We start from the raw sequence: 72089 nt of genomic DNA on the forward strand, positions 1-72089 counted from the left end.
TAAACTTATTAACCCCTAATCTGCCGCTCCCAACATTGCCGCCCCTTAAAATAATTACTAACCCCTATTCCGCCATTTCCCGTCATTGTCACCACTATAATAAAGTTTGTTATTTTTTGTAATGGTATTTTTTTTTTTGTTATTTTAGTGGTGGTGGGGGGGGGGGGGTTTGTAATGTTAGGTTTTAGTGTAAGGCAGCTTAGGTTTTATTTCACAGGTAAGTTTGTATTTATTTTAAATAGGTAGTTATTAAGTAGTTAATAACTATTTACTAACTAGTCTACCTAGTTAAAATAAATACAAACTTACCTGTGAAATAAAAATAAAACCTAAGCTAGATACAATATAACTATTATTTATTTATTTATAAAATATTTTACCAGGAAGGATACATTGAGATTTCTCTCGTTTTCAGTATGTCCTGGGATCACAAAACATTGCATTGATACAATAGGGTACAATAAAATACAAAAACAATAATAATACACAATATATGCAAACATTTAACATAGAACAGGTAGGAAATATTTAATCAACCATGAAAGGAGCATAATTGTGGCGCTCTGTAGGAAAAGGAGGATCGAGCTGCTTTCTTTTTGTATTGAGGCAAGCTAAATAATGTGCTGTTATTGGATCGGAGGTGGGAATAGCAGGGGAGAGCATTCTGCTCAGGTAGGGTGGGAGCTTCCCAGAAAGGCTCTTAAAGACAAGGCAGGAAAGATGGAGGGTGCGTCTGGATTTCAGCGTCAGCCAGTTTAGTTCTTTTAGCATGTCACAATGGTGGGTCCTGTAGTTACATTGTAGCACAAAGTGGCAGAATGAGTTATATAACGTATTTAGTTTATTAAGGTGAGTTTGCGGAGCAGGTGCATATACTATGTCCCCATAATCCAAGATAGGCATCAGTATTTGCTGTACAATCTTTTCCTTTACTGTAGGGCTGAGGCAAGATTTGTTTCTGTACAGGGCACCTAGTTTTGGATAATGTTTAGAGGCAAGTTTTTCTATGTGGAGTACAAAAGATAGATTGGGGTCTAACAACATACCTAAGTATTTAAAAGAGTGGACTGCGGTCAGCGTGCAATTGGATTTTGTTTTGATGTGAAGATGGGAATTTTGTAATTTTTGCATTTTAGATCCCGTTCCAAAGATCATTGTGACCGTTTTGTCAGTGTTTAGGAAGAGTTTGTTTTTCGAGATTCACTTTTCTACCTCTGTGAACTGGTCTTGGAGAACTGCTTCAAGCTGCAGCAGATCAGATTTGTTTGCAAAGATTACCATGTCGTCTGCGTACATGTGTACAGTTGAGGATTTGCAGACATTAGGCAAATCATTTAAAAATACTGTGAATAGTAGGGGGCCGAGAATGGAACCTTGGGGAACACCACACGTGACTGGGAGAGGGAGGTAGTCACTTTTAGAGACAGAGACATATTGTGATCGATCCGATACATATGATTTAAACCAGGTTAACGGGCGATCAGCAATACCAGAGTTTTTTAGTTTGAGAAGTAGTATGTCATGGTCCACTGTATCAAAAGCCTTTGCAAAATCAAGGAAAATAGCTCCAGTTAGGTCTCCTTGTTCCATGCCAGTTTGGATGTCCTTGCAAACTTTTTGGAGGGCAGTTGTAGTGGAGTGATTCGGTCTTAAACCTGATTGATCAGGGGTCAGATAGTTAGAAAGTTGATAATACTCGCATAATTGCGTATGGACGATTTTTGACAATACAGGGAGCAATGATATAGGACGATAGTTAGAAACCAAGTTTAACTCCCCACTTTTATGAATAGGCACTACTCTTGCAGTTTTCCAGAGTTTGGGTATGTATCCAGACACCAAGGATTCGTTAATTAGGGTTGTGACAGGCTTAGCAATTGCCGGCGCACTGAGCTTCAACAGCATTGCTGTTATATTGTTATTGTTATATTAGTTATATTGTAGCTAGCTTAGGGTTTATTTTACAGGTAAGTATTTAGTTTTAAATAGGAATAATTTAGTTATTAATTGTAGGTTTTAATTAGATTTATTTGAATTATTTGAATTATATTTAAGTTAGGGGGTGTTGGGGTTAGGGTTAGACTTAGGTTTAGGGGTTAATAAATATAATATTAGGGGTTAATAAATGTAGGTAGGTGGCGGCGATGTTAGGGACAGCAGATTAGGGGTAATAATATTTAACTAGTGTTTGCGATGCGGGAGTGTGGCGGTTTAGGGGTTAATATGTTTATTCTAGTGGCGGCGATGTCTGGAGCGGCAAATTAGGGGTTAATAATTTTATTTTAGTGTTTGCGATGCGGGAGGGACTCGGTTTAGGGGTTAATAGGTTGTTTATGTCTGTTAGTGTACTTTTTAGCAATTTAGTTATGAGTTTTATGCTACAGCTTTGTAGTGTAAAACATAACTACTGACTTTAGAATGCATTACGAATCTTGCGGGATAGGCTGTACCGCTCACTTTTTGGCCTAAAAAAAAAAAATATTGTAATACTGGCGCAATGGAAGTCCCATTGAAAAAAGACTATACGCAAATTGCGTAAGTTGATTTGCGGTAAGGCAAAAAAAGTGTGCGAGACAGCTGTACCTACAGGTAAGTATGTATTTAGTTTTAAATAGGTATTATTTAGATAATAATTGTAACTTTAGTTTAGCGCAATTTTAATTATGTTAGAGTTAAGGGGTGTTAGGGTAAGGTTTAGGGTTACGGTTATTGTTAGGGTTACCTTAGGGTTAGGTTTAGGGGTTAATATAGTTTAATTTAGGTTGTTGTGATGTGGGGGGCTGGCGGTTTGGGGGTTAATAGGTTTATTTAGTGGTAGTGATTTGGGAGGCCAGAGGTTTAGGGGTTAATACCTTTATTTAGTGGCGGCAATGTCAGGGAGCGGCGGAATAGGGGTTAATAACTTTAATATAGTGACGGCAATGTTGAGGTATGGCAGAATAGGGGTTAATACCTTTAATAAAGTGATGGTAATATTGGGAGCGGCAGATTAGGAGTTAATAGTTTTATTTAGATTGTGGCGATATCGGGAGCGGCAGATTAGGGGTTAATAACTGTAGGTAGGTGGCGGCAATGTTGGGGCGGCAGATTAGGGGAGTTTAGACTCTGTCTTTTTTCTGTGATTAGGTGGAAAAGAGAATGACTATAATCCTAATAAGCCTGGTCAAGAAACTACTCCTCCTTAGTAGTTTAGTAAGTGGTTAGTGAAAATAAAGAGAAAGCAAACTGGCGCTATAAAAAATAGCTAGGATTAAGCTACTAATGAAATTGTGTTTTTTCTTGTGAATAAATATAAATGTGTTAAATAAAGATTCTGGTGACTCCTGTAGACATCAATTAAATAATAATTATCAGGTGTGTTCGTATTATTATATAGTTTTTCTCAATAGTGATGTAAAGCAGTGAATGGTGATTTAAAAATAACTGACAATCCAAAAAATGTAATAAAACAAGAAGGTTAGAGTTAATTTCTATGAGATATTTCCCAAGAACAGCACGGTAACTATATAGTTATAGGTGTATATGTTAAAAGAACAAAATAAACAAAGGAGCTGATTAGCCTCTGTTCTGAGAGGCCAATATCATCAGATATATATAGCGTATCGAAAATATAAAATAGGAAACGGGTATATATATATACAAGAATATTTATTCTAAACAAATGTAAATATATAAAATAGACCCAATATAGGTAGATAAAAAATGGGTATATAAAAGATAAAGGGACGTCTCCCTTACATTACTTTTAAAAAAGAATCAAGCCAGCTTAGAAATGCTGCAAGTGTACTGAGGCCGTATAAATTAATGTTCCTGTTATGTGAAAGTCATAAGGATTGTGGATCTTAAGGTACCTTACTAGATTCTGTAAAACAGAGGCTGGTATCCAGATCGAGTGTCTGTTCCGTTTTCTCCCCTCAGCATAGGTGTCCGTTTGGATCTTTCGCGGTTGAATACAAACCGTACACCTCTTACGTGATTGGTGGTTCCTGTGTTACACCCCTCGTCTGATTGGTCAGAGGGATACACGTTATAGGGACGTGTACGGAGGTGTTGGATTTGCAATAAATGTTGGTAAATGAATTTTTGTAGTCAGATATTTCTGGTAGGTAAAAGAATGTGAAGAGACAATTTGTTAGGGAACCGCAAACAGATGCGGTAGTAAAGTTTTTCGTGGGCACTTGCTTCATGCTGTTCAGATCCTTGGTCCACAGGGGGACTGGATCGCAGTTGACATATTCTTAAATCTGTAGAGTGTCCCACTGGTAAAAACAAAGCAAATGGAGTATTCTACGCGTTTCACCCTATGAGGGCTTTATCAAGATCTGTCTTTTTTCTGACCTGCTCTCCCCATTGATGTCTATGGGGGAAGCATGCACGAGCACGTCAAAACAGCGATTATATTTTGTACGGTATGGAGCTCAATGCAACCATATCGCACGCTCAAGATGGCTGTTTGAAAACTTGTAATGGCAGCACTATAGGGGGTTAAGTAATGCAACTTGTGTTGCGTTCGTTAATTTCAAATTAGCGCGCATAACTCTTAATCTAGCTGAATGTTAGGTTGCATAAGGTTATCATGTTTAACACACACACATTTTTTTTCTGTTTGTAACAGAAATATAAAATAGTTTTGTAAAATTACTGTATATGCTTTTTACTTTTTTTTAAGAAATGAGTCCAGTGTTTTTGAATTTCATTGCTGTAAAAGAACAACATTTAAAGGGATATTCCAGTCAAAAATGAAATACACATACAAACAGAAAGATAAGCAGTCTGCCAGGAACGAACACTATGGGCCTCAATAGCTTGTTCTATGGCCTGTTACAACCTGGGAATAGCTTCTTCTCATTTTATACCCAATTGTGCTTTTCACAGAGGAAGACTTTCTGATCCTGCCTAACAAGGTCAGTCCAGCCCCGAAATACCAGGCAATTCTCCTCTGAACAAGGAAAATGGCAACCACAGACGATCGTTATGGCCTTCTATGGGCCTCGTCAGTTAGGTGCAGCCATATCCCTCTAAGCAAATAGGGCAGGGAGTCCACGTCTGGCTTCCCCCATCACCCTTAGGGAGACTAGTCTAGCAGTCTGCCAGGAATGAACAACAGCTCAATAGCTTGTTCTATGGCCCGGTTACTACTTGGGAGTAGCCTCTTCTTTTTTTTTGCCTAATTGTGCTTTTCACAGAAATGCACATAGTTGAATTACACCTTTGGATAGAAACATATTATATATACATATATATATATATATATATATATATATATATATATATATATATACAGGGAGTGCAGAATTATTAGGCAAGTTGTATTTTTGAGGATTAATTTTATTATTGAACAACAACCATGTTCTCAATGAACCCAAAAAACTCATTAATGTCAAAGCTGAATAGTTTTAGAAGTAGTTTTTAGTTTGTTTTTAGTTATAGCTATTTTAGGGGGATATCTGTGTGTGCAGGTGACTATTACTGTGCATAATTATTAGGTAACTTAACAAAAACAAATATATACCCATTTCAATTATTTATTTTTACCAGTGAAACCAATATAACATCTCAACATTCACAAATATACATTTCTGACATTCAAAAACAAAACAAAAACAAATCAGTGACCAATATAGCCACCTTTCTTTGCAAGGACACTCAAAAGCCTGCCATCCATGGATTCTGTCAGTGTTTTGATCTGTTCACCATCAACATTGCGTGCAGCAGCAACCACAGCCTCCCAGACACTGTTCAGAGAGGTGTACTGTTTTCCCTCCTTGTAAATCTCACATTTGATGATGGACCACAGGTTCTCAATGGGGTTCAGATCAGGTGAACAAGGAGGCCATGTCATTAGATTTTCTTCTTTTATACCCTTTCTTGCCAGTCACGCTGTGGAGTACTTGGACGCGTCTGATGAAGCATTGTCCTGCATGAAAATCATGTTTTTCTTGAAGGATGCAGACTTCTTCCTGTACCACTGCTTGAAGAAGGTGTCTTCCAGAAACTGGCAGTAGGACTGGGAGTTGAGCTTCACTCCATCCTCAACCCGAAAAGGCCCCACAAGCTCATCTTTGATGATACCAGCCCAAACCAGTACTCCACCTCCACCTTGCTGGCGTCTGAGTCGGACTGGAGCTCTCTGCCCTTTACCAATCCAGCCACGGGCCCATCCATCTGGCCCATCAAGACTCACTCTCATTTCATCAGTCCATAAAACCTTAGAAAAATCAGTCTTGAGATATTTCTTGGCCCAGTCTTGACGTTTCAGCTTGTGTGTCTTGTTCAGTGGTGGTCGTCTTTCAGTCTTTCTTACCTTGGCCATGTCTCTGAGTATTGCACACCTTGTGCTTTTGGGCACTCCAGTGATGTTGCAGCTCTGAAATATGGCCAAACTGGTGGCAAGTGGCATCTTGGCAGCTGCACGCTTGACTTTTCTCAGTTCATGGGCAGTTATTTTGCGCCTTGGTTTTTCCACACGCTTCTTGCGACCCTGTTAACTATTTTGAATGAAACGCTTGATTGTTCGATGATCACGCTTCAGAAGCTTTGCAATTTTAAGAGTGCTGCATCCCTCTGCAAGATATCTCACTATTTTTGACTTTTCTGAGCCTGTCAAGTCCTTCTTTTGACCCATTTTGCCAAAGGAAAGGAAGTTGCCTAATAATTATGCACACCTGATATAGGGTGTTGATGTCATTAGACCACACCCCTTCTCATTACAGAGCTGCACATCACCTAATATGCTTAATTGGTAGTAGGCTTTCGAGCCTATACAGCTTGGAGTAAGACAACATGCATAAAGAGGATGATGTGGTCAAAATACTCATTTGCCTAATAATTCTGCACTCCCTGTATACCAAACACATATATATCTATGAGTGCCAGTAATAAGTGAATGTACACAAAAATTAATAAAATAATGTTAAAATGACAGAAAAAATACACGTTCACATTCAATTAGTAAATATGGTATGTAGAAAAAAACACATATACAAACTCTATATATGCATCTATAAACAATACTCACACAAATACACCAAGTTCATGTGCTGTGAAAGGGGAAAATTCACTACTGAGTCCTTAAAATGGTTAAATATCCAAGTAGCGATGCAGCTCTTACTCAAACAGGTGCTGGAACACATCTCAGCATAACATGTAAAAACAAAAAACCTGAGAAACAGCGCAAAGTGTAAACCATATAAAACAGATTTTATTACAAATAAAAACAACACTCAGCACACTCACATGTGGTAACCTCAAACATATATGAGGTATTGGAAAAGCGGTGACTGCATATATAGCGGTGGTGCATAAACAGCAATATGTCTGATGGTCATCAATAACTCTGCAGTTCGTTAGGGGATATATCTGAATTTGCAAGTTCCTTCAAGATCCAGCATACAGGCTGTTAGGCGCCTTATTTCATCTGCGCTTCCAATACAGAACACCGCGGCTGCTTCAGAGCTCCCTCTAACCCGGCTGGAGTGCTCCTAAGCAAGTCTCGCGGGAATGGTGGGCATGTCCTAACGCATTTCGTGAGGTCCTCACTTCATCAGAAGTATATTTTTTATATTTATTTTTTTTGGGGAACAATTGCTTATAGTAAAAGTTATCAGTGATTTAGTGTTTGAATATTTTTTCTGCCCTTGAATGTGAAGCATAGATAGAATTCATCCAGTGCACCGTTTTTTTAAATACAATGGGCACCGTGTGCATTGCAGTTTTGGATAGAACGTCCTTTTAAACATGAGCATTATCAGGAAGAACTGCCAATAAGCATTATCAGGAACTACTTATCAGCCAATGAACGTTAAGGAAAATACGCAACCAGTTTCAATTTAATTTTTTTCTATCATCCACATGAAAGAGAAGCAGTTAGAAAACATGTTTTATATTTAAGCTGTTAAAACTTAAAGGGACAGTCAACACCAGATTTTTTGTTGTTTTAAAAGATAGATAATCCCTTAATTACCAATTCCCCAGTTTTGCATAACCAACACAGTTATAATTATACACGTTTTACCTCTGTAATTACCTTGTATCTAAGCCTCAGCAGACTGCCTCCTTATTTTAGTTCTTTTGACAGGCTTGCATTTTAGCCAATCAGAGCTGTCTCCATGGTAAATTTACGTGCATGAGGTCAATGTTATCTATATGAAAATCATGAACTAATGCCCTTTAGTGGTGAAAAACTATCAAAATTCATTTAGATTAGAGGCGGCCTTCAAGGTCTAAGAAATTAGCATATGAACCTCTTAAGCTTAGCTTTCAGCTAAAAATACCAAGAGAACAAAGCAAAATTGGTGATAAAAGTAAATTGGAAAGTTGTTTAAAATGGCATGCTCTATCTGAATCATGAAAGTTTTTTTTGGACTCGACTGTCCCTTTAACAGAAAGTTCATAACAGTGTACAAATTAATCATAGGGCCCTAAAGTTCATCTGCTTATAAGGACAACTGCCATGAAAAAAGTTGGTTTATTCAGTAGAGATGCACCCAATTTTTAAAAAACAAACAAACATAAAAGTCAACATGTTTAAAGACAGGTAGGAGACATTATTTAATACAATATCCTCTTAAATGTAAAGTCATGCATCCAATAACTACATTTTCTTTATTATAAATGTATTATAAAAGTTTAAAAAATACTATAAATGATCTTGTAAGGTAACATAAAACTACGTACATTAGGTCACTGTAGATTCTATGCCACTCGCTCTTTTACTTTTCAAGACTGGAAAACCACAATTTTCAGACTTAAATTACAGGAAAGGGGGCAGAATATATAACAAATATATAGGGCAAAGTTGTGTGACTATGCATAGTTAAGCATTTTACATTACAGTCTCAAAATGTTTACTGTCCCTTTAATCACCACATGGTTAATCTAATCCACACAATATTTTACTTATTATTCGGAGCACCTTTAAGTTCTCTTGAGGTGTTTTAGTGTATTTTAGAATATTATTAAATAGTGTTTGCAGACTAGAAGCATTCAGCTGACATATTTGCCAGTTTATTCTTATAAAAAAATATTGACTCACAGCTACAGATCATCAAAGAATCAACTTTAAAGGTGAGGAAGGTAGAGGTAGGAGATAAAATGTCACAATATCCTTAGACAGCATAACATCAAAAGCACATCTACTGTTTATATGACATTTACCTCTGTAGCCTTTTGTAGCTGAGATGTTCCACCACAAAACATAGGCTCACAGGAAAAATGAGATGTCCTGGTCAGTGCTAAGGATAAGATGAAGGTGAGAACCAATTTTTATGAAAATATAAAATATGATAATTCCTTTTCTAATAGTAAATATTAATAAACTATTTTGTGCATTAAAGGGACATAATGATCAAAATGTACATGATTATTTTCAGTTTCAAATAGAAGCATTTTTTGCAATATACTTATTTTAGCAAAATCGCTTATAGTAAAAATTATTGTTTATGTGCATATGCACATATGCTGTGTATGCTCTGCACACCCTCACTCAAATACTGTGTCAGCTCAGAGAGCAAGCAATGGAATTTATTGTGTAATTATTTTTGCACAAGGCATATGTGCATATGCTTCAGAAACAATGATAGATTTTACTTGAAACATTTTTGCTAATACAGGTATGTTGGAAAATGTTTCTATTCATATGTAAACTTTTCTAATGCACATTGTAATCATGGTCAATAAATCCCTTAAGAATATATTTATTCTAGTTCATGCTATGAAATAAAAATAATTTCCCTGTGTTTGTATCATGAAGAATACACATTTAAACTTTTCTCTCTGTACTATTTTGTTGCGTTATTGGGCTGATTAGTAATATATTACTATAAAAACTACATTTTAAAGATGTTTAATCATGGGTCTCCCCATGCCCCCCATACTAGGCACAATGTTCAGTTTAAAAAAATACATGACAAAAGAACATGGGGTTAAAAAGGCAGCAGCTTGCTTTATTGAACACAATATATATTATCACCATAACTTTAACAAATATACAGTTAAAGGGACACAATACACAAAATAAATGCTAGATATAATGAAACATTCAAAGAAAAGATTAGTCTGAGAATAACATGTAGATGATTTTTTTAAAAGTTTAATTAGTTGTTTAAAAAATAAGTGTAAAGTTTTAGGGGCCGAATTATCAAGCTCCGCCAGAAACAGCAGTTATGAAGCGGCATAACTTGTCTGCCTGCTCTGAGGCTGCAGACATCAATCCGCCTGATACTATATGATCGGGCTGATTGACACCTCCTACTAGCGGCCGATTGGCTGCAAATCTGCAGGGGGCGGCATTGCACAAGCAGTTCACAAGAACTGCTTGTGCAATGATAAATGCAGACAGAGTATGCTGTAACATGGGTGCTGCCATGTTGGAACTTAGGTTTCTTTCTCTCCTGAGGCCAATTAGAGACATTTATAAATAAGTCACTAAATTGTGCAGCCAATGACTGTTTGGAATATAACAGTGTTTTCCACTTGCAACAGGAACTGAAAAGCACATGATAGTCAGAATGAAATTACAGGACATGGAGACAAAATAAATAATGAAAGTATATTGTAAAGTTTATATATATATATATATATATATATATATATATATATATATATATATACAGTTTATAATTTTATATATTAATCTCCCTTTAAACATTTCTATAAACGCCCCTTGTACTAAATTCTCTACAACTAATCAAGCAGGAGGTACCAACAATCAAGCATTGGCACCAAACAACGGCCTTTATAACCCCCATAACCCCACAATAAGGCTAACAAATGCAAACAAATGCAAAAAGATAAACCTCCTCCATGAAGTGAAGCAGTGACCACTATCCCCTCCAACGATACTAATCTAGCACGCAACTTAACCTACTGAACTACCACATTGCAGGCTAATTCCAAATGGAATAAAAGCACCATCTCACCAACTTCAAAACACCAAATCAACATCCAACGTATATTTTTATTTTATTTTAAATCCCAACCCTAAAAAAACAACTTAAAAAAAATCCAACAAAACCTACCCCAAAACCAACTCCTGATACCTGAAAATAGCTTTCAACCCCTTAAGAACTACATCAATCAAAAACAAAAAGCACTACAAGAAGACCCACAGCAAGCATATATTTACATTATTAATATTATTATTTTTTTATTTAATTTTTTACATATATACTTGAAAATGAAATTTCACAAACTACCAATGTACTTGGATACTAATCCAGAACCCCTCAGCTTGCAAGTGGCCAATGAAACATACAACTACCAAAAGCAACAATGTATCCCAAAATCGCCCACTGCTGCATTAGCTACCCATAACTCACCAGGTCCCCAACATCCACACCACCACCTCTTGCTACCTGCGAACACCACCAGGAGCCCCCTCAGCAATGACATAGCACACCAATAATATACAATAATATGCAAATGTTTAGGCACCCCTGACAATTTCCCCGATTTTCATTTATAAATAATTGGGGCTACAAAAAGCTATTGTAGAGATTTAAGCTGTCAGTGTCCACTGTGAGGAACATAGTGAGAAAATGGAAGACCACAGGCACAGTTCTTGTTAAGGCCAGAAGTGGCAGGCCAAGTAAAATATCGGAGAGGCAAAGGCAAAGGATGGTGAGAACGGTCAAAAACAGCCTACAGACCACCTCTAAAGATCTACAACATCATCTTGCTGCAGATGGTGTCACTGTGCATCGTTCAACAATTCAGCACACTTTGCACAAGAAGAAGCTGTATTTTTAGATTGATGTGGAAGAAGCCTTTTCTGCACACACGCCACAAACAGAGTCGCTTGAAGTATGCAAACGCACATTTGGACAAGCTAGCTTCATTTTGGAAGAAGGTGCTGTGGACTGATGAAACAAAGAATGAGTTATTTGGTCAAGGGGCGTTATGCATGGCGGCAAAAGAACACAACGTTCCAAGACAAACACTTGCTACCCATAGTAAAATTTGGTGGATGTTCGATCATGCTGTGGGGCTGTGTGGCTAGTGCCGGTACTGTGACGGGAAAAGAACACAGTGTTCCAAGGCAAACACTTGCTACACATAGTAAAATTTGGTGGATGTTCCATCATGCTGTGGGGCTGTGTGGCTAGTGCTGGTACTGTGAATCTTGTTAAAGTTGAGGGTCGCATGGATTCCACTCAATCTCAGCAGATACTTGAGAATAATGTTGAGGAATCAGTCACAAAGTTGAAGTTACGCCGGGGCTGGATATATCAAAAAGACAACGACCCAAAAAACTACTCAAAATCTACTCTGGCATTTATGCAGAGGAACAAGTACAATGTTCTGGAATGGCCATCCCAGTCCCCAGACCTGAATATCATTAAAAATCTGTTTGGTGATTTGAAGCGAGCTGTCCATGCTCGGCAACCATCAAACCTAACTGAACTGGAGATGTTTTGCAAGGAGTAATGGTCTAAAATACCTTCATTCAAAATCCAGACACTCATTACAGGCTATAGGAAGTGTCTAGAGGCTGTTATTTCTGCTAAAGGAGGCTCTATTAAATATTGATGCAATATTTCTTTTGGGGTGCCCAAATTTATGCACCTGTCCAATTTCATTTGGATGCATATTGCACATTTTCTGTTAATCCAATAAATTAATTTCACTACTGAAATATGAATGTGTCCTTCAGTTATTTGATAGATCAAAATGAAATTGGTGACCCAAACACCCAATTATTTATAAATAAAAATCATGGAAATTGTGAGCTGTGCCTAATCTTTTGCATACAACTGTATATAAATGTTAAGTGTTTTATGCTTAAATTGTTGGTAAATTCTCCCCTTTATAAAAACAGATTTTGAATGTTAGTGATATTTTAGATGGAATTTAATTAATCAGTGGTAATGAAGATGTGCAATAATTTACTTTTTAATATAGATTTGAAATTTAAATGCACCGCGCTCCACTGCTCACTTCAAAAGTCAATTTTTCTGTGAGCTAACTATCTGAATTGTTGCCCATTCAGCGCTCTAGCCACAACAAAAATGCTATAAGGGGAGAGTGCAGATTGGACAACAATTCAAACATTTAGCTCACAGAAAAATTGACTTTTGAAATGGGCTGTGGAGCTCAAGGTATTTTAATTTCATATCTATATTAAAAAGTAAATTATACCGCATCTTCATTACGACTGATGAATTAAACTCCATCTAAAATATCACTAACATTCTGCATTTGTATTTTTTAAATGGGAGAGTTTAACATCACTTTAAGTTTCATTGCAATAGTATAGAACAGAAATAAATAAGGAACTCTAGCTGATTTTTTGCTCAGCCACCAGTTTAGTGCTCAACCACCATCTGACACAAATTTTACCCACATAGGGTTAGATTACAAGTGGAGCACAAAAATATTACTGCCGTTGAGTGCTAACACTGATCAAGTTAAATCAATAGCACTTCTATGTTTGCTCTTGTATTGAAAGATGAAAGTAAAATGTTAGCATGCAAGCTTAGGCTTAGGCTCGTGAACATCTGGAGGTTGGATAATATGACAACATTAACTTCCTATTCCCAAAGACTCCTATGGAGCATGCAACAAAAGCCTTTTCTGTCTTTCACTCAACTACTAATCCGTAGGTGTGGTAGGACAACTACGCTAAAGCTGAATGTGTGTTAAGAATACTTCAAATACCTATCTGTATATATCTTTAGTAAAATCTCTCTATCTCTCTCTTTCTCTCTCTCTCTCTCTCTCTCTCTCTATATATATATATATATATATATATATATATATATATATATATATATATATACAGTATATATATATATATATATATATATATATATCAAGAGGGACTGTGCGGATCCAGAGAGAATATGTTGAATGAAACAACATATACCGAGGATACAGCTGTTCAAGTAAGACAAGCCCAAACTGGCATCATATCATTCTTGAGTGAGGACGCAGCCAGGATTCTGTTTGCACCCATTTTTCGCACAGTAAGTGAGACCCCTACAAATTTATATTTCTCTCTGCTAAAATTAAGAAAAAGGGAAGTTGATCTTTCCCTACATGGTAGCTATTTATCTGAATATTTTCGTCTGAACCAGATACCTAGAGGGTTTAGAATACGGAATATTCCTAGGTTTCGTAGAGATAATGTAAATGGTGCAATATCCTCAATAAGTGTTTGCTAGACTTTGTACTTTTGGTCATTGAAGAAGTGATTTTACTATTACAGATGGTAAAAAGTGAAATTAAATCTTTTGAAGAAGTGCACAAGCGAACACTTGTTGAGGATACTAGAGAAAATTGGCTCCACAAACTGGGGGTGCAAATAGATACATACAGAAATGAACTGATAGTATTCAAAAACAGAAGCTTGACACTGTTAAAACCGACTACGAAAAGGGTAGGGTATACAGGTGGCTCACCAACTCTAGTGAGGGATGACAACAGAGAAGACAAAAACCCAGATGGGTCACTTTTGAGACAATTGACTCAAGTGGGGCTGACTCATAAGATACAGACAAGGAGATCGCTGGGGGTGATATAGATAACCCAGAAACCCACTCCTTTGGTCGTAGAAACATTAAAGACAATAGACCTTTTTAGGGGTACAAACCCAATCACGGGGGGAGGAGGTGGAAGCAACCATTTCTCAGGACGCAGAAGGGTGAGTCACAGACCTCCACATAGGGGCAGATAACAGTGTAATATAGTCATAAACTTAAGTTCCCACATTCTTAATGAACAGGAAGCCAGCTTGTTAAACAAAGGTCTTTCCTTTGTCCTGAATAAAAGAATGGGAGAACTTGACTTTTTGATTGATGTAAATAGATTTCAGAGACAACTTAAGGTTAAATAGTTTTTTCAATATCAGGAGAGGACACCAGGAAGGTGATTCCATATTACAGGATGGGAAAACAAGTTTGATCCTGTAAATTGTAGTGCCAGCATAAAAACCTTTATAAGGATGGTGCAGGAAAAAGAACTTGACAGATTTCCCAGAATTAAGTGGAAGGATAATTTGACTAGAACCCAACGTGAGACCATTAAGAGTCTTCAGAACGATAGAACTATAGTGATCCGCCCCGCAGATAAGGGCGGGGCGATTGTTCTGCTTGACTATGTCAACTACTGTGGGGACATTATGTCCAATTGAATGACTCTAACATTTACAAAAAAACTTCTGTATGATCCTACAGATAGATATAAGAAGCAGTTAGAGGTGCTTATTAGTTTTGGTGTCTCAGATAAAGGCCTAGGAAAGGCCGAAACGCGTAGACCTGGTAAGCTATATTCCACTAGGAGGGTACAATTGAAAAATTCTCTACACATTGTATCTATTTTTTCTCCACAGGTTTTTTTCGTTTGGCATTATTTGTTTGTTACTCCTAGTGAACTGTCTTAACTTTTAGCTTGGAGCTCAGTCTCCACAGAGCACCTTTTTTATCATTTTTTTCATTTTTTCAACGTTTTCTTATTAACTTGAAACACACATCACGTTTGCTTTTGGATATTTGCCACACAGAAGTGATTTCTTTCGCACAGGAGCGAATCTTTGTCTTCAACTGAATTGATTTTCATTTTAAATTTTTCCACAGGATTATTATTTTTTGCTCACAGGACTGTTAGTTTATTGTTTTTTTCACAGGACTGATTTTTTGTATGTTTTTTTGTACATTTTTTTGTATGTTTTTTTAAGGCACACCGTTCACTACTTGGTTTTGTATCACACCCACAGCGTGGAGCAGATGCTCCCACACACACCATCACATCAAATTGTTTAAATACATATTGTTGAATATTGTATATCTATACCCTGCTTAAAGTTTAAGATTATAGATCATTGTTTTTTAATCAATTTTAGCGTGGATCCATGCGTCTCTGATAGATTTTAAATACCATTTTAAATACCATATTACTGTTTTAAATTGTCTTAAGAAGTTTTTTAATTTTTAACTATTAACTGTGTACAAGAGAAGAATTGTCTTGAATAAATATTGATAAACTTTAACCTTAGCCTCCATTTGCTGGCGCCTGGAAACACTATTCTCACAGTGAAATGGTATTACAAGGTATGCACCATTGCCAATAAAATTGCTATAATGATGGGTGTTAATGTGACATATTGATTACTATCTGTAACAAAGAATGATGTATATATATATATATATATATATAGACATGCACTAAACCCCCTCTTGTAAGAAGAATTATAAACGTGGATTAAGAGATGTAACCCCACTGCCAATCCTCTGAGCATTAACTTATTGTTGTATTGTCCATTTTTTTGACATGTTAAAACGGTTGACCACGTAATGTTTGTTGGTATATTCTTACTGGCTGTTCTAATTGTCGTCTGACATCGCTATGGTTTAGGCTTACTTGTCATGTAAACACGGACACCATTGCACGTGTGATATTGTAAATATTTGTCATGGAAGTGACGTCACGATGGTAGAATTTGGGTGCAACCGGAAGTGACGCAACTTCTGGCATAAGTATAAGTAAACATGTATAATGAAGCACTGCACACACTATGCATCACATATGGAACGAAGTGAATTGTGCTTTAACATACAATGTAGAACTAGGTTTATTAATGGTGCGGCGCAGAGCTTAGGTACGGAGTGTACGCCGGAGATAGCTTAATTTTCCTTTTTTTATTTTTTGTATCTTTAGCTTGGGGGTTTGTATCTTTTAAACATAGACTGCCCTCTTTAGTTTTAGTCATAGAGGCCTATTTATCAAAGGTCTTGCGGATCTGATCCGACAGTGCGGATCAGGTTCGCAAGACCTCGCTGAATGCGGAGAGCAATACGCTCTCTGTATTCAGCATTGCACCAGCAGCTCACAAGAGCTGCTGGTGCAACGCCGCCCCCCTGCAGACTCACGGCCAATGGGTCGTCAGCAGGGGGGTGTCAATCAATACGATCGTACTTGATCGGGTTGATTTCCGGCAATTCCTGTCCGCCTCTTTAGACCGCTGCTTCATAACTGGTGTTTCTAGCGAGTCTGAAGACTCGCCAGAAACACGGGCCCCATAGTCTTTTGACTAAAATGTCATTTTGATTTAGTTTTAGTCATAGTCTTTTGACTAAAATGACATTTTAGTTTGTCATATTTTAGTCATAATTTCTTTGGTTTTATACTCATTTTAGTCTAGTTTTAGTCGACGAAATGAACACTGCGCAACACATAACTTTCAACTCTCAATATGAGTAATTTTTAATGCTGTTGCAATATTTATTGAAAGTATAGGGCATGTCAAATGGATGTCAAATGTGCTAAACATTCTCTGGTTATTCATCTTTATCATGGACTTGTAATATCACTTTGCACACTAATCCTAGCTGGGTCCAGCGATATTGATAGAGCACCCTGTGCTATCAGTAGCGTTACACTTATAATCTGGGCAATAGTCTATTATGTGAAGGAAATAACACACCCAAGCTATAAGACATGAAGACTTTAGTGCTGACTAGACTGTCACTCGAACGATAATAATAAGAGCATAAATGGAAGCGGTAAGTATTGCGCTATAGTAATGTTAACACATCTTACTTCTTGCATTCTTGTGCTCAACTTGTAACAAAGGCCTTTATTTTTGCTTTTTTGTTAATATCCCTTTAATGTTTTTTTTGTTTGACATGATAAAAGATACCGAACATTTTCAGTAAACTAAAATCTAACTCTATCCACATGAGGTTTAAATATGTATTTAGTGCTGATGCTGTACTTTGGCCTTGATGCATTATTCTGCAATAAATCATAGTGTTGAATGGTATTTAAGGGCTTTCAGGATGTTGACCTGTTTGCTGTTTTACAATACTGATGTTTAATAAAATCAAATAGTTTATTTTTGTCTCAGATATCTATGCCCCCTAGAAGTGTAAAATGATGCTAGGTAGATAACTATTAAAATGTCAAATGCATATGGGTTTTTAGAAGTTTTTACAAACCATGAAAACAAATGCTTTCAATTTTTCTATATGATTAACAACATGTTGATTTACTTTAACACCACAATTCTAAATCCTCAGGAAATATACTGTAAAATACAGATTTTGTCTCTTTCATTATAAAGTTCTTGACTATGGGGTTGATCACTGTCTTATGCTTGTTTCTGACAGATAATTATTTCTGAACATAAGTCAGTGTTACCCATGTGTTTATCCAGTGATCACAATCACCAAAAGCTTTTGCCAAGAATACGCCTCAAGCATGAAATTGTTACCTACTGAACACAACATTGTTTTTTGCTACTGTAATCTTGCTAAATTTTAACTAAAAAATAAAATGAACATGATTAAAAACAAACAAAATTAGCAATATCACAAGTTTATCAATAACATCATTGATCGGTTTTATATTGTTTGATCCTATTTATGCATTTCTTTATGCTAACAGCAGACGTGGGATATGTGTGTATGCCTTTCTAAAGGGATTTGAACAGGAGCAATTTGAATACAGTGGACATGTTTGTTGGCTTATTTCCTTTGCTAATATTTATTTGTTATTAAGTGATTATTATTCCATTTTTAACTTCAATTGATTGAGCGGGTAGTGTTTTATTTGGTGATGCTGCTTTTTAATCAAGGTACACAGACGGAGCAGCAACAGAGGAACTTAAATGTGATAAAGGTAAGTATGCAAAATTCCCCTAGTCAACGAACAAGGTATTATGCAGATAAAAAAATTGAAACAAACGTATTTGAGCCTTTCTGCCTGTGGTGGGCATGCGATGGGGACAAAAATTACATCATTTGCATATTAATATTAACAAGTGCAGCCGCTTTGCCATTGGATGGGGGGCGGTACTGTATTTACATATGCTCTGCTTCCTTTTATGGGCGTCCGTTACAGCTCCATTTAGGAAAATTTAAACTTTATAAAAAAAGGGATGTAGTAGCTTTGTTTTTAAACGTAAATAGTTTTATTTGATTACATACACAATATTACTTCTAATAAAGTATTTTATTTAAGTACATATGTGCAACAATTTCTAACCCTTTAATATTATTGAATGAGCTAACCACTCCCATGATGATGCTAAGAGCACTGATTGGCAATGATTATTTCCTTTTTTTTCATTCATAATTTTTATTGGGACATTAGAGATTGTACAATATCAAACAAAATCAGCAAACATAGATATATGCTAATACAATTTGCAGTTTCTCTATGCTTAGGGCACATATATTATATTAGCTTTTATTTTCCGTAAAATATAACTTAATCTTTCTTGCTTATTTCTTATTTACCCATTGTCAAGTATTAACAAATTATATTCATACTTATATATAACTTCAAGCGATATATGTCAACAACAGTGTTCTCCAACAGTGGGGTAATATATCTACCTCTCTAATATCCTTATTTTTCACAGGTTAGATTTATACAGGATTCGGTTTATCGCCTCATCCTAAAACATAAGTCCGTACACATACTTGATATTGAGGTCACTTTAACATTTATCATGTTGAGGTTATTAGGTATCTTAAGGTCTCTATATGGCAATTGGGGCACAATAAATAACACAGAGAAGAAAACAAAAAAAAACAAAAAAAAAAAAAAAAAGAGAAAAAAGGGAGGAGGTTCCCTTCCCCTCCTCCCCCCGCTCCCGCCCTATCTCTCCTCTTCATTATTAATTTGAACCTGACTCCTCTGTAATAAATACTCCACGTAGTTACATGTGTAAAATGGGGCTAGAAACTTAGCTTGGGTATTTTTATCATATAACTGTATAAAGCTGTACCATTTGTTACAGTATTTCTTTATACGTTGTTCTGAGCCATTAGAACAGTCAAATTGCTCTATTACCGCTTGCTTCATCATTAAATGGATTAGATTATGAATAGAAGAATTTTTTTTATCTTTCCAACCTTTGAGAATCAAATATCTGCCACCTAATATCAAGCAGTTAATAAATCGTACATTTATTTGTCTATATGTATCATAATCAACTAGGAAAAATATATGCTTTTTTTCCAACTTGACCGTAACCTGTAACACTTTGCTTAGCCAATAGCTTATTTTGGCCCAAAATTGATAAATTTTTGGGCATTTCCAAAACATATGTATTATATCTGCATTAATATCTGTACATCTAGGACACACATGTTCAGAGTTGTGTAGCCACTTATTTAAGGTGGCAGGAGGGATATAACTACGATTTATCAGTTTAAAGTGGCTTTCTCTCCAGTTCGCCGCCAAAGTAGCATTTTCTACCTTCTGTATACTTCTAGTAATATCTTCTTTTTGTATATCTTGAAAATCTGTTGTCCACCTAACCAGCAGACGTCCAATATTTTCCTCACCTGACTGTTTCAGAATTACCTTTAGCCAATATTTTAAAGAATGGATACCAGCTTGGTAAAGAATTATACCTGAGGCTATATCAGAATTTACCCAAGTATGGTTTGGTCTCCTAATAATTGAACTATACCAATACCTTAATTGTAAGTATGCATAGAAATCTGCATTAGCTAATCCGAATTGCTGCCTAATTTCTGCAAATGTTCGTATATTTGGGCCATTAGGATCTTTTACTTGATAGATAAACTTTAGGCCATTATTGGCCCAGTTTTTAAATAGTTTATTATTAATTCCTGCTGAAAAATAAGGGTTTCCGACTATAGGTAAATAGTTGGAAACCGTATGATCGGCTTTGATCAAAGCACATATTCGAAACCACGCTTTTATAATATTACCTATAGTAGTATATTTTTTAACTTTAGGTGGTATCTTTCTGAAGTGACAATGTAATAGTGCTTGTAAACTATATGGTGATACAATACTTTCTTCTGCGACCAATGAGGCAATATAATTACCTTGTGTAAGCCAATCTAATGCCACTTTTCCTAAGCAAACGTAATTATATATCTCAAGAGAGGGAAGTGCTAGCCCCCCCAAATGCTTAGGTTGCATTAGCGTACTCAAGGCAATTTTATTACGTCCCTTACCCCATAAGAACAGCCTGAAGTTTTTATATACAGTTTCAATATCCTTTTTAGGCATCAGAACAGGTATATTGTGCATCAAATATAAAAACTTGGGTATTAATATCATTTTAATTAAGTTAACTTTAGCGGTAAGTGTAAGTGGTAACCTGACCCAGCTTTCTAAATTACGAATAATTTTATTGATCAACGGAATATAGTTTATTTTATACCAAAGTTTTGGATCGCTACAGACATTAATGCCCAAGTATGTAAATTGTGTCTTTATTTCTTTAAATGGAGTTTGTATATTTCGTTTCCCATTTTGCAGAATACAGAATAATTCAGACTTTGCTGCATTAATCTGATATCCAGAGAAAGAGCCAAACATCTGAATAATTTCCAATACCATATCAACCTCTAGGCGGGCATCTTTAATAAATAGCAATAAATCATCTGCGTAAAGTAACAGAATAAATTTCTGCTTTCCTAAGCATATTCCTTCTAAGCGCTCTCTGAGCTTGATTGCTAACGGCTCAATTGCAAAATTAAACAAGAGTGGTGAAATTGGACATCCTTGTCTTGTCCCTTTTGCTAATTCAAAGTTATTTGTTCTATTGCCGTTGATCAATAAAGCCGAAGATGCTTTAGAATATAATGCTTTAATACAATCTACAAACTGATATTTAATCCCAAATTGTCCCAGAGTACAAAACAGATGCTCCCAGATTATCGAATCGAATGCTTTTTGTGCGTCTATTGACAATATAGCTGCATTCTGTAATACCCTGTTTTCCTTATTATTTTTCGCCAGGTTTATACATGCATCCAACAGTAGGAAAACTTTACGCAGATTAGCTGATGGATTACGATTAGGCATAAAACCAGTTTGATCTATACTTATTAGAGGAGAGATAATTTTTTTCAATCTTTTTGCCAATATACTTGTAAAAATTTTATAATCGGCGTTCAATAGGGAAATAGGTCTATAGGAATCTATATATTCAGGATTCTTCCCTTTTTTATGTATAACTGTTATTAAAGATTCAGAGAAAAATCTTGAAGGAACTCCTCCTTTTATGAGATAGCTATTAAAAAGATTCATCAGACTCGCAGCAATCTGACCTTTAAGTATTTTATAAAATTCACCCGGTAATAAATCTGGGCCAGCTGCTTTCTTAAGTTTTATATTGTCAATAGCCTCCTGCACTTCTATAAGAGAAATTGGAGTGTTTAAAGCCTCTAGGCTTTCTGAATCTATTTGTGGAAGGGAGATGTCCTGCCAAAAGCTGTCTTTATTTATTATGTTTACTTTTGGGTTTGAGTATAGATTTTTAAAAAATTTATAGAATTCCTCCTGTATCTTAGCAGGGTCTGTTATATATTTATCATTTACTTTAATCCTTCTAATATCATTTTTTACACTCTGTACCTTCACACAATTAGCCAGTAAGGTACCAATTTTATCTCCAAAACGGTAGAATTTTGCGCTACGTCTAATGATTATTTCCTGATTCACATGCTGCACACTACATTGCTAAGATATGATCTATATTTTGATTGTTGTGATAATTATACACTAGAGACAATGAGAATTTATATTCACATAATAGAACTAAATGATAGATCTTTATGACCACAATCCATATAGGGGATAAACATGTGTGCACTATACAATCTTAACGTACCTATCTGCAGCTATCCTACTGATGCTAACCCTATGATGCATTGTCAAGATATATGATGAAAATTTTGAAAGTTGTCTGAGTAATTGTATATCAGCTAGATTACGAGTTTGGCATTATGAGTGAAAAAGCATTGTTACGCTTCATAAGGCTGCTTTTTCCCTAACACCACTTTTACAAATCTTGTAGGTATAGGTGTACCGCACACCTTTTTGGCCATCACACAATGTCAGTACCACATTTTTAAAAAAGTCCTTTTTCAATGGGACTCCCATAGCGCCGGTAGGTAATACGAGTTTGCCTGGGAGGCCAAAAAGTGAGTGGTACACTCTATAACCACAAGATCCGTACCGCCATCTAAAGTCAGTAGTTATGAGTTTTACGTTACAAAGCTGTACCATAAAACCCATAAAAAGTACACTAACACCCATAAACTACCTATTAACCACTAAACCGAGGCCCTCCCGCATCGCAAACACTATAATAAATTTATTAACCCCAAATCTGTCGCTCCGGACATCACCACCACTAATCTGTCACTCCGGACTCGGCTGGATGAGGATGTCCGGACATTGATAACTGTAAGTGGATCGTTGGGGGTTAGTGTTAGGTTTTTTTTTAAGGGTTTTTGGGTGTGTTTTTTTTTAGCTTAGGGTTTGGGCAATGTAAAAAAGCTAAATGCCCTTTTAAGGGCAATGCCCATTCAAATGCCCTTCTCAGGGCAATAGTTAGCTTTGATTTATTTAGATAGGTTTTTATTTGGGGGGGTTGGTTGGTTGGGTGGTGGGTTTTACTGTTGGAGGGTGTTTGTATTTTTTTTTACAGGTAAAAGAGCTGATTTCTTTGGGGCAATGCCCCACAAAAGGCCTTTTTAAGGGCCATTGGCAGTTTAGTGTAGGCTAGGGTTGTTTTATTGGGGGGGGGGGTATTTTGATAGGGCTATTAGATTAGGAGTAATTCATTTTTATTTTTGATAATTTCGTTTTTTTATTTTTTGTAATTTAGTGTTTAATTTTTTTGTAATTTAGAAAATTGTATTTTAATAATGTAATTTATTTTATTTTATTGTAATGTTAGTTTTTAGTGTAAGGCAGTTTAGGTTTTATTTTACAGGTAACTGTATTTATTTTAGCTTCGTAGTTATTAAAAAGTTAATAACCATTTACTAACTAGTCTACCTAGTTAAAATAAATACAAACTTGCCTGTGAAATAAAAATAAAACCTAAGATAGCTACAATGTAACTATTAGGTATATTGTAGCTACCTTAGGTTTTATTTTACAGGTAAGTATGTATTTAGTTTTAAATAGGAATTATTTAGGTAATAATCGTAAGATTTATTTAGATTTATCTTAATTATTTTTAAGTTATGGGGTGTTAGGGTTAGGGTTAGGGTTAGATTCGGGCTTAGGGTTACATTAGGGTTAGGGTTATGCTTAGGGTTAGGGTTACATTAGGGTTAAGTTTAGGGGTTAATATATTTATTTAGTGTTAGTGATGTTGGAGGCCAGAGGTTTAGGGGTTAATAACTTTAGTATAATGGTGGCGACATTGGGGGTGGCAGATTAGGGGTTAATAACTGTAATGTAGGTGGCAGCGATGTTAAGGGCAGCAGATTAAGGGTTAATAAGTGTATTTAGGTGGCAGCGATGTTAGGGGCAGCAGATTAGGGGTTAATAACTGTATGTAGGTGGTGGCGATATCGGGAGCGGCAGATTAGGGGTTAATAGTTTTATTTAGGTGGCGGCAATGTTAAGGGGGGCAGATTAAGGGTTAATAACATTATGTAGGTTGTGGCGATGTTGGGGGCAGCAGATTAGAGGTGTTTAGACCTGGTTTTTATGTTAGGGTATTAGGTTTATAGATAACTTTTTCTTTCCCCATAGACAGTAATGGGGCTGAATTACGAAGCTTTTCTTTCCGCGATCGCAGGTGTTAGGCTTTTTTTGCTGGCTCTCCCCATTGATGTCTATGGGGAAATCGTGCACGAGCACGTCAAGGCAGCGCTTGTATTTGGGTGCGGTATGGAGCTCAACACCACCATATCGCCCGCACAAGCCTGCTTTTTAAAAACTTGTAATAGCAGCGCTATAGAGAGGTGAAATAACACCACTTTTATGGCGGTCGTTAATTTCCCTATAGCGCTCAAAACTCGTAATCTAGCTGTATATTTGCTCTTTAGCTATCTCAATATATATAGCTTTATTTGAGATAATACTGATGATTGGTACTATTTCCTTATATTTATATTTGGATCTATGTTGTATATTTAGATTATTTGCATTTATCAATTCATGTATGATTGATTGTTTTGGTGTATAATGACATCATCATCACTGTATGCCCTGATTGGGTGAATTGAATTTTGATAGGGGGGCGGGCTTTACCACCTGTTAAATTGTTTGTTGTTTCACAATTTTTTCACTTTGTCTGATGAAGGGGTGAGATTCCTGATATGTCACATGTCTCTTTGAATATTAAATAGCACTTTAAAAATCCAGAGAGTGCTTGCCTGTTTTGATATTAATACAACTTTGCCCATACCCTGGTCGATACCGAAGGAGGTGATATATATATATATATATATATATATATATATACATATTTATTTATGTATTTATATGTGTACAGCCTATATATGTATTTACAGAAATATATGCACATATAAACACATAAATACATATGGATACATATATACTGTATATATATATATATATATATATATACTGTGTATATATATATATATATATATATATATATATATATATATATATATATATACACAGTATACATATGTGTGTGTGTGTGTGTACACTGGAGCCCTTAGCAGTCAGGTAGCTTAAAACATGTTAAAGCACTTTTATGCAATATTCATTTTTAATAAAGTGTTATACTTTGCATTCACTCTAAATAATTCTCATTTAAAAGGTTCTGCACATAGCATAATATGTTCTATGTATTTATAAATAAAATGTTGCGTTAGCGCTTGCGTGTATTACAAGTTGAAAGTAAAGGTTTCGATCGACATGCAAAAAGCTTACTTCTAGCGCAGTTAACGCTCGAGCTCTACTCGTAATCTAGCCCATAATAAATTACTTAACTAAACTGTATATATCTCGATGTTAAAGCCCTTTGCACCTCAAATTTTGAGCCCTTATAACATTTTTGTGCAATATTTTTTGGTAATAATTTTTATCAGTCAGCGCATTTTGAAAGTATTTTTTTCCACTTTTCCGCACAACAGTTAACCAGATCTCTAAAGACGAATATGCTAAAATATTTAATTATTGCACTGTTGCTTGAACAGAACTGTATGTTAACCCCTGAAAATGGTTTAGGGGGACATTGTACAATAAAATGTGTTAACTCATAAATGTACTTAATGGAGGAAATTGCTCCTTTGTGTTCATTGTTGTATATGAAGTAGCTATTTTTTTCTTGGTGAAACCATTACTCTTTGTTTTTAAGCACATGCCCATTTCAAGAGCAGAATTGATCAGGATAATATATATATATATATATATATATATATATATATATATATATATATATAGATATAGATATATATTGTATAATATATACACAAGTGCCCATAATTATGTACTGAAATGTGACTTATGGTTTGGGGTTCAATTTGCAAAGCCAACAATTTCAGATACAAAAATGTATCTCTCTCCCACATACCAATGGCAGGTTACTTTCACTAGCTGCCTAGTGTTTACATAGCTTTAACCATATTTTAGTATTGGTGGTGGTTTCAACAGGCAAAAACTTTTTCAATTACCAAAATAAAAGTAAATGAGATGTTTGTAAACAATTAAATACACCCCAGCTGGTAAAATGGGAACTCATTGTAGGGGGAAATGTTTACAGTACAATGTTCCTTTCATCAGATAGTTAAAGCTGAACACATTTGGGAACAAATGACAACAAGAGTCATGTGTGTAACCTCCAATCGCCTGCTAGTTCTGCCAGTAGTGCATTACTTCTCCTGCACTTTTCAACAAAGGATATTAAGAGAATAAAGTAAATTTGATAACTGAAGTGAATTAAAAAGTATTTTAAAATTGCATGCTCTATCTAAATCATGAATGTTTTATTCTGATATTAATGTTCTTTTTAGAGGGACATATGGTTTTACAGCTTTGATATTTCACCTTCATACAACACATCAAGAAATACCTGTATAATATCTTAAGATATATTGGGCCAGATTGCGTGTGGAGCACTGGTATTTAAAGTGGAGCACAATACAAACATGAACTTGCGTTCTCATTGCAAGGAAGCTTTGCGTTCACAGGAGTGCGCTTCTATAGGCGCCAAAGGGAGCCTTGTTCTCATGCCGATAGTCATAGCAGAGAACCTAGCACAACAAAGGGGGTAAGACATGCAGCGATGAGCAGAAAAGTTTAAATATATATGTATATGAGCATATATATATATATATTTATGTGTTTATATGTGTATATACACATATTAACACATAAATATATATGTATAGCATATACATATATATTTACAGTGTTATCACAGTCCCCATAGACTTTTCAGTGCCTTTTTTTTTTTTTCAAACACCCTACGATAGCTCACTTTAACCCCTTAAAACCGCTACCAATTTTTTTTTTTAAAAAAAAGAAACCTCTCACTTTATATTGGGGGACATTTTTTAAATTAATCAGAGATCTGGATCTCTGGTTAATTTTCGGGGTGCAAATTGTTACAGTGAGCTTGTGGTAGCAGTAATGGCTGGTTATTTAAAGTGCGCCCGTAAACAGGTGACTTTGCCCGTGTACGTGGGCACGTTAAATTAGCGCTCCACTTGTAATTTAGCCCATTATTTTTCTTTTTTTTAACCTGTAAAGGACAATTCCTGTTTACCTGCATGATCTGAATGTCAAGCCTTGAATTAAAGCAACTGGACATAACATATGTTAGATCTTGCTTATAAGCAGGTGTTGAAATTCAAAATTCTTCAGCATTAATATGTAATCCTACATAAATATTTTTGGCCTATTTACAAGCATGCCATTATATTAATCAATTTATAAGATTAAACTTGTCTATTTTGGAATTTTCATTAATTCTGCCAGGAGTAAAATTATTTTAACAAGGCATCTATTCAATTTCTCCATTATATAAGATAATGTCAAATATAAACATAGTAAAGAGCCCTGAGTTATTTTTAATGTTATGGGAAAAGCAATCCTGCAGAGTCAGTTCAATAACAAAAAAGATATAATAGTTTTAAAAAGGTATGGAAGACATGTTTATCTATATTGGCTAGAGGGGAGCAAATGTAATTAATTTATAAAACATTTATTATACCTACAATGCTTGTGGTATCTCTGCTGTGGAAAAATATATATTTTAAATGTTTCTCTCTATGTTCAGATATACTACACTACTTTTGGGCATTACTCCAGAGCACTGGTTTTCAAATCTGTCCTCCGGCCTCCCTAACAGGGCAGATCTTGAGGATCTCTGAATTGGAGCACAGGTGAAATAATCAGCTGATTGGTAAACATGGTTATTTTACCTGCACTCACTAAGGTAATCCTGGAAATATGGCCTGTTGGGGAGGATTGAAGACAGGTGTGAAAACCAGTGCTCCAGAGTGATAGCATTTTGGTGTAAGGTTCATCACTGCTAATCCAAATATGTGAATTTTCTTAAGAAAAAAAAAAAATCCATATATTGTTATTTACATTTTCAAATTATTGTAGAATACTTGAAAGTTTTTAACTTGCTGCTGTTTTCATAAGAAAGATAATGGTCTAGATTAAAAAAACGTGTTCAATAAACTAATATCGCACTGAAAAAAAATCAACACAACATCTCAACTTGAAAATTAAAGAATTCATAAAGATTTGGACCTGCCCCACAGACATTAGTTAGGACATCAGCTCTTTTATAATAAACGTAGCTACATCTGGCTTGTGACTGATAAAATCTTGATGCATTAAAATAGGTTCCACTGTTACCCTTTAATTGTTATCCCTTAATTGTCATTTCACCCCTGTGCTTTGCAGTCTTTAGATGCTGCTCATATTGTAACGATACAGGAAAATAAAACAAAGAAAAAATAAAATACAACTAAAGAACCAATACAATACAAAATTAAATAAACTTCCCTTCTAGGAAGGCGCAGTCAGCCCCGGTGTCTCCAAAAGCCTTGTCAAGTAGTTGTAGTTAGTGTGGTGGAACAGTACTCCTGCTGGGCTACAAATCAATCAGCTTCTTCTCCTTGGTTTCCAAGTCACAGTACCTCAAAGAAGATGAACCACAATTGTGCAATACATCTAGACTCCAAGGGGCCGATTTATCATGGCCTGAATGGGGCCAAATACCCCTGTTTCCCTGCGTGCCTTTAGGCTGGCCGGAAACAGGAGTTAAGAAGCAGCGGTCTTAAGACCACTGCTCCTTAATTCGTCCGCCACCTTTCAGGCAGCAGACATACGATTGGGTTGATGGACACCCCCTGCTAGTGGCCTATTGGCTGTGAATCTGCAGGGGGCGGCATTGCACAAGCAGTTCACCAGCAGTATGCTGTCATCATACAGTGTTTCATGTCCGCCAGACATTGATAAATCAGTCCCCTAGTATGCACTAAATGGATTGTACTAACAGGAATGTGTAAATAAATTCAGCTTTTATTCAAAACACCGGAATCATCATGTTACGAACCATTCCAGTTTAATAAAATATTAAAAGCTTTTACATAAATAAAATGAGCATTTTATTTGTGTAAAAGCTTTTAATAAACATTGTAATAAAAAGGAGTTATCCACATATAAATAAGGGTCTTTTGGTATAGTTATGTAACTTTCAACTTCCCATAGGGGCTCCCATGAGCCTTTGTCAAAATAAATGCACGTTAATTCACTTCAGGTGATCACTATTAACACAGTGATCATCTGGCTACTAAAACTTATATAAGGGCTTTATTTTTTTTAAAAAGTTTATGGGCTTTAAAACAAGGGGTCTTGGGGGTCTGTAAGCCTTTTTGATGGCCTGTAAGGGGTATTTATTATACTGTGCATTCAGAGGTTTTGGATACCTTCCAAATGTGGAAGAAGGAGGTCCTTCATGCTAGTCAGCTATTTTCAGAGCCGTATTTATACTTGTGAAATAGTACCACATTGAAAACTTGATTTGCACGGATTTTAGTGTTGCTGTTCTTTGTTAGTAAGTTTTGTTGTAGTAATTATTACCTTTCACCATTGCAGAACTATAGATGTTTAAGAACTCTGATTAGTAAAAAAGATGGGTGAAGGGAGCCTCAATTAATTTTGAACATGATATCTTCTGAGCAAGGAGCCTCCTAGTGTCCCTGAATCTAGCCCAATAAGACAAAGACGAAAATGTAATAAATCACCATCTTTAAACCACTGTATTTGATCTTGAATAGAGGACAGTGGGATGCAATGGGCAGAAAATAAGAAAACCTGGAAAAGCAGGAGCTATGCATCACTAAATAATCTCTGCCAGGCACATTTTTAAACCACTTTCTAAATCTCACTCTATGAAGGAATCTTGTATGAGAGGGGAATGGTTAAATGGCCAGTATGATGTAAAATTGGTATCCCCTTAATGTGTTTCCAATGGCTTGTTATACCCGCTGCAGAGTAAAAATGTATGAGAAATTGCTCCTCTAGGTATATTTTTATATACAAACTAGCTGTATCTGCTAATTGAAACAAAAACCCAGAAATGGGCTGATCTTGTAGGAAGAGCAGACCTAATTAGCTTAACTGTCTAAATATTTGCACAATGTCTTCCTTATCTTTTTTTTACAGTTACCTAAAACACCAATGCATAGAGAGAACAATGGATAATTAACATTTTAGTATCTCTCTGTCACTTCCCCCTTCCGCTCCAACTGGAAGCATGAAGTCTTCTAGTTTTTCTTTTACCATACTTAAGTTACTGAAATGTTCAACATTGGTGAGAATATATCAGGCAATATCAACTATTTTAAATGACAAAATAAAGGTAAAGGAACTTTTTTGTCAACAATTTAAGACATTCAAGCAGATACAATAGATCATTGGGAACACATTTAAGAAGAGAAATAATTACAGTACACTGTCATTTTAAATATCATATAAATATTAAGGACGATTATCTCTTCTGTATAGATTGAATGACTAATGTAAGTTTTATTTAAAAATGTATGTAATAAAAGAAGAGATATGACTGGCAAGGAAAGAAGAAAATGGAATAAAAGGAAAAAGAGGAAAAATTGAGGCAATTCAAGTTTATTGTTTCTATGAGAAGATATTATGTGTTATTTATATATATATCTGAGAAGACCATTTGTCGTTAACAAGAGAAGTAAGTTTATATTATTTTTTTAAAATATTTTGTATTAGATATCACTAATCACACTTCTATCTACAATTGCACTAGTGTATTCTTATATTCATCTTAGGTATTAGTTTTTTTTCTAAATATTAGATATCTCTAATCACACTTGAACTAGTATAGACATCTTATTCATCAGTTCGCATACTGTATAACAAAACCGCAACGTTTTTCTTCTCTTTTTTCTCTCCAAATTATTGATGATAATTTAAGGTAATGCTAAGACAAAATTTCAAGATTAATTGTTTTTTAGGATACAGTTTTATTTATTGCATGACATTGATGCAGTTTTCCTTTTTCCTGCATTCTATTTTTTGTTACTTGATTGTCTTGCTGATAAATAAAAATGTCAAAGGTTACTTATGATCTCTTGGCCAATGCTTATAATTAATCCACCATGTTATGTTTTTATGTGCGCACGCACGCACGCACACACACTCACATACAATCATAATCTACATGTGTTCATTTAAACATGTTAAAGTAATTTTATTGTAATCTGCTACTTTAACATCAGTTTACATGAATGTACAACTACTTGTAGTTTTGCATATGTGTGTGTGTTAACGTCATTTTTAATTAATGTTCTTTCATATGCCTAGTGGGAAAAATAGGTTAATGCTTCATTTAGTAAATATATATTTATGATTAGTCATTAGTTAGTCAGACGTTCTTTTAACTTATTTGTTCAGATTTACACCTTGCATTGAATTTTAATGCTATTTTTTTTTTTGTACGGGTGTTTTGATTGGTGCTTAACGTGCACTTTTTAGATCTACAACATTTTTAATTTACTACTGCATTTTATTTTTTTCCAGGTAGAACTCATAAAAAATTTTTTTTTATACTATATTATGTCCTGTGTTATTTCACATTAAGCATTTGCATTTGAGAAGCTACTGAAGAGCTATCATATTACATAGTAAACATGCTTATAAGTAATAATGATTCAAATGTAATGAAAATTCTGTCTTTCCAATCATTTGCACATCTTAAATATAAGAAATGACAAATTCAAATAAATATTTTTTATATTTAATATATAATTTAGTTGTAATTGTGTCTGAACCAAGAAAGCTATCCATCCCCAAACACAGTCTGAGTTTGTGGTCCACAACAAAAGAATAAAATTTGTACATTTCACACCAAATCATTTTCCTTGCCATAAACAAAATGGTAGCAACTGCACCTCAAGAAGGATCAATACCAAGGCCATTATCTTAGTAAAAGAAGCAGCAAATCACATTTACGTGGAATGTCAGACTCATTATTATAAGCAGATGGCAGTCTTTGCACTACAATGCAACCAAGAATATACGGACATCATTTCAAATTAAAATCTATAATGCTAATACACATCTCAAAGTCTTTGTGCAAGCTTGAGTGCATTAATCTTCTGAGTGATTTACCAGTGTGTATGCTGGTTTAAATGTTGTTTTCACTTGAGTGGGTCTAAAAAGAAAGCTTTTAACTAAGGATAGTTAACATTTATTCAGTCAGATTGATAAAAGCTAATATGTAATTTTCCTTACCAGTCGCTCACAAATACAAATTAATTGATCATTTTAAGATGGATGAGCAAGTGATAAGGGTATTCTGAAGAAATTCAAATGGTATCCTGAAAACAAAGCTTTATAAATTACAACCAAAATAGATTTTATTGCTATGATGTAGATTTATTAGAAGGTAACAGACCATATATTTTATTTGTACTTTGTAACAGGAAAAACTATTTATGTATATAATTATGTACTGTTATGTACTTGATTTATTTTTAGCTTGGCAATAAACTATATACTTCATAATATTTAACACAATTATTATATTAAATCCAGTTTTTATTTTGCTTAAAATAAAATCACCATAAAATATCTAATTATACTTAATCAAAAGAAATTACAATTTACGTTGTATATTTTTTTTTTTCACTTTTCCTACTATCCTCTGAGACACTAGAGGTTATCCTACATGAATTAGAATAATGATCCTGCAACATGCTGCACAGATATGCTTGATCAATGCAACTGCTCATTTATATTTTTTTAGGAGATAAGATAATGTTCTTTAACAGCTTTTACAAAGTAATATGCCCCTGGTCTGCAAAACAATGCAAATTTCAAATATAGAAATTCCGAAATGAAACGCTCTCATCAAATATTCTATTATGTTCCAATTTTATTGTATTCAATTCATGTGTGTTTTGTGTGTTTAGTGCTTATGTAACATGTGTGTGTGATGTAGTGTTTTTTTGTGGTATGTGTAGAATTTTAGTGCAAAGTGAGTTTATAATATATTGTTTGTAGTGTTTTTGCAGTTTGTATTTATCTAGTGTGCTTAGTGTTTGTGTGCTGTGCGTATGCGTGTGTGTAGAATATTTTTTGTTTGGTGTATGTAGTATTTGTATAGTATGGGCTCGATTTATCAATCCTTTTGCCCCCTTTGTGACAGTAGGTTCTCACAAGTATTTATCAGGCAGCGGTCATCACAGCTCTTGTGCAATGCTGAATTCCAGCAGCGGACTGCTGCCTGCCACAGGTGAGCTGGGGTGGACAGGGGGAAATATTAAGCCCCTTTCAGCCCTAGCATGATAAATTGAGCCCTGTGTGTGCAGTGTTTGTGTGATAAGTTCAGTATTTTTTACTGCAAATGCATATATGTAGTGTTTGATGTAGTGTGTGGATATTCTGAATTCCGCTTATATAAATACAGGAAACTACTGCAGGAACTTACTGCCCTCTGGACTGCTGTCCAATACAGATTAGGGCTAAATATTTCACAAACCTCTACTTTTAAATTAATACTATCTATGTGAGCTTAGCTTTTGAGCTGTTTGCTCCAAGTGAGCATGCTCAAAATATCAAATTAAGGGACAGAGCATGCACTTTTAAACTACTTTCCAATTTACTTCTAATTTGTTTTATTCCCTTTTATTATTTATTGAAAATAATACATAGGTAGACTGAAGAGTAGCATTAACTACTGGGAGCTAGCTTCTAATTGGAGGCTACACATATATTCCTCTTGTCATTAGCTCAACCAATGTGTTCAGCTAGCTCCCAGTATTGCATTGCTGCTCCTCCAACAAAGAATACCAAGCAAATTTTGAAAATTTGATAGTAGAATTAAAGGGACACTGAACCCAAATTTTTTCTTTCATGATTTGGATACAGCATGCAATTTTAAGCAACTTTCTAATTAACTCCTTTTATCCATTTTTCTTCATTTTCTTGCTATCTTTTTTTTAAAAAAGCAGGAATGTAAGCTTACGAGCCGGACCATTTTTGGTTCAGAACCCTGGATAGCACTTGCTGATTGGTGAATACCATTTAGCCACCAATCAGCAAGAACAACCTAGGTGCTGAACCAAAGATGGGCCAGCTCGTAAGCATACATTCCTGCTTTTTTAAATAAAGATACCAAGAGAACTAACAAAATTTGATAGTAGGAGTAAATTAAAAAGTTGATTAAAATTGCATGCTCTATCTGAATAATTTGAGAAAAAAATGTGGGTTCAGTATCCCTTTAAATTGGTTTAAATATATGCGCTGAATCGTGAGTACAGCTACAGCAATATGGTTGCTATTCCGCGTGCTATTGCTTTTACTTCTGAACCTCCAGCTTTCATTAAAGCTGTACACTTACCTTTATACTAGACACCGCCATCTTAGTACGCACATATTGACACAAGCAGTGCACTTTCACAGATCAGTGACAATGACATTTTTTTGTTTTACTGCTGTGCCTGGACTTTGGATTAGCTTGTACAATTAAAAGCAGAAGGGTTACATTAAGGTTTTTCTTAAAGTTTAAAAACATGATAAATATAAATGTCCTCTGGAATAATGTAGAGAAATGCAACCTCTGCAAAAATGTAGACTTCCCAATCTGTATTGTGCAGGCTAAAATGAAATGCATCAATATCACTATTCTGTGAATATGCACCACTTGTATCACAGGGTATAAGAATAATTCATCTCCAAGATGGCGGCACCCAGTGTGAAGAAGCAGAATTCACAAACCAGCACTTGTGAAGGGTTAAAATAAGAGAATGCATTTAAAGAGCTCTGGAGGCACAAAAGGAAAAATAATAGTATTGTGAGTCGTAACCATACTAATGTAGTTGCAGTTTAGCAATTTAATGACCCTTCAAGCCTTTAGATATCAACAATGACTGACCGTCTTTCCACCAAAAAACAAACAACCAAAAAAAACCAACCTTACTAGACAACTTATCTACAGACCAAATATAAAGATTGGTGCAGAAGCTTTAGCTGTACATTTCTTCTATTAGTTTCAGTGTTAAAAATAGGGAAATTATTTTCAGTGTTAAAAAAAAATAGCTTTTTTACAACACCCATCCAAAAATATTCAGCATTTCTAGTCAATCTTCGTGTTACATGAACAATCTGGCAAACATAAATGCACATAATAGTGACATAATATAATGCTCTTATGTGTTAGTGCACTTTATTATTAGACAAGGGCTCACTTCTTACTTAATGATCCATTGTTAAGCAGTCACGACTGCTTTGGAGCCATTGTGGATCAGGCTCGCTCATGCATTCTTGCTTAACAAAAGTTAAGAAGTAGCGGCCATATATTTAGTTTGTTTGTCTTTATTACTGGGTTATTTTTTTGAAAATAGCTATCTCATTTGTTTATGATAGAATTGAAATATTCCTCTTATTAAGTCCCTTTATGGGAAGTGTTGTGGTAGGGTAAGTTTAAAAGAAGAATGTGTAGTGTGGAATTTCTGAATAGTGAGCATGAGAAATATTAAAGGTGGGATATGGTAAGGAGAGAAAGACTGTTAAAGGGATAGTCTAGTCAAAATTAAACTTTTATGATTCAGAGAGAGCATTCAATTTTAAGCAACTTTCTAATTTACTCCTATTATAAATTGTATTTAATTCTCTTGGTATCTTTATTTGAAAAAGCAAGAAAAGGAGCCGGACAATTTTTGGTTCAGAACCTGGGTAGTACTTGTGGATTGGTGGCTATATTTAGACACCAATCAGCAAGCGCTACCCAGGTGCTAAGCCAAAAATGGGCCAGCTTGTAAGCTTACATTCTTGCTTTTTTTAAATAAAGATACCAAGGGAACAAACACCATTTGATAATAGGAGTAAATAAGAAAGTTGCTTAAAATTGCACGCTCTATCTACATCAGGAAAGTTTAATTTTGACTAGACTATCCCTTTAAGTGAAAAAAATGGATGTGGCATAATAAAATGAGGAGCGGAAAGGAGCAAATGGGATAACACAGGTCTGTGAAACATTTTTCTTCAAGAACTGGGGACAGATCAACCATATCTTTGGAATATTCCTGGTACAAACGGGTCAATTTCTTCAGGTGCTTTGATTATTTCACATATGAATATTCCAAAAAATGTGGACAGTTATCTATGATGATTTTGAGCAACCTTCTACAGAAGAAGGAATACATATAATTGTAATAATAAACTTATTATCAAATGGGAATTGCGAATATCTAATGTAAAGAGTCAATTAAATATATTAAATTTAGAAATTTGCTGATGTCGTATATAGAAAAATGATGGCTATTTGGCTTTGAGTTCCATTAAGGAAAATTTAGGTATTATATAGAGCTGTGCATTCAGACTACAGACAAATGCAAATTCTTTACAAATTTTGCTGATTTCTCGATTTACAAAATCAATTCTTCATATGTTCATGCCATTTAACACCAAAAAAGGTTCAGGGAAGGGGGAAGGAGGTATATTGTTTGGTTTATAAGTGCATTTGTTTGTAATGATGTACAGGGGGTCTTACCATTCATTTTTACGTCATCCCCTGTTTAATCCTGCGATAGCATTATTAATAACTGCTGTTAGGGACAGCCAGTCAGGCACTAAATGCTAGATTTTAGCCATACAGGAGTTGTTCTTATAAATTAAAAAAAAAAAAAAAAAAGTTTTTTTTAATCATTCAAATCCTATAATTTTAGATTTTTGTTAATATTTTCTATACTAGCTGTTCCCATTGCAAACAAATAATGGTAACAAATCCAAATCCAATATTCATCCAAACCAAATGGCGGCATGGATGAAATTTGATTGAATTGAACAATTTAAAAAAAACTAAAAACTAATATTTTGGGTGACACAATTTTTCTTTTGTACATCTAGAATTTTTTATATATATATATATATATATATATATATATATATATATATATATACAGTATATATAGGGTGACCATATTGCTGCTTTAAAAAGGGACACATATGAAAAATACATGTCAGGGTTTTTATACAAAACATTTCTTTAAACAGCCCTGATAACAGCCCTGACATATGCATTTTTCATATGTGTCCCTTTTTAAAGCGGCAATATGGTCAACCTAAGTATATATATATATATATATATATAAGAAGTAAGTGAGTTGAATCCAGCACCATAGGTTTTAGTAAAGTTTCTTTCCCACCTGTGTGCACGTTACCAAGGAGTATCAGCCAAACTCCAGTGTATACAGTCCATGTAGAAAACAAGGTAACAGCACCACAGCACACAATCTTCTTTTACATTATTTGAGGTTTAGCAACCAGTAAAAAGCGACGTTTCGGACCTACGTAGTCCTTAATCATGCATAAGTTAAAATCAAACAAACAGACTTTAAAAAGGGTATCTGGACCAATCATGCTTCAATTCTCAGTGTTAATTGGTTTAACCCATACCTATCCAGGTTTGTAAATTTCAACAACACAGTGACCTCTAGTGGTACCAGAATATATTCCATCATTTAAAACCATTATAAAAACAAATACAAATCATAATCTCTATTCAGACCATATGGATGTAATGTGTTCAGACGTTTAATCCACCTATTACCCCCTCTTCTATGATGGGGGATATGGTCAATCACTTGAAAGCGAAGCTGGCTTACTGTATGGCCCATATTTGTGAAATGTGCTGATACTGGAAGTGACATATCTTTTGATTTAATGGATGCTTTATGTTGACTAAACCTATCCCTGGCGGCTTGGGTGGTCTCGCCAATGTAACAAAGGCCACATGGGCATTTAAGTAGGTAGATTGCATAGTTAGTTTGGCATGTATATAACCCATTGATTGTATATAAGCAATATACAATCAATGGGTTATATACATGCCAAACTAACTATGCAATCTACCTACTTAAATGCCCATGTGGCCTTTGTTACATTGGCGAGACCACCCAAGCCACCAGGGATAGGTTAAGTCAACATAAAGCATCCATTAAATCAAAAGATATGTCACTTCCAGTATCAGCACATTTCACAAATATGGGACATACAGTAAGCCAGCTTCGCTTTCAAGTGATTGACCATATCCCCCATCATAGAAGAGGGGGTAATAGGGAATTAAAACTAAAACAGAAAGAAGTATGGTGGATTAAACGTCTGAACACATTACATCCATATGGTCTGAATAGAGATTATGATTTGTATTTGTTTTTATAATGGTTTTAAATGATGGAATATATTCTGGTACCACTAGAGGTCACTGTGTTGTTGAAATTTACAAACCTGGATAGGTATGGGTTAAACCAATTAACACTGAGAATTGAAGCATGATTGGTCCAGATACCCTTTTTAAAGTCTGTTTGTTTGATTTTAACTTATGCATGATTAAGGACTATGTAGGTCCGAAACGTCGCTTTTTACTGGTTGCTAAACCTCAAATAAAGATTTTTCACCTTTAAAAGAAGATTGTGTGCTGTGGTGCTGTTACCTTGTTTTCTACATGGACTATATATATATATATATATATATATATATATATATATATATATATATATAGAGAGAGAGAGAGAGAGAGAGAGAGAGAGAGAGAGAGAGATAGAGAGAGATATACAGGTATCCCTCAGTTTACGCCGGGGTTAGGTTCCAGAAGGAATGGTTGTAAATCGAAACCGTTGTAAATTGAAACCCAGTTTATAATGTAAGTCAATGGGAAGTGAGGGAGATAGGTTCCAGGCCCCTCTCAAAATTGTCATAAGTAACACCTAATACATTATTTTTAAAGTTTTGAAATGAAGACTTTAAATGCTAGACAGAATTATAGACCTAATAAAATAATCACACAACACAGAATATATAATTAAAGTAAGTTAAATTAACAAAAAAAGTTGCTAAACAGCATTATAAACCTAATAAAATAATCACACAACACAGACTTCACTTGCATTTTTCTGCAAACAGTTCTTTCTATGCATTCCAATCTGGGCTGAGTTATAGACAGGACGATCTTGTACCTTTGAAATCTGCTCAATAGCTCAGATCTAGTTAAACTGATTAATTTCAGCTTGCTTGGCTTTGCTGCAACACAAGCGGACAGCTCCACCTACTGGCTATTTTAATAAATGCACTGCTTCTCAATGCTTTTTAATAGCAGTCACATGACTGTAAAAAAAGGTTGTTATTCTGAAACGGTGTAAATTGAACCGTGGTAAAACGAGGGCCATCTGTATATATATATATACAGTATATATATATATATATATATATATATATATATATATATATATATATATATATAGCATATTATCAAAGGTGTTGTGGACCTGATCCGACACTGCGGATCAGGTCCGCAAGACCTCGCTAAATGCGGAGAGCAATGCGCTCTCCGCATTTAACATTGCACCTGCAGCTCACAAGAGCTGCTGGTGCAACGCCGCCCCCTGCTGACTCGCGGCCAATCGGCCGCCAGCAGGGAGGTGTCAATCAACCCGATCGTATTCAATCGGGTTGATTTCCGGCGATTCCTGTCCGCCTGCTCAGAGCAGGGGGACAGGTTATGGAGCAGCGGTCTTTAGACCGTTGCTTCATAAGTTGTGTTTCTGGCGAGTCTGAAGACTCGCCAGAAACACGGCCCTTCAAGCTCTGTACGGAGCTTGATAAATGGGCCTGTAAGACTGTAGTTTTAGTGAGATCCAAAACAAATAATGATACAAAGTATCTTGTTAATCATTACAACATAAATATAAACTAGCTGTAAAAAATGTATGAATTAAAGGGACATTATACTACTCCAGCTTGCTCCTGTTTGTGTAAAGGGTCTTTTCATATGCAAAAGAAGGGGGAGGGGGGAGTGTATTATTTTCCACTTGCAGTGGGCTTTTCAACTGCCTTTTCAACAGAGCTAAACTAAGAGCTTCTAAGTAAGTTTTTAAACAGTTTTATACTGGATTTTTATATCAGTATCTATGCATCTTATTCTTTATAGTAGTGTCTATTGCATGCAGTTATATGAAAATGAGTGTATACTGTCCCTTTAAAGAACACAAAAAGTTCTAATGGTGAGCCAGTGAGCAAATGAATGTTTACTAAACAGTCCTCACAAAATGATCACACAGTCACCATAGGCAGCTCTTCTTCTTATAAAACACATCCAAATCTTCCTCTGTAAAAACACAAACAAAGAAGGTGTCTTGTGTGTATCCTGTATCCAAAAACTGTATAAAAACTATATAAATCCAAGGGGGCGGGATCTGACTGATATACTTCAGGAAACTTTTTCTCTGTGAAAAGCACAATTGGGTTAAATGAAGCAGTTGGTAACCGGGCCATAGAACAAGCCACTAAGCTGTTCTTAATTCTTAATTGCTGGTATGACGGATAACTGTGCCTTGATAAAGTGCACACAATCCAGTCAAATTCCAGTTGCCTGATAATAAAGCATTTTTAATAAAATCAATACAAGTTTAAAAGCAATAATAGCAACTCCAGACAATTGTTTCCGCTTTCTTTGGGCTTTGCCATTGAGGTTCAGTCATATCCCTCTAGTCACTGAGGAGGCCCAAAGAAAAGCCAAGATGGTCATCTGGGGTTGCCATCTCATTTGCATTTTAGAACACAAAAAACAAAGACACAGGCAGAGAAGTAGCACTTTTTGATATATATCATTTTTTTAAATATTAATTAAAAAGTTTGGATTTTGGAATTCGGGATATCTATATAAGATGCAAAAAGCATAAATAGATAGATATCGATAGATGATTGATAGATAGATAGAGGTTTTTTTTGTCGGGGTACTCACCAATACTTAGTACCACCAACTCTGCCCTCTCATAAAAGGTAATATATGGAGCTTGATGCCCGTGTTTCTGGCGAGTCATCAGACTCGCCAGAAACAGCAGTTATGAAGCAGCGGTCACAAAGACCGCTGCTCCATAACCTGTCCGCCTGATCTGAGCAGGCGGACAGACATCGCCGGAAATCAACCCGATCGAGTACGATCGGGTTGATTGACACCCCCCTGCAGGCAGTTTATTGGCCGCGAGTCTGCAGGGGGCGGCGTTGCACCAGCAGCTTTTGTAAGCTGCTGGTGCAATGCTGAATATGGCGAGCGTATTGCTTGCCGTATTCAGCGAGGTTTGGCGGACCTGATCCGCAGTGTCGGATCAGGTCCGCCAGACCTTGATAACTATGGGCCATTGTAATTTATGTTGCCCTTTGCTTTTCTCAAAGTTACTGAGCACTAAATATCAATCAATAATCAATGATTACCAGCATCTTTTTTAGTTTTTTTGTTTTTTTTTTTAGTACTGGCACCTTTTCTTTTACAAACAAAAGCACTAGATATGTGTGCGTATGTGTGTAACATATAAGATGCTAAATTATATGATTTGAATGTTTAGAATGCATTATCTGTTAACAATATTTATGGAATTTAATAGAAAATAATTAGCTAATTGTGACTTTAATAGCAAGATTTGTGTCTCTTAGAATATATTATTTTATGATTTACTGATGTCACAATTTGATAAAGCTAATTTATTGGAACATTATTATCCAGTGCCACACTATTGCTTCAGATAGAATTTTTTTTTTTTCTTTCTTTTTTACCATAGACTATAACTGCTAAAAGAATAGAAGATTTTCTCTATTATTCCATGAAAAGAGCAACATAGGCAATCCTTTACACCTCATGATCTTCTGTTCAGTTTGTTTTGCTGACTGAACAGTTAGAGAGATATCTACTTAACACTGTCAAAAGGTGTTGTAAATAGGAGGCAAGCCATTGAGAATCTTGAAAAAGGCCATTCCGTATGACCTCCTTCTGACCCTTCCCACTCAAGGTCACATCTTTGCAGCTTCAAAACAGAGAGTCCTGACAGAACTGTATGGAAAGGAACTATAAACTCAACCTACCGTTTGCAAGTAACGCTTTATAGCCTACAAAAGGTCTCCTTTTAGTCTCAAAGACAGCTTTTTTTTCTGAAGTATTCCCACCAGAAATAGTAAAACCTTCTGCCTTTGTGCATTATTCATTTTGTATTCATGAGCGTACGCAAAGTAAAAACACTGCCATAAACAGGGCTCATTCTTTGCAATGGTGTGTGAATAAAGAGATGTCTATTAACACACTGCAGTTTAGCTTACAGCCTCTTCTGGAATTCAGTTCAACTGCTTACATTTCCAGCTCAAATGATACAATGACCAAGAAATTGGGAGCAAATGGTAAAATGGTATTTTTCTCCCCATGGAATATATCTTACCTCTGCCAAGAAAAAGGCTGTTTATATATATATATATATATATATATATATATATATATATATATATATATATATATATAAATATATATATATATATATATAAAATTTATTTTTATATATACATATAAATATTTATTTATTTGTTACGTTTTTTTTGTCTGGATGACTACATTTGTTGTGAGACTGAATTAATATTATGCAATGTCCAACTTCTTGTCCACTAGTCCAGTAGAATTGATCAGTCTATCTATCTATCTATCTATTATCTATCTATCTATATATCTATCTATCTATCATCTATCTATCAATCATCTATCTATCTTTCTATCTACCTACCTATCTAATCTACCTACCTATCTATATATCTATACCTTTCTATATCTGTTTCTATATATTGATAGATAGAAGATAGATAGATAGATAGATAGATGATAGATAGAGATAGACAGATACTTCAATAAACATAATATATATTTATTTATTTAGTTATTAATAGTTAGCCATAAATATGGCCAGGAATAATAAAACAATATTAAAACATTGCATTTTGTTTTAATTAACAAATAAAATATTCTATATTTGTACAAGTTTCATACAGGTATGTTTTTATATTTGTTGTACTTTAAAAACTTCTTGATTTCTGTAATATGCTCATGATTTATGATTGAATGTGAAATAGGGGAAACAATTTAAAATGTAGGTTATTAGAGGCATTCGGTATGTAGGGTTGGATGAAATTCTTCCAAATCATTTAGTGGAACACTTCTATAAAATGCATGGGAGTTCTAAAACCAGACATAAATATTTATTTTCAAACTTTAATTTCTCTTCTGGTTATTTAATTTAATAAAAAAATGCATACAAATTTAAATTTCTCAAAATGAAAAAAGAGTACAAGGCAAGTGACCCCATTCCTATCCTTAATAGTTTGTTCTTGTGAAAGTAAAATATACTACCTGAGAAATATTTGAATTAATATTTTAAATACTAAAAGCCACCTGGATTATGTGCATATACAATGTACAATGAAAATGTGTTTAAGAATTTCAAAACTTTAAGAAAAAACATTTTGTTATCTTTTTTCACCAATAGTTTCATAGATGTTGATGGAAGCAAAATATATATGCAGTTAACAATGTCAAGTATAACTAATCAGACACTAGTATTTGGGGGAAGTACCCAACAGCATTTAAATGTTGTCTATGTTGTATGTTAGAGGGTTGCCTCAACAATATTCAGCAGGACATGTGTACCACCATGTGAAAGAACAGGTTTCCTCTTTCAAATTTGACAATGTACATCCTTCTAGGATGAATGTGATTGCAATAAAAGGGAACCATTATTTGAAAAAGGGGAAGCTGTTCTTTTGAACAGGGTCTCCGTTGTCACTCTAGAATGCAAATAAATGGAAATGATGAACACTTGCTTCATTGTACATCAAGAAGGTTTTTTTAATCCATGTTTTGGAGACCATAAACGAGTTGCTATGTATCCCTCTATTGCAGTAAGAGGGATATTATATCCATCATTTAAAAAGAAAATTACTCATTCTTTTAAATAAAGATGTTAAAGGGACACTGAACCTAATTTTTTTTCTTTCGTGATTGAGATAGAGCATACAATTTTAAGCAACTTTATAATTTACTCCTATTATCAATTTTTCTTTGTTCTCTTGCTATCTTTATTTGAAAGAGAAGGCATCTAAGCTTTTTTTGGTTCAAACCTCTGGACAGCACTTTTTTATTGGTGGATGAATTTATCCACCAATCAGCAAAAACAAACAAGGTTGTTCACCAAAAATGGTCCGGCATCTAAACTTACATTCTTGCATTTCAAATAAAGATACCAAGAGAATGAAGAAAATTTCATAATAGGAGTAAATTAGAAAGTTGCTTAAAATTTCATGCTCTATCTGAATCACAAAAGAAAAAAATTTGGGTTCAGTGTCCCTTTAACATATCTACTGGCAATCACCTGCCCACTAGGCATCAGGAGGTTTTTATATAAGGGAATATAGGCTTTTCTGGGACCCCTGTGAATTACAAAGAGGCAATAATTCTATAGTTACTGTAAGTAAAAGAGGGGCATATTTCAAAGAACAGATCATTTTTGGAAATCTCCTACCTAATGTATTAATTTTATGGAGGGTAGGGGAACACCTCAAAATACAAAGGGGAACTTAAGACCCCTTAAGAAAAGGGTTTCATATTATGAAATCATTATATAGTAGTGCTAGTGATCTGACAGCATCCAATTTAGTGGTTCTCCAATTTAGTGGTCACCCCTTTCTGAAATCAAACTTTTGTGTAGTTTTCAAATGTCTCTAATTTTGGACTAGGCTACAATTAGTGTGCTAGTTAGAGGTTTCACTTGCATGGAAACACCAACAGAAGTAAACTATTAATGCAGGCAGGTTAGTGCATGTATGATGAGTTGAAAGTAAAATGTTTGCGTATGCGTAAATCCTCCCCTTAGACTTTAATGGAGCTCATTGTTAAATAACAACTTAAAACTTAATGCTCACACGCTAACCCAACACCACATTAGGTCTATTTCGCTAAATCCAAAGGTAGTTATGAATATTTTAATGTTGTGTTTGGTGCACATTTTTTACACTTTACGCTAGGTTCCACTTGCGCAAACCCGACGCACGCTATTTTTTTTGCACTTGAGAAGAACATATTTACTTTCAGTTTAATATGTGCGCAAGTTAGCACAAGCGTAATTTAGCTTATTGCAATCTAAACTAGCCCATTTTAGGGTTGGATATTTTATTCATTCTCATTTTTGCATAACATGCAAGAGGATTATGTTATATGAAAAAAATTCAACCTATATTAGAAAACATAGATAAAGAATTGTAAATTTTGCAGTTTCAGTAAGGTGAATTGAAGCTAAATTTAGGATCATAAGTTGTTTGTTTTTAGAATATAAAAAAACACCCTTTTGCATTTGTTTACAATGTATGCATTAGAAAACTACAAAACAAAATCCCTATCTTTGCCGCCTTGGTCGGTAATTTCTAAATGTGCTAAAAATCTGCCAAATTATAGAAAGGTAGATAGATATGGATTTATATTATTTGTGCAGGTATCTAGCTAGAAAAGGGAACTGAAAGGAATGTTACATTTAGTAAGTGTAAAAATGGCTTTAGACAATGGTATGAAATGGCTCAGCAGAAAAGAGGTTATGGGACCTATTTATCAGATGTCTTGCGGACCTGATCCGACAGTGCGGATCAGGTCCGCAAGACCTCGCTGAATGCGGAGAGCGATACACTCTCCGTATTCAGCATTGCACCAGCAGCTCACAAGAGCTGCTGGTGCAACGCTGCCCCCCTGCAGAATCGTGGCCAATGGGCCGCCAGCAGGGGGTGTCAATCAACCCGATCGTACTCGATCGGGTTGAATTCCGGCGATTCCTGTCCGCCTGTTCAGAGCAGGCGGACAGGGTTATGGAGCAGCGGTCTTTGTGACCGCTGCTCCATAACTTGTGTTTCTGGCGAGTCTGAAGACTCGCCAGAAACACGGGCCATCAAGCTCCATTCGGAGCTTGATAGATAGGAACCAATGTGTAATTTAAAGGTGATTACTATATTTTAGTTGTTTTTTTTTAGAGATTATTGAAATATTTGTATTATATTTTAAATTTATAACTTAAATGTTAAAGTTATTTTGTCATCTTAACCACCTGGCATTTAGTATGATGTTATTGGTAATATCCTAGGCTCTATAATTAATATAATTGTTGATTTAATCTCTTTTAACATCATAAAAATGAGAAAACATTCTATTATACACAGTTTGTAATTAATGTAATTGTCTGTAAGGGTTGTTATTAATAATGCAATAGGGAATCTTGTGTGATATCATCAATAATGTCATAGATAATGTAATTAATCACATCAAAAGTAAAAGCATTAATGATAGCATTACTAGATTATGCATGCTACAGTCCACATTGTTAAACCTGTTGGTGTTAATACCAAACATATATGTGTATTTATATATATCCCACTCTCTGGGCTTCAGTCAACATCTGTGTTACATTCTTTGATTAGATCAGATAAGTTTTGTGACAATACAGTGTCCCTTCCTCAGACTACCAAATAACACAAATCAAAAACTTATATACCCTAGTGCACAGAAAAAACCCCACCTCATTATCCAATCACTTCCCAATAATTCCCTTCTACATACATGTGACACAAGACAAAGCAACATCATTGGTTAGTGATGCCACAAATCATAACACCCTCTAAAACACTTGTGACAGACAAGAATTCGAACATCACAACACACATTATATATTGCGTAATATGCCACACCATATGCATTAACAAGTCAACCAACAGCTTCCATATAGCCAAAATAAGCATTGCTTGCCAATACCGTCTGTTGTACTTTGATCTTATACTTTAGTCATATCAGCTGTGCACACTAACACGTGCACCACCACACTCTCACTCTGATTGAACAACGTTATCATTACATGGTAGTATTAGTACACAATGGCACATGTTTGTGATTTAGAAAGTACGCAATGTATCAAACATTGTCTCATATACAGGAACATAATATTATTTTCCATGGCCTAGATTTAGAGTTGGGCGGTAGCCGTGAAAACCAGCGTTAGAGGCTCCTAACGCTGGTTTTGGGCTACCGCCGGTATTTGGAGTCAGTCATTAAAGGGTCTAACGCTCACTTTCCAGCCGCGACTTTTCCATACCGCAGATCCCCTTATGTCAATTGCGTATCCTATCTTTTCAATGGGATCTTTCTAACGCCGGTATTTAGAGTCGTGGCTGGAGTGAGCATTAGAAATCTAACGACCAAACTCCACCCGCAGAAAAAAGTCAGTAGTTAAGAGCTTTCTGGGCTAACGCCGGTTCATAAAGCTCTTAACTACTGTGCTCTAAAGTACACTAACACCCATAAACTACCTATGTACCCCTAAACCGAGGTCCCCCCACATCGCCGCCACTCGATAAAAAATTTTTAACCCCTAATCTGCCGACCGCCACCTACGTTATACTTATGTACCCCTAATCTGCTGCCCCTAACACCGCCGACCCCTATATTATATTTATTAACCCCTAATCTGCCCCCCACAACGTCGCCGCCAGCTACCTACAATAATTAACCCCTAATCTGCCGACCTCAAAGCGCCGCTACCTACGTTATCCTTATGTACCCCTAATCTGCTGCCCCTAACACCGCCGACCCCTATATTATATTTATTAACCCCTAATCTGCCCCCCTCAACGTCGCCTCCACCTGTCTACACTTATTAACCCCTAATCTGCCGAGCGGACCGCACCGCTACTATAATAAAGTTATTAACCCCTAATCTGCCTCACTCCCGCCTCAATAACCCAATAATAAATAGTATTAACCCCTAATCTGCCCTCCCTAACATCGCCAACACCTAACTTCAAGTATTAACCCCTAATCTGCCGACCGGACCTCGCCAACACTATAATAAATGTATTAACCCCTAAAGCTAAGTCTAACCCTAACACTAACACCCCCCTAAGTTAAATATAATCAGCCAATCAGATTGAGCTCGCATTCTATTGGCTGATCGGAACAGCCAATAGAATGCGAGCTCAATCTGATTGGCTGATTGTATCAGCCAATTGGATTGAACTTGAATCTGATTGGCTGATTCCATCAGCCAATCAGAATTTTCCTACCTTAATTCCGATTGGTGATAGAATCCTATCAGCCAATCAGAATTCGAGGGACGCCATCTTGGATGACGTCCCTTAAAGGAACCGTCATTCGTCGGGAAGTCGTCGGAAGAAGAAGATAGGTCCGCGGTGGAGGTCTTCAAAATGGAGCCGGTCCTCATTGGATGAAGATAGAAGATGCCGCTTGGATCAAGATGGTTGCCGGTCCGGATCGCCTCTTCTTCCCAGATAGGATGAAGACTTTGGAGCCTCTTCTGGACCTCTTCAGCCGCTGGATGATGGGTGTCTAGCCCCCGCTTGGGCTTGGATGAAGATTTTGGAGCCAGGACGGATCGGTATGATACCCGGCGAGGTGAAGACATGGTAGGAAGATCTTCAGGGGCTTAGTGTTAGGTTTATTTAAGGGGGGTTTGGGTTAGATTAGGGGTATGTGGGTGGTGGGTTGTAATGTTGGGGGGGGTATTGTATGGTTTTTTTTGCAGGCAAAAGAGCTGAATTCTTTGGGGCATGCCCCGCAAAGGGCCCTGTTCAGGGCTGGTAAGGTAAAAGAGCTTTGAACTTTTGTAATTTAGAATAGGGTAGGGAATTTTTTTATTTTGGGGGGCTTTGTTATTTTATTAGGGGGCTTAGAGTAGGTGTAATTAGTTTAAAATTGTTGGAATATTTTTCTAATGTTTGTAAATATTTTTTTATTTTTTGTAACTTAGTTCTTTTTTATTTTTTGTACTTTAGTTAGTTTATTTAATTGTATTTATTTGTAGGAATTGTATTTAATTTATTTATTGCTAGTGTAGTGTTAGGTTTAATTGTAGATAATTGTAGGTAGTTTATTTAATTTATTTATTGATAGTGTAGTGTTAGGTTTAATTGTATCTTAGGTTAGGATTTATTTTACAGGTAATTTTGTAATTATTTTAACTATTTTAGCTATTAAATAGTTCTTAACTATTTAATAGCTATTGTACCTAGTTAAAATAAATACAAAGTTGCCTGTAAAATAAATATTAATCCTAAAATAGCTACAATATAATTATTCGTTATATTGTAGCTATATTAGGGTTTATTTTAAAGGTAAGTATTTAGCTTTAAATAGGAATAATTTATTTAATAAGAGTTAATTTATTTTGTTAGATTTAAATTATATTTAACTTAGGGGGGTGTTAGTGCTAGGGTTAGACTTAGCTTTAGGGGTTAATACATTTATTAGAATAGCGGTGAGCTCCAGTCGGCAGATTAGGGGTTAATGTTTGAAGTTAGGTGTCGCAATGTTAGGGAGGGCAGATTAGGGGTTAATACTATTTATTATAGGGTTATTGAGGCGGGAGTGAGGCGGATTAGGGGTTAATAATTTTATTATAATAGCGGTGCGGTCCGCTCGGCAGATTAGGGGTTAATAAGTGTAGGCAGGTGGAGGCGACGTTGTGGGGGGCAGATTAGGGGTTAATAAATATAATATAGGGGTCGGCGGTGTTAGGGGCAGCAGATTAGGGGTACATAGGGATAATGTAAGTAGCGGCGGTTTACGGAGCGGCAGATTAGGGGTTAATAATAATATGCAGGGGTCAGCGATAGCGGGGGCGGCAGATTAGGGGTTAATAAGTGTAAGGTTAGGGGTGTTTAGACTCGGGGTAAATGTTAGAGTGTTAGGTGCAGACGTAGGAAGTGTTTCCCCATAGCAAACAATGGGGCTGCGTTAGGAGCTGAACGCGGCTTTTTTGCAGGTGTTAGGTTTTTTTTCAGCTCAAACAGCCCCATTGTTTTCTATGGGGGAATCGTGCACGAGCACGTTTTTTTAAGCTGGCCGCGTCCGTAAGCACCGCTGGTATCGAGAGTTGAAGTTGCGGTAAATATGCTCTACGCTCCTTTTTGGGAGCCTAACGCAGCCATTCTGTGAACTCTCAATACCAGAGGTATTTAAAAGGTGCGGCCAGAAAAAAGCACGCTTAGCTAACGCACCCCTTTGGCCGCAAAACTCTAAATCTAGGCCCATGTATTTTATCCTCCCACTCCAACAATAAATGTAAATGAAAAGGGGACCGTTCATCACCATCTATCTTATGTAGCACTTATAGCAATATATAAGTAGCGCAAAGTATCAAACATCGTCTTATATATACACAATATATTTGCATAATAAGCCTCACCTTATGCATTAACATATCAGCCAACAGCTTCCCTATCGGCAAAATAAACATTGCTTGCTTATACCGTTTGTTATCGTTTAGTCTTATACTTCAATCTTATCAGCTGTAAACACGAACTTTTGCTCCGCCAAACTATCACTCTGACTCGACAACATATAATGATGTGGGGGTGTTAATAAACAATGGCACATGAATCAAAAGGATTTCATATATCACCATATATCTTATTTAGAACTTATATCTCCTTATTTAGACTAAGTCAACGTGCTGTATTATATCTAATTGGGCCATATTACATACAATCCAATTATCATTAAATGCCTCTCTTGTTTGCTACCTTCAATATGTTGTCAGGTTATGTTTACAAATTGTTTATGCTGTCAGATTATTGATATACCCTCAATGCTGTCACTGGGAGTTATATGACAACATATCTATCTAGGTACTATTATAAAGTGTGCCAGATATATGCTCCCTTTGTTCAATTATATAATCCACCACACATACAGTTTAATTTATTCAAACCCACATTTGAATTAATTAGCAGTCCACTATTTTCTACCAAGCCACTCACTTAATTCCTCACTTCTCTATCACCAATTACCACTTACATGTATTCACACTGTTTATATTTTCATAAGTTTCAATCTATTTCCATTTCCCAGGGATGGAGTTTGAAAACTGGCCTGTACACCAACATACACTGAGCAAATGTAATGTGAATAAAAATAAAATATTATCAAATACTTTCAATGGTGTCCCAAGTGTCACCCAAGACCAGTAACAACTACTTAAAATGTAGGGTGGCACACTGAATTTAAATAATTAAATTTCAAACTTTATTAACCATAACTTCACCTATTTTTTTCAGTTTTCCTTAGAGGCTATTTCCACCATTACCATCTGTAGCTGTTTGAGGTGCTCAAAAACAGCGCTACGGAATTTGGTGGCGCTATACAAATAAATGATAATAATAATAATCTCCCAAATCATATAAGTACTGCTAGCAAGGTTGAAAACAAAAATTACAAAATCAAAACTTTTGGAAACAATAGGCAAACGAAATATTTGTAATTGTAAAATATGTATTTTTTGTTATTCTAAAGTATTATTTCCGGATAGAATGAAAAGTGTCTCTAGGGGCTGGCTGAGTGTTCCTGTTCTAGAATTGTATTCAGGGCTTGCTTAACCATGGAACCAAGTGGGTCCAGCAGACCCAAGTGACACTTGACAGGGGCAGCACATCAGTGACATTCAGTCACTGTCAAACATAGACCGTTGCTGTCCTCTATCTATTCTTGAGGGGGGAGTCACAGGCTCACAGCAGCATGACCTCATCTTGCATAGAGCTTCAAAAGTTGCATTCAAGGTGAGACAAGCACATCACTTTCCTAGCTTCCTTCCAACTAACAATTGTGCATATGCATTGGTTTCATGCAGGCAAACAGTCTTGGTAAGAGGGGCAGCAAGGCTAGTGGGTTGATATTCTAATCAGTAATTCTACTAATGGGTGGGGGGCTCATTTCAAGGCAGGACAATGTCTGACTCTTGAGCCAACCATGAGAGTAGTCAAATTTTCAAACCTACATCTTGGCTCACCATGTGGAATTTACAACGACTTTGTTGCCTCTGTGAAGTACCTTGTCATCTCTCATAATTTTAAAGCTGACATGGCTGTCTTGTTTTTTATTTTTATAATTCTTTTGAACTGTTTTTACAATTTCTCTCTTGCAAATGTTAGAATGGACTTTTTTTTTATAGAAGGACCTTTGCACATTTTCAAAGAAGATGAAGTTTCATTGCTTATAATGGAGCTTAACTCACAACTCACAGCTGTGAGCAGGTACAAATCCTTATGAAGTCCACAAAATTAAATTTATAATTCTGCTTTGTCGTCGTCCCCCCGCAATCTTTAGCCTATATTTCCCATGCATTCTCATTGAGGCTGCACCACATAAAGGCATCTCTAATTTCATTCTCATCACTACTAGCTATCTCACAAGGTGTATTGTCTGTATGCATTTGACGTATGGACATATGATATGTATGCTTTGTGCACAATGAATTGATCATTTTTCAACAAGCTTGTGTGCTAAAAAAAAAAAGTGTATGTAGTAATGCTTGTATATAGAAATGGAATGTATTAATGTAGGTTTCAACTTAATTGTCCCTTAAATTATACACAATTATTACACTAACAGTTCAAAACAACAGGCCTCAGACAGAACAAGACAGAAGCCTTTGGAAATGATTTTAGAGACAGTACTATAGCCTGCATATAATCTCAAACTGTGGACTGGTATAAAAATATTGACAGAACCAGACCAGATTAGACACAATGGCCTCTATTTATCACAGGTCTTGCGGACCTGATCCGACAGTGTGGATCAGGTCTGCAAGAACTCGCTGAATGCGGAGAGCAATGCGCTCTCCGTATTCAGTATTGCACCAGCAGCTCACAAGAGCTGCTGATGCAACGCTGCCCCCTGCTGACTCATGGCCAATTGCCACGGTGTCAATCAACCCGAACGTATTCGATTGGGTTGAATTACGGCGATTCCTGTCCGCCTGCTCAGAGCAGGTGGACAGGGTTATGGAGCAGCAGTCTTTAGACCGCTGCTTCATAACTGCTGTTTCTGGCGAGTCTGAAGACTCGCCAGAAACATGGGCCCACAAGCTCCATTCAGAGCTTGATAGATAGGCCCCAATAGCAATAGATAAATAAGGGCAGAATCAAGTCAGTTAGATATAGCAGAAAACTTGCTACCTAATATTTTGATCCTCCCACTTTTGTTATAACCCCTTCCAACTCCAAGTGAATCTCTTTCAAAGCTTTATACTCTCCTGACTTTCTCTACCTAAAAGATACAGCACTACTTTTCTTTTCTTTTTGCCTCTGTTTATTAAGATGCAGGTGCACCTTGGGAGTTCTTGTGATGCAGGCTCATGAATAACAAAATGATCATATATTTTGTGAGAATAAAAAAAAAGATTGCACACATTTATTTTTCTATTTGATGTATTAGATTTCACAAAATAAATAGATAATAACAGCCTGTACACTTTTTCTTGTATCACCAGTAACTGTAACTACTCTGTGCAACCGGCTTGTCAATAAAATAATGAAAATATTAGTGCAATTTTTTATAAGTATGGAATTTAATATAATTTTTAGAAACTGGAAAGGATAGAGGTTTCTCTAGCATTATTAAAACATGGTATAAACCCTGCTTTCTATGTACAAATTTGAGGTTCATCCCACATTCCCCTTAAAGGGACAGTAAAGTCATAATTAGACATTCATGATTTAGACAGAACATACAATTTTAACCCCTTGGCAACCAAGGACGTCTCCTCGGGTAATCTGAGCTGTGGAAGTGAACGAAATCGCTTCCAGCCGCTCACACAGTATTGCAGGGATGCCTTGATGTTGAGGCATCTTGCAATACTGTTCCTGACTGCCAGGCTCCATTTTGATCGCTCCCCTGGAACGATCACTTCCAGTTTTCAATCCACGTGGAGCCCAGCAGTCAGGCAGAGCAACAGAAGTCATCAGACAGGCGTCTGATGCTCTGTAAGTGTGCTAAGTGCCTCGGTGGGTCGAGACACTTAGTAAAATAACATATTATACAAATATATATATATATATATATATATAGATAGTAGTATTTTTTTAATAAAAATAGCCCCATATAGCCCCCATATAGCCACCTTCACCTCTCCCCCATATGGCTTCAAAGATGGCGATGCCCAGTGCATCATGGGGCCACTGGGGGTGTCCCTAGTCTGCCTCATCAAAGGGGCAGGCTAGGGTCATCCAATCTGAGCTTGCCAAGATACAAAAATAAATAATAAAATATTCCATTTGTCTGATCATGTCAATATTTGTAAATATTGACTCTGACCAGTGTGGATCTCCCTCCCTCTCCTCACTTGCGTTTTTGTGGAAGAGAGAGAGAGAGAGAGAGAGAGAGAGAGAGAGAGAGAGAGAGAGAGATCTGTGTTCAGGAAAGATAAATTTATTTCATATATTTGTTAAAAATTGTGAGACACAAAGGTTCTTTTCAGAGCCATTAACCCCTAGCTTGCCAGTGATCACTAAAAATCACTCGCAATAGCATTGCAGCACCACTTTTTTTTGCTCTCTGTGCTTTTTTTTAAGGGTTAACATTTTTTTGTAATTTTTTTTGTGAGACCCAAAGGCTCTTATCAGAGCCATTTAGCTAGTTTAAATACATTTTTGTAAACAATAGTGAGCCATTAACCCCTAGCTTGCCAGTGATCACTATAAATTACTGGCAGTAGCATAGCAGCACTTTTTTTGCTCTGTGCATTTCTTTAGATGTTAATATTTTTTTGTAATTTTTTTGTGAGACCCAAGGGCTCTTATCAGAGCCATTTAGCTAGTTTAAATATTTTTTTGTAAAAAATTGTGAACAATTAATTAACCCATAGCTTCCCAGTGATCACTATAAATCACTGGCAATAGCATAGCAGCACTTTTTTTGCTCACTGGTTCTTGCACAAAAGCACTTTTTTGCTCTGTGCATTTTTTTAGGGGTTAATTTTTTTAGTAATTTTTCAGAGCCATTTAGTTAATGTAAATTTAAATTTTGAGTTGATTTTTTTTTTTTTAGTAATTTTTTTTCTCTGTGACAGATAAAAATAAATCATGTCAAAGAGAACATACAGTGCTGAGGAGGCATATTCCTTCCTTGCGTCAGAGTCAGATGCCTCTATGTCTGACTCAGACCCCAATTTTGACCCTGCCATATGCTCAGATACATCATTAGATACAGTCTCAACTGATAGTGATGTATCTGTGGCTGCTAGCCCCCCAGGTAGCCTCCCTGCCAGAAGGAGACGTGTTGCTCCAGCTACCATTGCTGCTGAAGAGTGGGTAACGCCTTATAACCAGAGGCCAGATATCCCACCCTTCACTGCAAATCCTGGCATCAGTATGGATGTGGCAGGATTTAGCCCCCAACAATTTAAAGAGGTGTTTCTGAGCGATGATATATTGGGGAACATTGTCGCCTAAACTAATTTATATGCCCGTTAGTTCCGTACTGCAAAGCCTGACACTTTTTTTGGCAAAGCAGCAATGGGCCCCCATCGATGTGCCAGAATTCTGGGCATTGACTATGCTGATGGGCATCATAAAGAAACCCTCCATCTGCTCCTACTGGAGCAGTAGCCCCATTTGCTCTACCCCCATTTTCTCCCAGAGTATGTTGAGGAAGAGGTATGAAATGATTCTACATTTCATGCACTTCAGCGATAACAGCCTGTGCCCCCCTAGGGAGCATCCCCAGTTTGACAGGCTGTATGAAATCCGCCCCCTGATTACCCACTTTACTGCCAGGTTTGCATAGGCTTATACACCTGGAAGGAATTTATGAGTGAATAAATCCCTGATGAAATATAAGGGAAGGCTGGGATTCAAGCAGTATATTCCTTCCAAGCGCTCCAGGTATGGAGTAAATGAAACAAAAAAAGAAAGGGCGCCTCCTAGTGTAGCCAGTATATATAAGGATAAATAGAATGAGATATAGATTTTGTACTCACATGTAGTGAAGGCAAAGATAATGCCTAGATAAGCAGTCTGGAAACATATCAGTGTCCCAGTTGACTGTGCATTAGAATGCTAGGGCAGCTCCTCTTAGTAGATTTCCAAAATCATCTGAAAAGTAAAAAGATATACAGAGGGCGACTCCTAGTGTGGAATTAGTAAGCAGAGTGTGAACCCACCAGCTTTACCCTTCAGAGATATACTCACAAAGTATAGAGCACACTGTAGTGCTAATGAAGCTAGTGAATACATTGGACCATCTTTCACCGGAGTGGTATGTGCGCTGGGCCACTTTTAATATACCCAACTTGCTTCATTAGCACTACAGTGTGCTCTATACTTTGTGAGTATATCTCTGAAGGGTAAAGCTGGTGGGTTCACACTCTGCTTACTAATTCCACACTAGGAGTCGCCCTCTGTATATCTTTTTACTTTTCAGGTATGGAGTAAAGGTGTATAAGCTCTGTGAGAGCAAGACTGGGTATACTCAGGCCTTCCAGGTGTACAAGGGAAAGGATATCCACCTTGACCCTCCAGGCTGCCCAGAACATATGGGAACTACTGGCAAGATTGTCTGGGACCTGATTTTACACCTAATGAAAATGCGATAAGTGATCTTGACCCTACTAATTCCTTTTCAAAAGAAACTGCTCAAACTAATGAATAAAGGTAAAGAAATTCTGAATAGAGGGGAATTTTCCTTTTTAACAACAGATTTTCCAAGAATCCCTATTTTTTATTTTTTTACCTAAAATACATAAGAATTTAAGTAACCCCCCTGGAAGGCCAATCATTTCTGGCATTAACTCATTAACCTCAAACCTTTCACAATATGTTGACAGGTTCTTGCAAAAATATGTGAAAAATCTTGATTCCTATATTAAAGACTCCACCCATGTACTTAAGATACTTAAAGATATTACTATTAATGATAACATCATTCTGGCGTCTTGTTATGTAACTTCTTTATATACCTCTATTGACCATAAACTCGGTATTGAAGCAATAAGTAGCTATTTATATAAAGATTCAGATATCCCTCAGGAACAGAAAACTTTCATATTGGAAAGTATAGCATTTATCCTTGAACATACATACTTCTCATTCAATGGAACTTATTTTCTTCAGGTCTAGGAAACAGCCATGGGGATGAGATTCACGTCAAGCTACGCAAACCTTTTTATGGGACATTGGGAGGAGAATTTTATCCCATTGGTTGAGCCTGGCATGAATCTTGTCCTATTCAAAAGATTCATAGATGATATTCTTATAATATGGCAAGGTAGTGAGTTAGATCTTGTAGGCCTGTTCAACTATATGAATAGGAACAATAAGGGACTTAAATTCACTTATCAATATAGTACTGAAATATAACATTTTAAATATAGAAATTTTTGTTGAAAAGAATAAGTTTTAAACCAAGACTTTCTTAAAACCTGTTGATTCTAATAACTACATTCATTGCAATAGTTGCCATTCAAAGAAATGGATCAAAAATATACCATTTGGCCAATTCCTTAGGATAAGAAAAAACTGTTCAAAAGTGAGTGACTATGAAGCTCAAGTCTCAATTCTTGAAAAAATATTTAAAGAAAGGGGCTATGAACAAGGGAATGTTGATAAAGCAAAAGAGAGAGCTGATAAGATAGAGAGAGATACTCTAATTAGCTGTAATAAACAGATTATTAGTGATAAGAGAGATATAATTAATGTTCCGTTCATAACAAAATATAGCAGTGGCCATCAGACAATAAGAAAAATTATCAGTAAACAATGGCATCTTGTCAAACCCGATCCCTTTATTGGGGATAAGATTAGACCGGTACCCAAAATTGTATATAGAAAAGCGAGAAATTTTAAGTCAAACTTAGCACCTAGTGAATTTAAAAGGAGAGTAAAATAAGTTAAGAGATGTTGATTTGATGGGAAATGATCCTAAGGGGTTTTATCCCTGTTTCACATGCAGAGCCTGCAGATTTAGCTCTAAAGTTAAGAAATGTATTATTCCTAATATGGGTAAAGAGTTTATAATAAAAGATACGATCAGGTGTACACAAAAAAGAATGGTGTACATGCTTAAATGCTCATGTAATTTAATATATTTAGGAGAGACCACTAGGAGCCTGAGAGACTGAATTAGTGAGCATTTGTGCTGCATAGAAAAGGGTAACCATTTCCAAGAAGTACATGGAAATATTTGAAAGACCTCCAATATTGGGGCATTATGTATAGTACGCCCTGATTGGAGGGGAGGTGTAATTGAAACTTCTTTGTAAAGAAGCAGAGATGATTTACCATGTGGCCACACTATTCCCAAATGGACTAAACTCAGAACTGGATGTTTCTCCTTTTCTTTCAGTTTAGGACATCTGGGGATAAGTTTGTAGACACATTAGGTAAGTCCAACAATCGTAATCCCTTCCCAGCAATTTGGTTGTGTACGTGAATTTGTAGAGTAGCAACACTAAATCAACTTATGTAGTCCTCTAGGTAAGGTTGATACACCTAACTCCACGAGATTATCTTTTCTGATCTGATATATCTAGATGTGGTTCATAATCTGTTTTTTCAATATGTAAATCTGCTATATCCACCCAAATTGGTCTATCTGATCATACACATACACATAGATATATGTGTGTGTATGTGTGTTGTAATCAGCTTCACAAATTTCTGTCTGATTATTTGTTCAATGTACTTATATAAACCGAAATGCTATTTTTGTATACTGAGCTTGCCTGGCATTTTAGGCCTAATGCTAGCTAGCATGCTAGCTATGTTAGCAAACTTTTTTTTTTTTTTTTTAATATTTTTATTGAGGTTTCAGAAAAAAATACATTACAACAAGGTTATAGTTTCATTATTAACATAGATAGTTGAGATCATATAGCTAGAAATATCCACAGTGTCTGATATTGAGTCCACCTTGAGAACGTTAAGAATGAGGTTGGGCTACACTTTGATTAAGGGTTCAAATACAGAGTTTCCCAACATAATATTTTACACAGACAGTATCCATAAACTCCATACTAGCGGACATAACTGTATTGAAATAACTAGTTAAAACAGTCAATAGCTAACCTCACGTATTAAAAAGGAACCTCTTTTTTTTTCTTTTGTAGGGGGCAAAGGGAAGGGTTAGCAGTGGGCCAGAGCCACTCGTATGAGGGAAAGAAGGGGTATATGCTGTAACATAATTACTAATTGGGCTAGTGAATATACTGTGCCATGGGGGGGTATTATATCTGATCCTGGGGGAGAATAGTTTGAGCGAATTACTGTATTAGCATGTGGTTATAGAGGGGTGGGAGGCAAGACATAGGATGTCTATATATAAGGAAAGATAAGCTAACTAGGGTTCGGATGTAATGTAATTTCACATGTGGACATAGTGTGCGATGGTGAAATAGCACCAATACAATGACAATATCCAATGTGATTTCACTAATCTTATAACAGATAGCTCACCCTACAGATATAACATGACATCTATCATCTTATTGCATAAGAACCCCTATCCCCAACTGTACTATATGCTAAAAGAAATCATCCATTAAGTATGAACATCCAGAGTAATGAAGCTGCCCCTCTAACATGGGCTTAGATATAAAATAATTACATACGTCCTTTTATTGGTGTCCAAGGAGGATCAAAGCTGCAGCTGTGTGTAGAGTGATGCAGCCACAGAGTAGAGAGTGTCCACATGGTTAATGGAGAAAACTCTATAGGCTCAATATGAAACTAAACACATGGAGGGACCTATATCGGTGGAGAGGGCTCAAAGATACAAAGAGAGGGTTCAAAAATACATACAAGCAACTAAATAGGGAAAGAAGCTAAATTAGAAAGCGGGCAGCAACTGAAAACATAAATGTCCACTACCCTGTGTAAATAAGAGAGTCCTTGCGGTCAGCCCATACCTCTTCTGGGTGACTGATCCATGTCAGGCCATATACTGAAGAAAAAGGCAGCCACGAAGTTAAGTTGCAGGAGCCTCGAATCTCTCACTTTATCAGCACTCCAGTTAGCTCTGCACTGCTCCGGCTTCTTCTCTGAGACCTTGGCGTGTCCCCGGGGGTCGGACGCACCCTCCCAGGGAGCGGCCGAGGTAGGAACTATAGCCACTGCTGCTTGATAGATAGATGTGAATGGGGTGGCACCGGCATTGTAGGAGATCATGATGTTGTTTTCAGGTCGGGTGTTCTCCGGTATCTCCACAGTGCCTTTACAGAGCGGATCACTAGCAATTGCATTGGTAGGGTGAGCGCTCGTTTCATCTTGAGGTGCTATGGGTTCTTTTGAGGAGAGGGAGAGCTGTGGTATTAAAGGCTCCTCCGATTCAATATTAGGCTCAGGATTGGGTGTGAGCGCCAAAAGGAGGGATTGCTCTTTTGGGTTAGGGTTCGGCTGCTGAATAACGATGTCTTTTCCCTCCAACGATCTAAAGGGGTCATATGTTTCCATGCCACTGGCTGATCTCAGGGTGTATCGCAGGTCTTCAAAATGGCGGTGCAGCCGTCGTGTCAGAGCCTCAAACCCCAACTGGAGCTGTAAGTGCAAATCCCCCTCCATGGCAGAGCACAAAGTTCAAGGTAGTAGTAGATGAATAAAGTGTCACTAGCGTGGGTTAGTTTTACCCAGCAGATAACAAACCGGGGGGGGATGATAGATGCAAAAAGAAAGATGTGAGGCCGCAGCTGTCGTTCCTTGAAGACTCAAGTTGCTTTTCTATACTGTAATTTGTCAAAGTTAGCAGGGTAGCAGCTAGTACCGAAGAGGTCCTAAGTAGTTCCCCTAACAGTTTCTCAAATTCGGAGTAAAAGTAGCTGGTTAGAGAGGAGATTATCAACAAATTATAAAGTTATAAGAGGAGCTCCTTAAATCTGTGACTTCTCACGGCTGCGGCTAGGACACGCCTCCCCCGTTAGCAAACTTTTTAATATACTTTTTAATATTTTTCAGTTGTTAAACTAATTGAATAGTTCACTATGACTTATGATAGAATGAAGCTATTGATTTATTTTAAATTAAATGGGTCCTTTGTAAGAAGTGTCTATACTACCTATTATTAATTAATACCACCTTAAACAATACTTCAATGAAACAAAGCAATTTATGCCATCTCAGAGACATTGGAATAATTCCACCTTAAAAACAAACACGAAAAAAATTGATCTACAACTACCTGTTTTAATCAACCAATGAGAAGAGAAGTATAGGTGTAAGGATTCCATTCCTGGTTTTCCTTGCTACAGCAGCTCACCTACACACACCTGTATTTAAGTCATGTCTCCGCCCTAAACAAGTGCTTAGTTATTGTGTTCAGTACAGCTAAGCTGTTTGCTCTATTCTTAAAAGAGTACCTTTTGCATATATAATATACTAACAGATTATAACCAAACATTTGGATTACAAATATAACTTCTATCTGGGTTATTACGGGTCTGCTCTTTCGTATACAGCCTGGGTTGCTATATTTCTACAAACTTGCCTATTTGTTCGCTTAATATCCATTCACTTTCACTGCTTGCTAACTGCAGTACTTCTGCCATTCAATCTGAGGATATCGACTCTGCAAGTTACATTCAATCTGGAAACTACCGGAACTTCCACCGCAACTACTAAGTGAGTTAATTCCATTTTACTCTCATGCTATACAGTTTTGATTATTTAGCTGCATACCTTCAACTTATTTTAAATCCGGAGATAATTACTTGAAATACCACCTCCGTTACATCTCTACGCTGTTAGTGTGACGTCACCGAAAGGGAATCCCCCTGCTACCAGTCACGCCTCTACCTGCGGTCTCAAGTTACACTGCTCCGCTACCAAGTTACACTGTAGCCTGTCAGCAGCTGCTTCTCACAAGACGTTGCAGACAAACACAGCATTATCCTGTGAGAGTTGATATCATTTGTTTGCCTATTACAGTGGGACTTAAAGGAATAATATCTGTTAGTGAATTGTACTTTATTCCTGCTTTTGACCAACGAGTCATTTTTGATAAAACTTCACTCTGAAAAACCACAGCCTATGCTAATACAATAGTCTGTTGATTAGAGTGATATATATAAAAGTAACAGATTCGGCAGTTGCAATCCTGCTTAAGAAAAACATAAGAGAATCTTACAGAATAACTAAGCCAAATTATGGATCCAGCCGAACTCCCTCAAATTGTGTACAACTTGTCCCAAAGAGTAGACCAACTCAGTCAGGGACTAAGAGACTTACAACTGGAGAATGAGTCACTTAGAAAAGTTATAAAAGACAGTATCACTTCAAAACAAACATCTTTAGAGTCATCTCCTGAGCCTTTCGTGGCTCCACCTGATTTCTTCCATGGAGACAGAAACCAATATCGTCATTTTAAGAATGCTTGCCTCCTTAACTTCAGTCTTAAACCTAAAACCTATCCTAATGATAGGGTAAAAGTTCTTACTATGATTAGTTACCTAAGGGGAGAACCACGAATATGGGCTGACACTCTTTTTGAGAGTAACAATCCGGTTCTGTCATCTTTCTCATCTTTTCTCGACGTTATGGATGAACTTTATAACGATACCAACCTGCAGTTGACTGCTGAGAGTAAAATGAGGAAATTAAAACAAGGTTCTAGACCCGTGGAACAATACATAACAGAGTTCAAACAATATGCAATCGACTCTCAATGGAATGCCATAGCCCTCAGAAATCAATACCGGCTTGGTCTCTCTGACACTGTCAAGGACGAATTAGCAAGAACCGAGTTACCAGACTCCCTTGAAGCTCTTATGAGACTAAGTAGCCAAATCGACAGAAGATTGAGAGAGAGAAGATCAGAAAGGCCATACTCTGATCAGGGGTACAAAAAAGTCTCCACTCCTAGTACACCTATTCGCAGACCTAACAGTCCTAGTTCTGGCGGAGCTGAAGCCATGGACATTAACATCTTCAGGGGTCCCATTTCTCCAGAGGAACGGATCAGAAGGAAGACCAGGGGCCTGTGCATGTACTGTGGTGCTGCTTCCCATACTCTCAAGGATTGCCCTGTTATACCTCAGAAAAAGAACAGTAAGTGCCACACTGACTTTATCTCTCAGATAATACGTAACAAACCACTTCACTGTTCTCTACTTTTGTCATTACAGTGGGCAAGTAAGCAGATGAACATCCCAGCTATCGTGGACACTGGAGCTCAGGGGAACTACATCGACAGCTCTATAGTATCTGAAAATAAAATACCTCTGATAAAAAAATTGTCTCCAATTTCACTTCGAGTTGTTGATGGCTCTGAGATTGCCTCTGGACCTATTACACACCACACTATCCCACTCTCAGTAACTACCCTGAAAAATCATCATGAACATCTCTCTTTTGATGTGATTACTTCCCCTCTATTTCCAATAGTTCTGGGTTTATCTTGGCTGCAACTACATGAACCCCAGATCTCTTGGAAATCTCTCCAAATACAGTTGAATTCAAAGTATTGCCAACAAACATGTGTTAGACAGTCTTTACTTTCTATAAACCCTACTACTGAGTCTGTTATTCCCAGTGAATATACTCACTTCTCGGAGGTCTTTAGTAAAAAAGAGGCTGAAACACTTCCCCCTCACCGACCTTATGACTGTCCTATAGAATTAAAACCTGGAACATCCCCACCTATTGGCCATTTATATCCACTATGTCAATCTGAGTTAGACTACCTTAAAACTTACTTGGATGAGAACTTGAAGAAAGGTTTTATTTGACCATCTGTCTCTCCTGCAGGTGCTGGGATGTTTTTTGTCCGTAACAAGGATCAGTCCTTACGCCCTATCATCGATTTCAGACAACTAAACAAGATCACCATTAAAAAACGATATCCACTCCCACTCATTCCAGAGCTCATTGAGAGATTACGTCATGCTACTATATACACTAAACTGGATCTAAGGGGAGCTTATAATTTAGTACGCATCAGAGAGGGTGATGAATGGCTCACTGCCTTCAGAACCAGATATGGGTTGTACGAATACTTGGTTATGCCTTTCGGCCTCACTAATGCACCTGCTACTTTCCAGTTTTTTGTAAATGATATCTTCCATGATCTACTCGATATCTGTGTCATAGTTTATCTAGATGACATTTTAATTTATTCCTCTAATACAACTGACCATATAAAACATGTTAGTTGGGTTCTGTCACGACTTCAGGTCCACCGTCTTTACGCCAAATTGGAAAGATGTATTTTTCACACTAGAACTATAGATTTCCTAGGTTATTCCATCAGCCCCGAGGGTATTCAGATGCAAGAGGGCAAAGTTGATGCAGTAAAGAATTGGCCTACTCCTCTCACTAGAAAGGACCTTCAAAAATTCCTAGGATTCAGTAATTATTATAGGAAATTCATTCGCAACTTTTCTAGAATTTCCAAGCCACTTACTACCCTTACAAGTCCTAATTCTACCTTCTGTTGGACAAAAGAAGCTGATGTTGCTTTCAGTTTTCTAAAACAAGCTTTTTCATCCGCTCCTATTCTAAAGTACCCTGATCCAGACCTTCAGTACGTTTTAGAAGTTGATTCTTCTGACTATGCACTTGGTGCAGTCCTCTCACAACGCAAAACGATTAAGGACCCTCTATTCCCTATTGGGTTTTATTCCAAGATTATGTCTACAGCAGAGATGAATTACTCCATAGGAGATAAAGAATTATTGGCTATAAAAAGAGCACTGGAATTTTGGAGACACCTTTTGGAAAGTACCTCCAGTCCTATTATTATTTATACTGACCACAGAAATCTTGAATTCCTACAAAACAACAAAACGTTATCTGCCAGACAGGTGAGATGGAGTCTTTTTTTTAGTCGTTTTGATTTTCAAATCATATACAGACCAGGATCAAAAAACGGAAAAGCTGATGCCCTGTCTCGTAGAGACCAAAGACCCATTCAACAAGTGGCACCTAGCTGTATTTTGCCACCCTCAAGATTCCTCGCTTTACTTTCAATCCCAGTTCAAGACTATGAAGCTGCCTTCTCTTCTGACAAACATACACCATTGAACTCTTTGGTTAAGAAAGATGGATTTTATTACCATGGCTCTAATTTATATATTCCAGAAAAACTTAGAGTACAGATCATTAAGGAACACCATGACCCTCCATTATTAGGTCATGCAGGAATCAGACGCACCAAAGAGCTCATAAACAGAACGTATTGGTGGCCATCTATGGAAAGAACTATCAAAGAATACCTTCAACAATGTAACAGTTGTATAGTATCCAAACCTGAGAGACAACCTCCATACGGTCATCTTTTGCCTTTGGAAATCCCCTCTTCACCTTGGGCTCATTTAGGTATGGATTTCATAGTAGACTTACCACCAAGTTCTGGACTCACAACCATTCTTGTAGTAACAGATCACTTCACTAAAATGGCTCATTTTATTCCTTACCACAAGTTGCCTACTTCTGCAGAAACTGCCCATTTGTTCTTAAACCACGTAGTACGATATCATGGCTTACCAACTGTTATAACTACTGACAGAGGTACTCAGTTCACTTCAAAGTTCTGGAAAGCACTCACTAAGTCTCTCCAAATAGAACAACGTTTGAGTTCAGCCTTTCACCCTCAGACGAACGGACAAACTGAAAGGCTAAATCAATGGCTCGAACAATATCTACGTTGTTACTGTTCTTACCATCAAATTAAATGGACATTCTTTCTTGCTATGGCTGAGTTTTCATACAATAACACTATCAATAGTACCACCAAATACTCTCCTTTTTTTGCATCTTTCGGATTTAACCCTAGATTTAGTATTCAACATTCCTCCTCAGAGGATACACCTTCTGTTGATGAATTAATACAACGGTTAGCCGAAAACTTCCAACATATACGCACCAATATACAGCTAGCACAAGCTTCCCAGAAAAAATACTATGATCTAAGACGAAGACCCGCTCCAAAGTATGTTATAGGAGATTTCGTATGGTTATCTACAAAGAACATCAAATTACACCTTCCAAAGAAAAAATTGGCCAGTTTATTCATCGGACCGTTCAAAATTACATGTATCATAAATAAGAATGCTGTTACTTTGGACCTGCCTGATTCATTAGGAATTCACCCCACATTCCATGTCTCATTACTCAAACCTTATGTTGGCCAAGTCCCTTTTAAACCCCTTCTTCCTCCTGATCCTGTAAGCCTGGACAGTAATGTCTATGAAGTGCAAGATCTTCTGGATTCAAGATATTCTAATGGAGTACTTCAGTATCTTGTCAGATGGAAGGGTTTTTCTGCAGATGAGGACTCCTGGGAACCTCATAATCACATAAATGCTGCAAGGTTGGTTGCACGTTTCCATAGACGTTTCCCACAGAGACCGAAACATGCAGCCGTGGTCGGCTTCCTTGAAGGGGGGGTACTGTAAGGATTCCATTCCTGGTTTTCCTTGCTACAGCAGCTCACCTACACACACCTGTATTTAAGTCATGTCTCCGCCCTAAACAAGTGCTTAGTTATTGTGTTCAGTACAGCTAAGCTGTTTGCTCTATTCTTAAAAGAGTACCTTTTGCATATATAATATACTAACAGATTATAACCAAACATTTGGATTACAAATATAACTTCTATCTGGGTTATTACGGGTCTGCTCTTTCGTATACAGCCTGGGTTGCTATATTTCTACAAACTTACCTATTTGTTCGCTTAATATCCATTCACTTTCACTGCTTGCTAACTGCAGTACTTCTGCCATTCAATCTGAAGATATCGACTCTGCAAGTTACTTTCAATCTGGAAACTACCGGAACTTCCACCGCAACTACTAAGTGAGTTAATTCCATTTTACTCTCATGCTATACAGTTTTGATTATTTAGCTGCATACCTTCAACTAATTTTAAATCCGGAGATAATTACTTGAAATACCACCTCCGTTACATCTCTACGCTGTTAGTGTGACGTCACCGAAAGGGAATCCCCCTGCTACCAGTCACGCCTCTACCTGCGGTCTCAAGTTACACTGCTCCGCTACCAAGTTACACTGTAGCCTGTCAGCAGCTGCTTCTCACAAGACGTTGCAGACAAACACAGCATTATCCTGTGAGAGTTGATATCATTTGTTTGCCTATTACAGTGGGACTTAAAGGAATAATATCTGTTAGTGAATTGTACTTTATTCCTGCTTTTGACCAACGAGTCATTTTTGATAAAACTTCACTCTGAAAAACCACAGCCTATGCTAATACAATAGTCTGTTGATTAGAGTGATACATATAAAAGTAACAGATTCGGCAGTTGCGATCCTGCTTAAGAAAAACATAAGAGAATCTTACAATAGGTATATTAGGATGATCAATCACAGCTGGCAAACTATCTTGAGAAAGCCTGAGTTGTGGGTGAAACGCGTTGAAGCACTGCCAGTTTTGATTTGAAAAATTTGTTCCTGCATTCCATCATTTCTGAAGGGATAGTTTGGCCAAACTCGTTATCGGACTGATTATAGTGATCACATGTACTAAAAGAGGATTCGGCAATCTTCCATTGACCTGCGTTCAAATGCACTAAGTGCAGGTACTTAGAGATCAGTAGAGGAGTACCACAACTTATTTCAGATCCAAGCACTCCTAACATATGTGACGTTAACAATGGAATCCTTGTGGTGAATATACCCACAGCGTAAGCAGGACCGGATCAAAGTTTCCATGAAAAGCCGATTGTAAGAGGTATAATTTTCCTTATCGCAACACACCCTAAATTATCAAAGATCGAGAGGGTGAGTACTTTGCTCCTGTTCCAGATTCACAGTATTATTATAGATCACTTATGGCTATTAGCTGTGATTGAAGATATTGTGAACATATGCTCAAACTGACATTACGCACACGCCATTGAATGTGTTTGTCTTAACCTGTTCTGGACTTTTAACTTCTATGAGGTAGTATTTATGGGAGACGTCCCACATTATAACTAAATAGGTGGACCCTTTATTGTTTTTATAATCAGGTTTTATATAAGGCTTGCTCAGTATTTATTTTCTATTCAAATATTTTTGGAATTATTTGCGATGTGTATTTTATCTTGTGTAACATTCAAGTGTATCTAAGCATTCTGACTTATTGAACGTTTTGTATATATTTGTAGCTATTCATATACCGCACTGAACACTCACTTCTTACATATTTATTTTCTGGATATTTGCATATTCTCAGGATATTTGGCCTGATTTTTATAATAAATATTATATATTTTTTATTAAGAAGATATTTTTTATGAGTTATTTCGGATTTGAATAATCCTAAATATAATTTTTTTACTATTTTCACCAATATATATGTTTAAAATTTATTGATCACTTATTGTTATTTAACTCCGCTTTGAGTGCCCTCCTTTGTGTTTTTTGTGTTTACCCATAATGAACAAAGGGTACCACTTGTATGTAGACAATTTGTATACAATTGTCCTTTTGTTCAAGCTACTGTATTGTTTTGATGCGGTAGCTTGTGTTACAATTCAAAAGAACCGTGCAGGTTTCCCAAGACAACTTGCATGCACCCGGCTAGTAAAGGTAGAGACCTCAGCTCTGCACAAAGAGGAACTGTTGGCAGTTAAGTACAGAGACAAGAAGGATGTATACCTTCTTACCACCATCCACACAGAGAGGACTGTTGAGGTATCTGTACGTGGCAGAGCTGAGAGCACAATGAAGCCAGTGTGTAATCAAGGCTTATAACCGGCATATGGGTGGGGTTGATCTAGCAGATCAGCTGTTGCAGCCCTACCTAATTATGCGGAAGACATAGGCCTGGTACAAAAAGGTTGCAATTTACTTAATGCAGATTGCAACCCACAACGCTTTTTTGTTGTTCAAAAAAAGCAAACCCGGAATGAGACGTTTTTTACAGTTTCAGCTCCAGATCATTTCGGGGATTTTGTACCAAGATGCACTTGCTCCCCGGGTGGTGATGGGAGAGAGCAGAGTTGTGGCTACCCATTTTATTTTCAAATTGCCCCCTACTGCGGCGAAGCAGAATCCTCAGAAGAAATGCAAAGTCTGTAACAAGGGGGGGGGGGGGGCAGAGAAGGGACACTACCTTTTACTGTCCTGATTGCCCTGGACAGCCTGGACTCTGCATTGGGGACTGCTTCAAGCAGTATCACACACTGGTAAATGTTTTATTTTTATTTTTTACATTTGCCATTGTGTTTTTTTGTTTTTTTTGGGTGGTTAGATTTAATGTTACTGAGTTTTTTTCTTTTTGTTTTTTTCTTTTACTGTGCCAGATTTTTAAATTTCACTGTTCTATTTTTTAAACCTATGCATGGGGGGTATCGGTGTACTTGAAGAAAACATCCTGGAGTGTTTTCTTGCAATAACTTTCAACTGGCTCTCCTAAATCATAGTCAAAAAGCAATGTGTGTGTAAAAATGAAAATTGAAAAATTACCCCCATACACGTTCTCCAATTTTTTGGGCTAAAACAGTTGCATCAAAGACATAAAAACCCTCCATGTACAATACCTTGGGGTGTCAACATTTCAAATATATACACTTTCATGGCAATAAATAAAACTGGGGTATGCAATAGGCCCCAAACTAAAGATAGGCCTATCAGAAGAAATACTCTCACTTTCAACTCAAATTACAAGTCATACAATTGTAACTGAACCTTCCAAAATCCTGGCACACCTATGCATGGGGGGCATGGGTCTAATCAGGGGGTCTTGCAGAAAACAACCTGGACAGTTTTCTTGCAATAACTTACAACTGGCTCTCCTAAATCATAGTCAAAAAGCAATGTGTGTGTAAAAATTAAAATTTAAAAATTACCACCATACACTTTCTCCATTTATTTTTGGCTAAAACGGTTGCATCAAAGGTATCAAAGCACTCCATATACAATACTTTGGGGTGTCAACGTTTCAAATATATACACTTTCATGGCAATACATAAAACTGGGGTATGCAATTAGGCTACAAACTAAATATAGGCCTATCAGAAGAAATACTCTCACTTTCAACTCAAATTACAAGTCATACAATTGTAACTGAACCTTCCCAAAATCCTGTCAAACCTATGCATAGGGGGCATGTGTGTAGTCAGGGGGTCTTGCAGAAAATAACCTGGAGTGTTTTCTTGCAATAACTTACAACAGGCTCTCCTAAATCATAGTAAAAAAAGGAATGTGAATGTAATAATGAAAAATTACCACCATACACTTTCTCCAAATGTTTGGGCTAAAACAGTTGCTTCAAAGGCATCAAAACACTCAATATTCAATACATTGGGGTGTCAACTTTTCAAAAATATGCACATTCATGGCAAGAAAATAAATTGGGGTACATAATGAAGCCCCCAAAAAGAAGATAGGCAAAGAAGATATGTTAAATGTGAAAAAAATCACAAACACATGTCAGAAGTTTGGCATTGCACCCCCGAAACAAGCCAACAAACCTATGCATAGGTGGTATCACTGTACTCAGGAAATGGAGGTAAATTACATTGGCTTGCTTAAAAAATGTCCCAAATAGGACATGGATGCATGATATGTGAAAATTCCAAGTTGGAAAACTGGAATGCGCCCCCTACAAATAAGGCCTGTTAGCCCCCTGAGAACCCAACAAACCTATTCATGGGTGGTATCACTGTACTCTGGAGATGTTGTTGAACACATATTGAGGTGTAACACATAACAGGAGCTAAGAATCCATGTCTAAAGTACAATGTGTGGGAAAAATAATACAAAAAATGACTACCCAAAAGTTTGAGAAAGACTGGTGGTAAAATTAGTGCATGTAAAGTGTTAAAATAAGAGCATTTCAAATACCCTAGTGTGTCTACTTTTCAAAAATATATGCTTTGATGGAGGTAAATTACATTGGCCGGCTTCAAAAATGTCCCAAATAGGACATGGGTTCATGATGACAAATGTTAAAATTCCAAGTTGGAAAACTGGAATGCGCCCCCTAAAAATAAGGCCTTTTAGCCCCCTGAGAACCTGACAAACCTATTCATGGGTGGTATCACTGTACTCAGGAGATGTTGTTGAACACATATTGAGGTGTTTTTGTCAGTAAAACATAACAGGAACTAAGAATCCATGCCTAAAGTACAATGTATGTGAAAAATAACACAAAAAAATGACTACCCAAAAGTTTGAAAAAGACTAGTGGTTAAATTAATGCATTAAAAGTGATAAAATACCAGCATTTCAAATACCCAAGGGTGTCTAATTTTCAAAAATATATGGTTTGATGGGGGTAAATTACATTGCCCGGCTTCAGAAATGTCCCAAATAGGACATGGGTGCATGATGACCGATATGAAAATTCCAAGTTGAAAAACTGGAATGCGCTTCCTAAAATTAAGGCTTTTTAGCCCCCAGAGAACCCGACACACCTATACATGGGTGGTATCACTATACTCAGGAGATGTTGTTGAACACATATTAAAGTGTTTTTTGACAGTAACACATAACAGGAACTGAGAATCCATGCCTAAATACAATGTGTGTGAAAAGTAAAACAAAAAAATGACTACCCAAAAGTTTGACAAATATTAGTGGTTAAATTAGTGCATTAAACGTGTTAAAATACCAGCATTTTAAATACCCTAGGGTGTCTTCTTTTCAAAAATATATGGTTTGATGGGGGTAAATTACATTGGCCGGCTTCAGAAATGTCCCAAATAGGACATGGGTGCATGATCACAGATGTGAAAATTTCAAGTTGGAAAACTGGAATGCGCCACCTAAAAATAAGGCCTTTTAGGCCCCAGAGAACCTGATACACCTATACATGGGTGGTATCAATGCATTCAGAAAATGTTGCTGAATACATATTGGGGTGTTATTTGGCAGTAACCCTTAACATTCTCAGTAAATGTATTCTTAAATTAGTATTTTGTAAAAAATCTCCAATTTTAATACCTTAGGTTCTCTTCTTTTAAAAAATATATACATGTGAAGGGTTATTCAGGGATTCCTGACAGATATCAGTGTTACAATGTAACTATCGCTAATTTTGAAAACAAAAATGGTTTTGAAATAGCAAAGTGCTACTTGTATTTATTGCCTGTTACGGTTACCCTTAGTCTCGCTGAGAGATGGACCGCTTAGTAGCCTGGATTCCTATTGCTGAAGAGGGGAGAAACTGCTTTCCATAGTATTCTATATGAGTCTCGCAAATGTAGAATAATCCCCCTTAGCTGTAGTACAGCTAGGATACCCTTCTGCCCACAAAAACGAGTCA

This window comes from Bombina bombina, chromosome 5, assembly GCF_027579735.1.
Source record: "Bombina bombina isolate aBomBom1 chromosome 5, aBomBom1.pri, whole genome shotgun sequence".
NCBI lineage: Eukaryota > Metazoa > Chordata > Amphibia > Anura > Bombinatoridae > Bombina > Bombina bombina.